Source organism: Anguilla rostrata, chromosome 12 (genome assembly GCF_018555375.3).
Source record: "Anguilla rostrata isolate EN2019 chromosome 12, ASM1855537v3, whole genome shotgun sequence".
Lineage (NCBI taxonomy): Eukaryota > Metazoa > Chordata > Actinopteri > Anguilliformes > Anguillidae > Anguilla > Anguilla rostrata.
Window position 1 is genome coordinate 19,693,215 of NC_057944.1, and position 72,089 is coordinate 19,765,303.

Consider the following 72,089-nt stretch of genomic DNA (forward strand, 5'->3'; position numbering starts at 1 on the left):
CACTTGAATTGAAAGAGTGAAATCTGACAGAATATGAAGTGTCAGCCTCTCTCATTTGCAGCTGAAATTGTTTCACTCCAGCTTGGAGTATGGCCTTTCAGTGCACCTTGTCTTATAACTGCCCACTTATTGGTGGCAGTTAAGAAAACAGTTGTATAGTGTTTTTATTTTATTTTGTTTTATTTAACATTTATTCATCAATCTGAATTATAATTACAGATAAAAGGGCTGAGCCTAATAGTCAGAAAATCTGACTATCCGGGACAGAGATTGGGCTTCATTCATGAAACATGCATATGATCAAATTTGATTGTTAACAGTGCTTACGAACATCTCCATGAACACTCATCTTTTTTTAAACATCTGAATAAAAGTCCGATATTTTCACATTGTGCTATTTTTTAAACAGTTACATAAAGAGGCTTAAAAAATTAAACTTTTTAACTATCCAATTAAAGACTGAGGTGAATTAACAGGCTCCTAATTGGTGAAAGTGTGGACACCTGGCCAATAAAACTAACCATCTGGTAGATAATGAAGACATCAAAGACAAAAGAAAATTATAATGAGCCAAACCTGTATTGTGTTAATAAGTTTAAGGGAAAAAATTATAAAAGAACTTAAACACATGTGTTCAGCAACCTAATTAGGATCCTGTTAATTCACCTCAATCTTTAATTAGTTCAGTTAAGAAAGCGGTAACAATTACACATTAACACATAATGTGGCTTAAGAGGGTAAATAATTCTTCAAACATAAAAAGCAAATAATTAAGAAGATTCTGGGATTGTAGTAGTAGTGGAATGAAATCCAGTTTACACAGTAGGCCCAGGACCATGTTGATAACCACTGAGTTAGACGCAACAAAGTTTGCTCTGAGCCCCCTCCATAAATACCATTCCTTGCATTTTGAGGTTGCCACTTGCCAGTTCTCACTGTTGCACGCACTAGAGCAGCACTAGTTATAGCACAAGGAAAGGATTTGTGAAACGGGTATGTGTGTGTGGTGCATGAGTGTGAATTTTGCCGTGCTTTTAAGAAAGATCAATTACGCAAAATAGAAGGCATTAACAGAAACAAATATAGTACTTTCAGGGCTTCACGTGAATGTTTTGGCTAACCAGCCACTGTGGCTATTTGGTTCTCCAAAGTCAGTAGCCACTCAGCATTTTCACCAGCCAAACCCTACCCCCGTTTCTAAAAAACTAAAATAAAAAAAGCGTTAAATATATTGGAGAATGTAACTTGTTTGGACATAACATGTTGTTTGAAGAGAAACTGCAGTAGCTATCCAACCTCAGTAAACTGTGCGTGTGTGTGTAGGCAACTGTTTTAATCTGTGCATTGCAGATCTTTGCCATGAATGTTCTCCACATGTCAATGCAGAGAACAAAGAGTACATTCATCCACAATTTGAAATAATGGTGATGAAATTTGCGCAATTTTGCAGTGCAAATGAAAATTATTTTATTACTTGCCTATAACTTAATTGAGGATAACTGGTTATATTGGATGGTATTCTGCATTAAACATTAATGTTTAAGCTCTGCATATGCACTTATGATTTTTTTTTTTTTTACTCTGACGTAAGTTTTAAATTGCAATTGTAAAATACCATTTGCTACGAAAAAATAACTATAGGCCTACCTGTATAGACTCATGCATCGTATGCCACAGGGTTAAGCCGTGCCTACTTTATTTTCTTTTTTTTTGAAGCGCTAAATAAATAGATATGACCCTGAAATCATGGACGTCCTTCTGTCAAAGTTTATGATCCTTTACGGGGCTATTTCTGTTTTCTGTGTTTGGTGTGGTAATCACTGTCAATTTTGTGTTCAGAATCTGAATTTGCGCTCTCCACTATCATGAAGTGTCACTAAATTAAATGTTTACACTTTAAAGCAGCAATAGTATACACCGTTTGTATGCGGTGCCATGTTTGACAGTGGTTCTAAGTTCTCCTTCTTATCAATTATACTCCCAGCTCGACTGAGGAGGCAAGACACGAAAGAGAAAACTAGTTGGGCCAATGGGGGAACAGTGTACAACCAGGGCTCATGGGAGTTGTAGTATCACATAGCATCACCTCACATTGTAAACTACAATGTTTTTTTTTCTTTGTTTGTTTTTTTGTTTGTTTTTTTCATAGAAAATGAGACCAAAAGTTCGCCCGCCAAAGTGGGAGGTAAAAGTGACGAAGTTACACGCCACTGCCAAATTCTACCTGCATCTGGCGGGTGGCAGGTGTTAATGTCAAGATTTAATTTAGTATTTATATTTACAATTCATCAAAATATCACATTCAGAGGTAATTATCATACCATAGTGGTCACAGAAAGGAATATAGCACATACATTGGTGTTGAATTACAATTATTCATAGTTTATTAGGTACATGTGCAACACAAGAAATAGACTGGACCCACTTGTACTACCCACTAGTACTTGTACTGCTATTACTACTACTATTATGACTACTACATATTATTAGTAGAAGAAGAAGAAGAAGAATTAAAGAGGAAGAAACATTGTTATCATCAATATGCAAATGAATTAATTCACTATCGTTAATTAATTTGAAGTCTACATTTAGCACTAAATTTTAATAAATACACTTATTTAAAACAATAGAGAGAAGCGGAAATGAATCTCAGCTCATACTCTTTGACATTTGTGCTTTCAGGCACTGCTTTCTTCTTCCACTAATTTATCTTTCAAATAGGGTGGTGATTGACATGTCACGATAGAATTCTGGATGATCCACTTCAGCAAATATTGCTTCCATTGAGAGTTGCTGGAAAGGGAGTAAAAAGTGCATTGGTCATGAACTTGCATTAAACTACCAACAGGGACACATGCCACTGAACTGGGCATAGATCAAAAGGGAAAGTGTGGTGGATTGCAGTTTGCATGGTGATTGGGAAAAATGGAGCTATTAAAGTAAAAATATGAATTACAGAGCTAAGTATAAGCATGTATAAGTATTGTAAATGCAGGCTTGGCTAATAGCACGACAAATGCAATGAAGGGACATACAGGCACACAATGCAATTAGGCATAGCAAATGGAGCAGCCTTATTTTGAGTCTACACTAAGTCCAAGGAAAAAACCTGGTTAATATCAATCTTTCAGGATACTTTTCAATTTTATACATATATTTATACAACTAAACATTTACTGAAATCCTTAAACATCTTTTTCATGATCACCACTGCTTTCAAGAACTCAAGCACACAACCTTCTATTTACAAGTCCATTCACATTCTGTTCCCAACAGCAGTCAAAACAGATAATTTCTGAAGTACAACATTGTGTTCACATGGTAACAAGAATGAATTGATAAAGCATCAGACGTTCCCAAAGCCCCTCATTCTCCTCCTCTCTATTGCTGCAGTATAATAACTAACGTCCTGCAGGAGGCGCTGTGGCTGGACTTCCAGTGCTGCACTCTGGGTTCAAGGCACAGGGGGCAGCTGTAAGTGAATAAAAAGCCTGTGTCTTGGCTAATGAGGCGAATCACAGTTCTGGTATGGCATAAGATGTGCTCCCAGTAGAGAAGGCCGCTACAGCACAGCAATTAACAACCGAGGTTGCGGTGCTGGAAGCAGGAAAAAAGCTTAATTTGTCCAAGCCGAATTTCCCCAGTTTCTCCTGGTCACTTGCTTATTCTGCATGTAGTACCAGAAATAAGGAGACTTCTGGTTCCAAGCCCATGCAACCTGCACCAACTCAAACCAGTGACTTTCTCAAACAACAGGGCACACAGCGAAGCCAAAGGTCCCATGTCTCTTTGCATGAAGGCAAAACAGGCTTATATCTTTCAAGAGAGACACCACTGTCTACAGCAGACATGTATACCAAATGAGCATAGTTCCACAAAGGTATGCATGTCCCAGTATGTGCAACCAACATGCTCTTCACAGTCCTTCGCTCAGATGTCAAAAAACAGGCAGCAACATTTAAAACCTCTGTCAAAAACTTAATCACATTTAAAACATTCTGTGTCCCATACTTTCTGGTTCAGAAAAATTTAACTGTCTGGCAAGTTCTTCCTTCCCCATTACTGTGGTTTATGCAGGTTATGATCCCCAGTGGGAAAATCTGAGCCTCGGGACAGTGTAAATGTGTAAAGGACTGTGCAAAAAGAAGAGAAAATCAGAGAGACAAGTGGCCATAATGCGTAATACCCATAGTGACGGAAAGCTTCACACCTCCCTCTTTGCACATTTCACAACCTACACACATTCACCTCCCCAAGTGCTTGCGGCAGGAGGAGTGTATAGACAGGTAGGGGGCTGGTGGGTGGTTGAACTGATGTTACTCATCTGGCTATGAAGGCTCCCCTGATCCCTAAGTGAGATGGTGACCCCATTCCTCCCCTCACTGCACCTCCAAGCCAGCAAATCACCCACAGAGAGATTTGGCTTTCATCTCCTAACTCCCACTGACTATATTTTCTAAGGAATTGCCTTTGTTTCTTAGCTGTGTCAGCTGTGATTTTCTTTCTTTTTACATGTTCATAAACCCAACACATTTTTGAAAAAAAAAAAACTTAATTTTAATCAAGCGCATTTACAGTAGATCATGCACTGAAAGCCCAATAGGATTGTCAGAGCGACTTGACGTAGATATTACATTATTTTCAACTTCAATTGCTTTTAAAATTACAGTTATTTCTTTTTCCATGCTTCATCTTTTTTAGAACTATGAAACAACAATTGTGGAAAAGAAGCATCATGGCACCATGGCATTTGCAGCATAAAAAAGACCATTGTACATGATATGTGGAACAAACAGCTCCATAGCATATGGAATAAGATGCACAAGAGCATGTGATTGAAGGATTCATCCATCTGTTCATCCATTATCTTCACTCGCTTATCCTGGGCAGGGTCGTGGGGGGTGCTGGAGCCTATCCCACCGTGGAAGATTCAAAAGCTAATACAATAGTATAATCTTCCAATGACAACCAGAAAATACTATAAGTGCCAGAGTGCCCCCCCACCGCCCCAATTTTCACCTTACCTCTTCTGCAGGCACCACACTCCCACTGATTCCTTCTGTTTTTCATTTCTCACTTTCCCAATCACACCGGTTAGCTAATTGACAGCACTCGAGGCAACTGGGGAATTAGTAAATTGGAAATGTCCCCTGTCCAAAAGGAATGGCGTTTGCAATAACAAACCTGATACTGAAGCTGATGCTGACTTAACAATGTCATGAGCAGTCATAAAGGGGTCGTTACTTAATAGCTAGAAACTGCAGCCTTTAAAGAATCAGTGTCTTGAGTTTGCGTGAATGAGTGCTCATTTGTGTAAGACTGCCTCTATATGTGTCTGTATCTGTAAGGAATGAGTATGAGAAATGTATATCTGCATGTCTGGTGTATGTATGAGTGTGAGTGAGAGTTTGGGGCAGTCAAAGACCGAGGAGAGCGCAGAACCCCAGTGTGTAGTCTCACTAGGCTGCAGATTGTTCAGCTGCTGTTTGCTCCCATGATGCTTTGCCCACAGGGAAATCAGAGGAACTCCAGACACGTCCAATGTGCCTCATCGAGCTCTGAGCTCTCCACATCCCACAGCTTTCCCTCTCCCTCGATCTCTTAACACCTCCCCCATCTCCACACCTCTCTCTCTTTACCTCTCTTATTGCATTTGTCTTATTCCCACATTTTTTCTTCAGCTGATAAAGAAGGCAATGGACAAGAATTAAAGGAACCTGAGAAATGAAAGTTTCTCCATCACAACACATCATGGGAATGAAGCTGTTTCCATATACGCACTATTGTATTTCAATCAGCCCATCTATGAATATATTAACTCAACATGACTGTCACATGGGCTGTTCTTCAGTTGCTCCGTCCTCAAGATAAAACCCAGGCTGTGTTCTTGTCAGTCAAAACTGCCTTAATATTCCCTTAGGACTCATTTCAGATCTCTCCACAGCCGCCGGTGGGAGAATCGAATCATGTTTAATGGATAACCAGTCTCTGCCGACTATGCTAGTTACGATTGACAGCTGACATGAAGCGTGATTCAAGCATGACCCACTCCCATCATGATCCCCCAGGTGTTTCAGATCGTTTCCCAGCCTTGGCTCCATCCCTGTGCAGGAGACTGTGTCTGACAGGCTCCCCTGGACCACAGCTCAGCATCGCTGCAGATGATCCTAAGTCCAGTGTTATTGTACGGTGTGCTGCTACCCCAAACTTGCCCACTGTTACCGTATGTCATTACATCAAGTGAATAGTTATATGTCATAAGCCAGAAGTACCAGAATGCAAGCCATATAAAAGTTTCCTTACAGAAGGAACATTGCCATTCCCCATACCTTTGTGCTTTAATGATGGTACTGTATATGCATATCCAGGAGAACCTCAGAGGTCAGAATCTTTTATAATTGGATTTTTTCAGATCTCAATAATAATAATAATAATAATGATTATTCGTTTTCTGAAAGCATAGATGCATAATATGATGCAGCTAAATAATATAACTGGTCTATGGCTGAGAACTTCTTGTAAAAATGCTACCTGTTAATGACTGTAGCCAATGTAGTAGAGTGTTTCTAGAAAGTAAGTGTGTCACTTACTGACAAACTGGAATATATTGACCATTAAATGCACTAGAACCATAGGCTATATGAGGGAAACCGTGAGCGTAGTATAAAATAGTGTAGTATATTAGGTACTTAACTGGGTTCTTAACCTAAAAGCCTCAGGTTCAGTTCCCAGGTAGGACAATGTCATTGTATCCTTAAGCATGGTACTCAACATGTGATGCTTCAGAATGCATCCAGCTGTATCGAAGGATACTATGTAAAATAAAAAAACACACACACACAAACTGTGTGAGTTGCCCTGGATAAAACATGTTGGAAAAGGATTCTACTCCTAACATGGCAGATTTACAAGTGAATTTTGGGATTTGGAGTCAGTTTCAAGTGGGTGGTCCAGGACTGTGAGTAACCAGGACAATCTGTGCTTGCTACAAAATTAGCACAGTGAAGGACGCCGGAAGAGAGGCTTATGGGATGTTAAATCCTCCCAAGGGCCTAAGGCCTCAGGCCGCCAGTGACCTGAGGCCCTAGACATCCATGGCCCTGGGGTAGGAGTTTGCAATAAAGATATGCTATATACTATGAATCCTTAGTTAACGTATAACATTTTTTTTCTTGGATCCTAAAAGTTCTGGGAATGTGAAGTGAAAAATATTTTGTTCAGTACATCAACTCTCGTTGAAACCTAGAAACATATCCAGCACAGTACAATTGTGCATTTGGAGTTGATGTGAACAGCAGTATGGGCTCAGCTAGGACAAGCAATTAGTCACTCGGCAAAAAGCAAAGGAAGTGATTCCTTCTGGTGCCTGTCTTCCACTCAGTGACAGTGGCAGGTGGAGGATAAAGCCATTGCAGTGATGGCATCCTTTGTAGAATGTATGAGTCATTTCTGGCTCAGCAAATTCAACACTCGCCGGAGGACTCACAGCATGTGGTGGTGAAGGTCAATGGTGCCAGGTGGAGGTTGGGTGTACCAACCACAAATGGCACTTCAAATCACAATTTGTTGGTTCATCGCAGAGATCAAGAGCAGCCTACCTCTGTCAGAGGCCAACAGTGCCTTTCACTGAAAGGAAGATTAAAATTTGACACGAAGTGCGGAAATATAAATGTGTACTGCACTAAATATTGAATAAAGGGGTGCTTACTGTATGTATATGTATTGGTTTACTGTCTACAAGTCCATAATTGTTTTATGAATAGATATCCTATTACAGGAACCCCTGAGTATTTAAATCTTCAAGCTGCTCATCTCCTTACTGTATGATTTGTACCTCCTTTACTTGTTGACAAACCTTCACCTCTCCACCATTTCACTTAACTCTGTCACAATCTGTAACTGTGCTAAATACAGTACAGTATATAGTGCAATGCCCTACATCCACTCGATATAGGGCATCACACCATATACAGAATTTAACACTGAAACAGACTGTCGCTATTGCAGTGAGCGCATACCATAAAAATATTACATTTAAATTTAATGGAATATCTATCCATGAAACCGCAATGGCATATAAAAAATATTAACCTTTTAAATGGCATTGAATGTCCTACGATTTGGAGTGTGACTGGAATGAGTCTCATTTGACTAAGCTTTCAGCACAATGTAGTCTCTGCAGAAGTAATGTTTTGGCCTTCGAGGAACACTGTAGTGCACCAGGGTCTGCTCCCGAAACAGCAGTGTCCTGACATAAGCCACTTCTGCTGAGTACTCACAGATTGAATTGGTAGGCCTCTGACTGGTGTTCACATATTTCCTGCAAAGGCTCGCCGATGCTCTTTTGGTTGCCTTGATCTTCACAAAACATATTCAATATATATAAAGAGACTTTTCAATGTACCACATTACCTGAATAAACCCACCTGTGAGAAGAAAGTGCACTTGAGGAGATGCTACACTTGAAAAGGGCCTTACGGCTAAATTCCACCCTTAAATAAATGGCACTTAAGAAATGTAAGTTGTAAAATGAATAGTTCTGGTTCTGCTTGCTGATAGAGTTTCAGCCATGTGTATTTTCATAGAATATCACAACTCAAATAGATTTTTCCATTCTCTGGGGAATATCACTACATGTCAAAACAATGGTGAATATAGTGGTATTGGATATCACTCTTAAATACTTTGATGTTTGGTGCACTATATGTAACCAGTGAGGTCCCAGCCTACTGCTGAAATGAAGGTATCTTAAAATAATTAGCTCATGCACTGCAATGTCAACAATGGAACGTGACAAAAAGATTTGTGTATTCCTTTTCACTGCGGCTCAGCTGTGCAGTCATTGTATCATGCACAGCTGACACAAACTGCAGGCGCCTGATCGAACAAAAGGGTTGCACTTACATGATGAGACTGGGCATACCCTTCTGACTGACACTAAGCCGACTTAGCAAAGATATGACCACACTGGCCATATGCCAAAAGTATGGTCAGTATTTAATCACGCTAATCCATTATGAAAGACTACTCCTGTTCACACAACCATCTCGGTGTGCTGTTTAGCGGGGGATTGGGAAGCGGATAGTAAATCAGCCCAAACAGCTAAACTGTAGCCACAGCATGCCAACACAGTTGTAATTCCACAGTGTACTTTGAGACAACTGCCTTTACAATTAATATTTAGCTTAGCTAAGTCACAGCTGGGTTCTTCAGCCTTTGCATTCTTGTTGGCCCATTGCCTTTGGCTGTTAATTGGAGGAGAGCCGCTTGAATCTGTCATAACCATTGGATAATCAGGCAAAATCTTTATTTACAAAATCTTATACTTTCTGAGAGGTTCCTGCGACTCATTTTTTAGAATACACCAGCTGTGTGATACATTTGTGAATGTTGTGGCATTTGGCGCCATTTAGGAACCCTGGGACCAATCGTTATTTTCCCTTTTTTCCTCCCTTTTAATGAGTAGTAGTAGTAATAATAATGATAATAATAATATAGATGTTACCATAGGACAAGCTGATTTTCTGTTCCTGCAGATGGGTTGGAATGGAGAGAGGGCAGGGGTTTGGGAGGTATTTTGGGGCGTGGGGTTTTAGTTGATGTAGACAAGTGGTGGGTGGGAGGTCTTGTGTGAAGGGTTGTGCGGAGGGATATCTGGGTCTGTTGCTGAAAATCACTTATGTACAAAATGTCAACTAAAATAAATACAGAGTAAGAAACATTCAGAACTACCTTGAAGAGAATTCTTCAGATAGTTAGCCGGCTAAGCTGTTAAAATTCCAGATATTGAAAAGAGCTTTGACAAGCATGGCTATAGACAGTTTGGGTCTAGCTGTGGACAGTCTTTTTATGCTTGGGGTTGTGGTGACCATTGACCAAAGGCTTATTGGGAAAAAACCTGGACACCCCCCTGGTAGAACTTTATTTCCCAATGAATAAGCAAGCAAAACATGTTCATTGCTTTTTTATATATTAGGATATTCTCTGAGATCGCAGACAACAGGTTAGGTAGTTTCCCATGAATCAGAAAATGCTCCTGCCTTGAGCAGTCGAACATTAAAGTATATCATGTTTTACTGAAGTTTGAGATTTCACAAGCATGAATTTGTGACACAAATTTGGGGAGGGGATTGCTCAGCCCAATCCATGCACATAGCAACTGAAACGACAAATTATCTTAACTGCATTGATAATAATAATAATAATAATAATAATAATAATAATATTCAGTTTCCTGAGTTTCTGCTGTTTTAACAACCCTTTTGGAAGGAATTTTGCTTGACGGTATATTTAGAAGTACCATCTGTATGCTGGCAGGCCCCTGGGATGTTAGATTGCTCAGTCCGGCCCCTGTCCAGTCAACATTTTTCAAGGTCTGCTTCTTTTTGAATCAGTGCTCTTGAATATGTGCTGCATTTGTACATCAGACAGATAAAAAAACAATACTGTCTAATTCAGTGGTAATGAATACTCTGTTCAATGTGTAATTTTATGTGAAATGGATTGGGTGAACAAGCATAAAAACCTTTCCAGAGGCTCCCTATCAAAGCCGATACGTTGGAAATAATGGTTCTGGCTATATTTATACACCAGTTATAATTACAGACTCACGCTTTTTGCATTGCCTATTTTTCACTACTTATGCAATTTTGCAGTGTAATGTATATATTGGAATTTGCAAGTAAGTTCAATTCATATAAGCCATTTCTGTGTACTGCAATGCTTTTCAGGGGAAATAAAACAGCGTTATGGACATTGTTGCACACCGGCGGCATGCTTGCAATTAAATACTAAACTGTCAAAACAATATTAAAAATGAAGAAGCTTTTTGGCTTTGGTTCGATTTTGAAAAATATTTGAAGCTCTCAAAAACAGATGAAAGGAATTCTTAAATAATAAGAATCTGTATCTTGACCCTCTATTATATAAAGACTGTCCTAATACCTGATATGTGCTAACTGATATTAGCATCACATCACTGTGCCTAATAGCTACCACAGACTTTCAAGTAAACAGCATGCAGAGAGCTAATTGATAAAAACAAAAACAGCAGAATCACAAAGTGCTCTTTTTCTACTGTATGGTGCTAAGAAGAAGGAGTGAGTTATAGTCTGTGAGCAAAGCGCTTAAACAAGGACTTTGATCACTGGGTGTGACCACTAATATTTTGGACGACCGGACGATTCACCATGAAACTGCAGCTTGCCCATGAAGCAAAGATAGTCTCTGCTTGTGCGGTCAAAACTGTGACCGCAAATGCTCCTAAAGGAGCTGCTTCAGTTCCCAGCAATGTGTCAGGCTTGACAACAACATCTGCTGACAAGCATACGATAAACCTAACATAATGCACCAGGCATGCAGGAAAGTAAAATGGGGTTGTAAGTTTTAAAGGAATGAAATTAACATCTCAATGACTGTCATTTTTTAAAGTTGTTTACAAAAGAAAGGACTGTTTTTGGTGTGCATTTAGCTTATTCCTGATTCATCGAGAAATTGGTCATTACTGACAGTCAACCTTAGTAAAAATTAATTACTTTTTCAATGAATTCTAATAGCATCCTAAAACGATAAAATAAGTTCAATTGAGGTGCTCCTGTTTATTTAAAGCACTAATATTAACTCAGTTGAGAAGATGCACCTCAAAGAAGACATTTAATTATTAGCTTTACAACAAATAAGTATCAAAGGATGTCAATCAGTATTAAACTGGTTATTAATTCAAACTAATCAGTTAAGAGCTGTCAAAAAATACACAAAACACATACATACAGCAGAGGTGGCCAGTACAGAGCTTTTGTTGCTGAAGGCTTTCTGATAAAGAAACACCGAGAACGACAATATGTCTGAAAGCAAGTTTTGTGCCGAGCAATAAATAAAGCCACCAAAAATAATTTTCTTTTTGATAAATACCGTGTGTGTGTGTGTGTGTGTGTGTGAGAGAGAGAGAGTGAGAGAATGTGTGAGAGAGAGAACACGAGTATGTGTGTGAGAGAGAGGGAAGCATTCAACACCATCCATCTAAAAGTGCCTGACGGCTTGCTAGATACAGCGTATATGGCAGAGAGTTATGTAGACATAACTGTAGTGATATTTTTTCTTCTCGTGACATCACAGCCTTGATCATTTGAGAAGTTCTCACCTCACAAAGCCAGCCAAAGACAAAGAGGCTGCCCCTGCAGCAGCGGTTATGTTTAACCTTGCATTACCCTCTCCTCAACTCCCACCATCTCTCAAGAGTCACATTAAACAAGTGCTTAGTGTGTACCCATGATGCAGAGTAAATACATGGTCACCTGACTCAGTAGAGAGAGAGGGGGACTGAGAAGACCCAGAGGCAGGAATCGGTGTGGGAAAGCTAGCACAATTTCTCTGGTCCGGTAGTCCTGTGTATATGTGTTGATTGCATACACCTCCACCATTCATATTTCAGAAGTCCAGCTTACAGATGGAATATGTTAACGTAGCAGAGTTCATTGCTAGTCCGCTTGCACAGTATCTCTTTTTTCCTCTGATGTATGTCAGTTTAAAAACTGAGATTTTTTCTGTGTTTTTTTTTTTTTTACATGTTCCATCTTTGAGAGACAAGTAGTGTTTGGGATCACCCTTTAATATGTTGAGGTAAGGATGGGCATGTCATTATGTAAATCATTGTACCAAGCTGACATTGTGACCATGTCTGTTATCCATAGGTGATACCCACTAGACATTCTTTCCCTCTACTTATAATTATCACCCGACCATTATTTCATCTTTTGCTGTGTTGCAAAGTTGCATTTTTCTTCTACGCCTACTTAAGTAGCCCCCTAATCAAAGACTGAGGTGAATAAATAGGCTCCTAATTATGTTGTTTAAGTTCTTTCATACTTTTTTCTTTAAATGTATTAACAATGAATGTTTTACCCATTATCATTTTCTTTGTTTTTGAATTTTTCATCATCAACCAGATGATTAATTTTTGTGGCCATGTGTCCACACTTTCACCAATTAGGAGACTGTTGGTACCTCTTTATGCAATGTTTGCAAATTAAGGCCAATGCAAACATGGGATTTTTATTCTTCATGGAAGTCATATTTCACAACCCCTCTAAACATAAAAACACCTAATTTAGATGATTGAAAATGAACTGTTTTTTTATTTTATTTTATTTTTTTAATTCTGGGATTGCAACTGTAGTTGGAAGGACTACCAGTATACATAAAGGGTCTACAGGTCTAAAGCTGGCAACCTCTGGTATAGAATATAAAACATAATGTTTTTACATGATCTTTTCAATCACATAATAATATTTTCATTATATCATAATTGAATGATTATCATGTTACAATGTAAAGGGTATGATACTCATTACATTTTAACGTTATCTTTTCATGCTAGTTTAATCTTGTATTAATGCAATTATCACATTATAATATAGAGGATATTATAAAATGATTGTGTTTTAACGTAATATTTTCACATAATAATTTAATTAGCTTGTAGTAACATAATGGTTATCAGGTTATAATCTAAATATATTTATATATAGCAGCAATATGCTTCTGCACGACAATTTCTAATAAAATAAGGCATTTAGATGTTTAAGACATGCTAATCAGTACATCATTACATGAAACAATTATATGAAAACATGATGAAATTATACCGTATACTTTATAATGTGATAATCATTGCATTAATATGAAACTATCGCATTATAATGATAATATAATCTTTTGCGTCATTATACAATGTTACACCAACATTACACCACAAACACTGACAGCTATTTTTATTTTTCTCCTGTTGTTGGGGCAGCCCCTGTCATTGTCACTTGTTGCTGTCACAAAAATATATTGGTGACAGTAGAAAAAGCATGAATAAACAGCAAGAAAGAGAGACTGAGCAGAGAGGAAAGGGCAAGGAAAGATGCCACTCGGCTGCATATTGTTCTGCCATGCCTGTCTGCTATTGCCTGAAAGACAATAGTCATCTGCAACATTTAGAAATGTATGTGACAGATGTAGTAATAATAATAATAATAAAACAACTGCTTTTTAGTTTTATTTAATAAAATGAACAGCGGAAACATGTATATGTATTTATGCCAATAAAGCATTGAAAACTGAAATTGGAAAAAGAGGTATGATAATAATGAATGATACACATATTTATATAATACATTTCATGCACCTCACAGACATTTACAATGAGGGGGTAACACCCAGTGAGAGCGATTAATTAACCAATTAAACTGGGTGATGATTCGATGGTCAAATTGAGAACGCCAGATTGGAAATTTAGCCAAGGCATGACATTTACTGGAAAACCTCCACTGTTTCCAGTAAGTGTGGTAGGACTTGTCATGGCCATAGTGAGTGAAGGCCTTGATTTGATATCTCAGTGAATTAACAGCTTCTCCTACGGCACAGTGTCCCACCTATCAGCGCTTTGGGGCATTAGTATTCTGCTTGATCCAATGAGATTCATGCCCCCTCTAGGCTCACCTATACCATTTCAAACAGCAACCTGTCTCCCCAGGAGAGAAAATGCATAATGTATTTCCTTGAAAATGTGTCATACTTTTCATGTCAACAATCAATTGCAAATCTGACTCACTATTCGTATTCATTTGAAAAATGTTTCTTTGCTTTCAATTCACTTAAGCATATTTGTTAAACTAATTCCATCCAGCTGCCTTATTTTCTCAATGCAAGACCAAACAACAAGACAGAAATATGTGTATACAAGGTTATGAGTATCCTCCTGTTCTTGAATTTTATGCTCATTGTGGCACCAAAATTGCTTGAATAGTTTCATAGGTGAAACGGCCAAATATTGTCGTGTGATAAAGTCACCTCCCTTTGGAGGCACTGAGATGCAGCATATGGTTTCAGGCTGTGAATTTAGTCAGTGGAACTGCATCCGTCTCCTCTAATCCTGCTTCAAGGGCCAACTGCTTCCTGAAAATGGAACAGCAGCCAAGGGCCCCGACATTAGAGGGAATTTTGCTCCCAATTCACCTCCAATCCCAACCCCCGACCAAGAATGCTTTGGCTTAGTATCCTATTTCTACCAGCTGGACCTCATCAGCCCTAAAGAGACCTGGAGAGCTGGAGGTCCTCTTACCCATCATTTTGCAACCGCATCCTCTCCACCAAGGGGAAGACGGAGAGGACCACCTGGACAAAATCGTCTCCTAGCTCTTTAAACGTAAGCTGGATGGGTAATTATACATTATTGCTGGCTTTGTAGCCACTTACATAAGCCCATCAATGAATTGTGGCACATTATCTAACATCTGATCGAGCAGAGACCAAGCCGAGTCGGTAAAACCACTGCTATTGTAGTCAGCACAACACAAGAAATATAATGAACTGTCATTAGATCAATCAAAACCACTTGACTGGTTTGGAGGGGGAAGGTGATCTGAGGGAAATTGGGTGTATTTGGCTATGCTCACAAGGTTTCTTCCCATATGTCATATCGGCACAGTTTCTCCTCACCACTTCTGATTGCTTTTGAGGGCATTTGGACTAGAGTGTGAAGCATATTGTGACATTTTCTTGTGCCATATTAATGCATTTTGGTTCAATTTTAACAGGCAAATTGATGATGCCCAAGTTGTCCTCTTAGTCTTGTGCAACCACCAATGAATGGGCCGCAAAGTACAAAAATGCAGAAGCGATTAATCAATGCCTGATTATTCCTGTAAACACTTTCATGTGATGTACTTCTCTCATTCCTTCCTACCATTCTTTAATTATTCTTTCTTTAGAGGTGCTCTTCCATGTACAGCAAATTGAAAGAGGCCAGCGCTACCCAAAAGGAGACAATTACTCCAAGGTCACTGGTGAAGTTAACATTAAGCACCAGGGACATTTAGAAAAATTAAGCCGTGAATCTAATTTATTTATTTGTTTATTTCCTGTCTCCTGACCTTGTCAATTTTGCCAAGGCACACTCCCTTCGAATTGTCTAAGAGCCCAAGTCCAGCATGGTGCCCTGCTGGATCACTGTCACTGTCTTTCATCTTCTATCCCTCCTTCTCTATCCCTTTCTCACTTATTTCCTCTCACCATCTCTGTTCCTCTGGCAAACTCCCTTTCTCCCTTAATGTATATGCATTTGCTTCTGTTTTAGGCACGCCATCCTCTTCTTCTCTTGGGTCCCTCGTCTCATACGTCGACATATTTTCAGGTTTCATCGAAACAGAACATTTTATTTATTTCCTGCTTTCAGCAGCACTGTGGTCAGCTGCTACTTGTTGTGAGGTGAAGTGGATTTTTTACTCTCGTCTCCTTGCGCAACTCCATGTAATCATGCATCAATCAGTGTGCAGGAGCAGCAGTGGACATTACAAAAAAGTGCAAACGTACTGCTACAAAGGACTCTCCTGTGCTGCGGCATTTGGGAAGGACTCTGGGCCCCACATGTTGTATCTGCAGACATAGAGCATGCTGTATTTTTCTGTGTGCACACACACACAGAATACAAATAAATAAATAACTGCAAATCCTGTTTTCTCTGATAAAACAAACAAAGAAAAATGAACAGCTCTCACGCCAGGATGATATACTGTTCTAATCTCAAGCACTTCTCTTGGACCATTATGCAACCCGTGGTAGGGCGATACAAACAGACAGACGTAATTCAATATGAGGCTTAAGTTGTGTATTATGATTTATTTCCATCGTAACAGATTGACACAATGAGAACAGAGACACAATCTGCTCATGGTCCCACAGTGCTGAATCACCCCCCCTCCCCATTCCCCCCCAAAACCCTCCACATGCTCCTCCCAAAGCCCTGCTTCCAAGCACAATCAGTGAGCATTAATTCACCGAGCAGCAGAGGATTGGCATCCCCTACCTAAGCATCTGCACATGTATGTGTGTGCATTAGTGCGTGTGTGTGTGTGTGTGTGTGCGTGCGTGTTTGGGGGGATGGGGGGAAGGGGGGCGTGGGGGGGGGGGGGTAGTGGTTGGGGGCAATGTTGTGGTTATGCAATGTCCCCTCCCATCCTTAAATTGAATGGGGACACCCAACAATACCCTGTTACCTGGCAACAATGGGTTCCAGGGGGCCCATCACCTGCTGTTGCTTCTAGAACAACCCTGTGGGAAGTGAGGTGCATGGGCTGTGTGTAACATACAGCGCAATATGGAGCTTTACCGCTGCCTGTTTAAAAAGTGGACTGAGCCCTACACCCTGAAACACAGGAATGCCAATTTCATACTCTGTGTGCCATTGGCGTTGGATAATTTACCAGGTACTTTACCATACCTTACCATAATCCATGGCAGGCTTGGGCAAGTGGAATAAATAAGCATAGGCCTATATAAGGCAGCACTGCTGAACCAAAGAAAGGTGGAACTATGCAAGCTGAGAGCAGCTGCTGAAGTACCTGAAGCCCAGAGCACTATTTCAGGGAGCCCCTGGCCATCCCACTCCTGTACCATAACAGTGATTTCACAAGATTTACAGAAGATTGCCAAAGTTCAGAAAAAGAGCAATGCATTCTTGTATGGTGTAATTCACATGGCATAATGCATCACTCTTAGCAGATGGCAGGTCATTCAAACAAGCCATGTCTAGATTGTGTGTGTGTGTGTGTGTGTGTGTGCTTGTACAAACCAGTTTGTGGTATGGGCATGCATATGTATGCATATGCAAGGAGCAACTGCATGTGTTTCTCACAGTCAAAGGTTTTGTTTTGCAGCACACATGTGTTTGTTTGTGTGTGTGTGTTTGTTTCAGTGTGCTCTCATTTATCATTATTCAATTCATTTTTCTGAGATTTGCTGACAGTGGAACCTTTACAGGGCCCTATATGAGTCAGAGACAGTGATATTTTATGTGCAGTGAAAGAAAAGAAAGAGGGGGAGGGAGTCATTTAGTGCTGAATGCATTAATTAGCAGAGATATATGAGGAATGAGGATTTCCACTCTGAGGGATAGTGATGCTAATCCTGACAGAATGATGCAACAAATTAAAGGGGGTGTGGTTCTAGTTCTGAATTTCTGCTGAAAAGAGCCTTTTTCTGTGCACTTATGCCCTGGCCAATCTGCCAATCACAAGACAGGAGAATTTGCTGGAAGAGTTCTGGAATGCAGCCAGGCACCTGTAATTAAACACCTACACTTCTCCAGAATACAATTAAAGTCTCCCTATCTTGCCTTTGAGAAGCTTATAAAGGGCACTTAATTCATACTGTTATTTAACAATTACCCTTTCAAATGAAACCAGATTATTATTCATGTGCTTTTACGTTACTTTAAGTGAATTGCAGTGCTGATTCTGAGAATTAGCATTTCTGTATTCTTAAACTGACCCAACATATATATTCTTTGTATAAACTCTGGACATTTAGGAACAATGTTTAAAATGCCTGATTTAGATGAATTACATCTAACAAATAATTAACTGACTTTAAATAGTAGAACAACGGCAGCAAGTGTTACTGCTACCCAGTTATTTGACATGTTGGCACATGGTGCAGTAAAATAATGAAGCACTCCTGAGCATCCTTGCTACCTTGCAGTATGTTTTATAATGTATCGAGGTATTAATTCTTATTTTCTATTGTTATAGAGTGGCTTCAGTTTATTGTGACTTTATTTTCATTACCAAGTACACTTGAATTCAATGGCAAAATGGACATTAATTCCATGCTTTATTGTGCATCGTACACAGTTAGGCACATACAAACTGCTATTTTAATAAAAATGACATTTTTTTAATGCAATTGGTTCATAGGCATAAACACCATTCATTAAGGGTTTTGCCTTGATTTACTCTTTCAAATTTGTTTTTCATAGAACGTAAAATGGGACTCAAAATGGCCTCTGAATGGCATTGTGGGAAGGCTGGTGCAGGTTCTGCAGTCTGTTAGGATGGCAGTGTGAATCACTGAGCATAAAATAGCATCAGGCTTATTTACAGGCTCTGAAGAAAGCAATGCAAGGAAAGCAGGGGAAGCACAAATCTGATTGGTTGGTAAAATGTTCAGAATACAGATGTTAGTACTTGTGCTATTACAAGCATGTGAGGGTTAAACGGGTGCAGCATCCTCACAGTCACATGGGGTCCTCATTCAGAAACCAAATGGCCTGGGCAGTGTGTGAGGGTGATATAATAATTCAAAACCCCATGCAGAATTCTTCAACCTTGATTTGGCCATGCCTGCATTAGGCCAATTTATAACCCCCCCCCCCCCCCCCCATCTTAATCAGGCTTTGAAACTGTTACCATGGGAACTTTTGCATTTATACGGCCTTTCCAAAAATTACGCCCCATGACAACTAATGGCTCAAGAGGTAGGCCTGAACAAACCCACATATGGAGGCCACTAACCCCGGAATTTGAACACAGACACAATGAGCTGCTTACCTTAGTCTGTACTGACCACAGTCACATTTTGCTGCTGACTCCAGGCTTTATTCAAGGCAGAAATGCGGGGTTACTCACCCTAAACTTTAATAAAGGCAGACATGCAAAGCTACTCACCCCAGAGTAGAAGGCTTGCCAGCAGCTTTACCACCCTTCTTCTGTCAAACTGCTAATGCTAAAGCTACACAGGGCTGAGCTTAGTAAGTGGGTGGGAGACTCCTAGGAAAACTAAATTGCTGGTGGAGGAGGCCATTTTTTCCCACTGGACAAAAAATCCAATGCCCAATGGCACAGCGATGGGGGCACTGTGCTGTAGGAGGGTTTATACTGCAGAAGAGCTGTGGAATGAAGTCCTAATTCACTGTCGTCATTATAGATCCCATGGCACTTTCAGAAAGAGTATAGGTGTTAACCTCAGAGTCCCTTTTAAATCCCCCAAAAAACTGGCTGTCCACATATGGACAAATTACAGTTGAGATAATGGTTAAATACTTGCTACCTGGTTATATAAAAGTAAATAAAAAGACTGTACTGAACAAAGACACAAGGCTACTCAGTCCATATATTATTGAATGAAAACAGGAAGGCTACTGTTCACAGATTCTTCACTGAACACTGCTGCTTCTGCTGCTGTTGCTAATAATAATAATAATAATAATAATAATAATAATAATAATAATACACATTTACCTACAAAAAATGAGTCACACTTCCCATCAACAAAAACATGTCTCTCTTAACTGTGTGTTGGAGGATTCATCTTAAAGTTTCACAGGGAGCGACATACTGAATTGAAAACAACACAACTATCTTATGTTCAATAAAACATGTGTTCTAATGCATTTCTGACAAATTGACAGCTGCAGTCATTCATTAAAAATGCCCAAAGCAGGCCTGTACGGCCACAGGCTGTTGCTCCCTTTTCAGTCTTTCTTTTTTTTCCCCAGCATGGTAGCAACCACTGATTCATCGTGGGGATGCTGAAACTCCCTGTCAGAAGGATTATGCAGTGGGCCTTACAAGATCTTCAGATATGCTCTAGTTACACCGTCAGGCAGGGACATTTACATCATGGGCCTTTCCCAGCTAATGCGCATCATTCCGATATTGCCGCTGGGAGGCTGAAATAGCGTAACGTTGTTACAACCTTATGGTTATCGTGACACACGGTATTGCTACAATTTAAAAGAGTACTGCCACCTGTTCACCCAAGTAAGTACATCTGAAAGGTTTTTTTTTTTTGGTTTTTTTTGCTTGTACAAAACATGCCTGCACGTTAGTATTTTGGGTTGTGTATTTCTTCTTTGATTTTAATCAAATGTCTCAAATGCTCATGCTATTGGTGAACTGCCCACATTATAAAGGATCAGAATCAGAGGATGCAAGGGCAAACACAGGTAAAGTATTGGAATCCATTATATGACAGCTAGGGAGCTCCTGGAAAAGCTGTGTTAGCTGCATTTCCCCATTAACCAACAGAGTAAGGGTATAAAGACTAACATGCAACTTCAAAACATTGAGATTTTAAACCACAGGGAATTATGCTGACACCCTGAAGCCCTGCTTTTATACCATTCGAGTTTCAGTCACTTGATTGCTTTTGACATTTTCTGACTTGGGAACGCTCCTTTTTAAAAAGGGCTCAACAGGATTCCATCACTCATTCATCAGTGCCACCCCACAAGACATCATAATAATTCCTTTTTTTTTCCTTTGTTCCCTGAAATGTTAAGAAAGCTTTCCACAGGCATTCACTTTGGTTATTACGGTGTCTGTCCATCTATTTATTCATGGTTCTATCTCCCATCTAATATCAGACAGGGGCATCAAAATGAGCAACTGACAGTCAGACAGGAGACAGAAATTGTTTCCTAGACCGTAACCTTTTGAAAACAGATACCTTTTCTTGCCTACAAAGAAATTCATAACTTATTGAGACAAAGGAAAACATGTGTATCAAATGAATCAATGAGCCACTTAGAAATATCCAAGCATATGCGCACCCTCAGTTAGCCTACAAACATCAGTATAATATATACATATATTAACAAACATATATGTGTGTGTGTATATATATATATATATATAGATATAGATAGATAGATAGATAGATAGAGCGAGAGAAAATTGTGTGTGTTAAACAATATACAGTGAGTTCCATAAGGTTTGGTTCAGAGATTGGCTTCGTACTCCACAATTTTAGATTCACATTCAATCAATACATGTGTGGCTAAAGTGCAAATTCTGAGCTTTTATTTAAGGGTATTTTATTTTGGTTTCGCCAAGTAGAAATTACAGGACTTTTTATAAATCTTCCATTTCAGTGAATCATAATGTTTGGTTATGGTGTTTCACAATGGTGTTTCTGCTTAATCAGGTGTGTTTGCTGCAGAAACAGGATGCTGAGGTTACAGTCTGCTGAAAAGCACCTAAAACAGCCTGAAGAGTCTGACAGAAGGAGGAGTAGTAGGAGTACTTTCAGAAGTCAGAATTCAAAATTTCAAAATTGTTTATAGATGTGCAAGATTGTCAACCGGCTAAGCTGACAGCCAAACTGTATTAATGCCGATTTAGCAGACTTGCACTGGATCTCGTCTTGGCACTTAGAGCTATAAAAAATTGCAGTTACTAAGCTACTATCTCTCTTTGTTTCAAATAAAAAATAAAAACCTAACCAGTCACTGGCTTTCTACCAATCACCAATTATTTTTCATATGGGCGCTATATTATTTAAGGTGTTTGTTCATGGCAGTTTGAGGCCACATCCAGTTATTGTATTAATGCTCATGTTAGCAAGGTAGACTAAACTAGAAAAAAAAAGTTATTCAAAAGTCAACTTTATACAAAGTCAGTTCTTGAATGATATGTATTTTAAACGATTATATGGAAAATAATTAATAAATATTAGATTTCAGAACATTTTAGAACCCATGGTTACCATATTTGTAGTTCCTTTGAAATAAATATCACATGGAAACATTTTAGAATGCATGGTTGCCACATTTGTATTGACTGATTCTAAGAGTAAAATTACTCCAAGCAGGGATGGATCTAGAAATGACTTATGCAGGGAAAAAAATATACGAAAGGGCCCCCTCCGTGTGTGCATGCATGCACACTTATACTCGCCACCTCTAGGGGCCCCCTCGATCCACTAGAGACCGGGAAAGCTTTCCCTGTTACACCCCCTTGACTCCACCCTTCTCTCCAAGTCCCACGGGTGACCAAGACTATAAAATTGTTTTTGAGACTGGTCTTGAGTACTGCAGCCCCGGTTAGGATACAATTTTTATCTTAAACTATAAAAATATGTGATGCACATCATGCATTTAAATGTCACTGCGGTGACAATAATATTTATTACATTTCATATCTTGAATTCAAAGTAAATAGAGATTAATTTGCTGGCAGGCAAATAGTTTTTTTTTTCCTAATTGTGGTATTTGTTATCTTGCCTGTCCACAGTCCAAAGTTATATGTTTTCTCCTTTTTTACCAATGCATCTCTTTGTAGAAGTATTAGGTATATTTCTATTACTGGTTAAATAGAGAATTTTAATCTATCTACCACATATGTTTTAGAGCTCACAATACTGTTTAAACACAAAGTTAAATAAAAAGTTCCAAAAAATAAATAAATAAATGTAAACCCAATTCCTCACACATTTTTAAAAACATACACATACCAAATTTTGCATTTTGCAACATTATTTACATTGTTATTAACCGCAAGAATAACCATTGTTATGGTTGTTAACCATAACCATAACCGTTGCCTATTGATACATTGTTTCACATTGTTTCTGAGGTACTAATCTTTATTACAAGTTTGATTTGTTCAATCCTACTCTCCCAAGCTGGAGTTCAGAAAAGAAACAAACAATTGCCTGTTTATTTCTTGCTTTACAACCACAGGAAGAAAATGTAAGACACTTGGGATGTAGCACACATAGTAATGTTAGGATGCTGCTTTAGCTACAGTCTAACTAAACAATTTATCAAGTCATCTAACAACGTAGCAGGAACTAGTGTGGCATTAATTAGCAATACTTAATGTTAATGCATAAACAGCTAGCTAATCAAGTTAACCAAATAAAAATTTTATTTAAATGTAGTTAATTACATGCACATCACATGGTTACCATACAGAAATCTGCACAACATGACTGCTGGCAATCATAATTTCCAACAGATCTGTTGGATCATAGCAACTAATCATTTTGTATGACTTACTGTCAAATTCACAGAATGATTGTAAGCCAACATGAGTTAATTACTTCAACTGCAAAACATTTTTTAAAATAAAATTAATATAAATGGATGAACACTCCTATGTTTGGTCAGAGTTAAGATGTTTATCTTGGGATTTCTTTCCACTTTCTTGCCATTGTTTTGATGTTTTTCTTACCACAGGGGAGTTTTTTTCCCCTTTACCTCTATTTCTATTTTTTTGTGAGTTCAAGTCCAGTCTCAATTTTCCTCTTTTCCTATAAAGTGTATTTGTGACAGTGTCTCTGTAAAATGTTCTATTCATATAAAATTAAATTGAATTCAGTTTGCTTTGATATCATCAACATTTTTGTAATGGCGCCAATGGGTGATTGAACAGATGGAACGTACTAGGATTGGAATTTTTGGGGCATGGATCTTGTTGAAGTTTATCTTTGCTGGCTGAGTTTATCATTCAGGTCCCTTATTTTCACTAACTGTTAATACAGGCGGGTACAGAGCTTGTTCCACTTACGACCGCAATGTTCCAAAACCAAACTTTCTCGTACAATTTAGCAGACACTCTTATCCAGAGCAAACTGAATCCTGTAACTACGTGGGGTGTGCAGAATTGAAAGTCCATGGGAAATTAAAGTGCTACAGCTGAATCTTTAGTCAGGCATGCTATAATGTCATCATCAGGTGTTCGCTCAGAAATAAAGGTAGACTTTGAAGATCATTTGGCTTCTTGTGTTTCAGAGCAGCTGCATTGGTATTGCACTGCCATTATAAACTAACAGAATATTAATGCATAAAGTTTAACTAAATGTAAACCTGCTATCTCATCAGGTTAAGATTTAAGTCTTCTGTTTATCTGTTTATTTGCAAGTTACCCAAGTAAGTTACTGAACAAATATTTAGACTACCTAGCATAATTTGGTCCTTACCTCAGCTTACTGTTTAAGCCAGTCTTATTAACTGCAAACCATGCGTAATGGTCCCAGGTATTGTGTACTTGAGCTTGCACATTTCTAGTTTAAGGTGGTACACTAAACGTGTGCTGCTAGAGTTCCTTTCTGAGAGTATACTGGGATGCACATTAGTGTCTGATATGGTGTCTCTAAAGCATTCTAGGAGTTGCAGTGCAATCTGTGTTGTGATGAACTGCTGAGTCTTTGCGCAGTGATATGTTGTATTTACTGGCGTCTTTGTCTTTGTGCTGTGATGCACTGTGCTCAGTTTGCACTATGACATGTTGCATTTAGTTATGTGCTTTCATATTTATGCTGCAATGCATTGCATTATGATGTGTCTCAATATGTGCTGTGCTGTTTTTTATTTCTGTCTTTGCACCGTGATGCACGTCATCTATAGTCTGCTGCAATCTCCAAAGGTTGTAATCACTTGGAAACTCCCACTAACACAAAATACCACTCTCAAACACATTCAGTACACCAATACAGTTGGTGTTTTGTGGTGAAGGGTACTTTTATATAATTTTGTTGCTTACAAGTATAATTTTAATTGAGTTAAAACCTGAACAAAAACAAAGAGAAAGAAAAAAAAAAGAAAACATTGTAGCTAATCAAATTTCTAATTCTACTAAACTGAACATCGCAGGATCAATGAAAGTGTATTGTTTGTGCTCTTCCTCTTACCTTTTTCCCCCAGTGGTCGATGTGCAGTTATGTTTGTTTTCTTTTTCCTACCTGTATTTTGTTCAACAATTTTCTAATAATGGAAAAGAGGTTATGATATATAAAGCAAATTTTTCACACATTAAAAAATAACAGATGTACTATGGGTGGCTCGGGTAACTACAGTACAGCTACCAACCTAAATGGCCCTCGTTCAGTCCCCTGAGCTCCTGAATTTGTTCCCTTTAGACGCTGTCTTTGGCAGAGTAAAATACGAGAACTAACTATCAAGCTACTTTCCAGCTGTTCAGCATGCATACTGTACATATGGCTGCGAGAATAGGAAATCATATCACAAGTTAGCCCCTGTGCACTCAAAATGAAATATTAATTTGTGAGCATATCTGAAATGCTAGAGGGAAGAGAAGCAGATGGGTGTTTGTCTTTCAAAATTACAGTGGATTTCTCATTGACACAGCCTGCATATCAGTGTAAGGTCATTTCTTTTCTATAGTCATGAAAATATAACCATATAAATGTAACAGAAATATATATATATATATATATATATATATATATATATATATATATATATATATATATATACTTTAAACACTGGTAATTCATTGCATTCCATTTTTGGTTCTGCTCTCGGGATAATTATTATTTTTTGTTTGTTTGTAAACCCGGTCCATAGGAATGTATTTGCTCATTCCAAAGACCTGTGGGCTAGAAGTGGAGAGGATCTTGCAAAATAGATGCAGAAAAGCAATTGGACTGGCAATTACTGAACCAGAAAGCTGAAATGGAGTACCCCCCAGAAAAGGGATTTGGGGCGACCAGACTTGCGGCATCATGACACTGGACCATCTGCCTATAATAGAGCATTTGTCCTCTGAACATTTACATATTCATTGACATCACATTCCATGCCGAGTCATATCTCACCTTTCCGAGAACACCCTTTTCTTACAAGGCATTTCAGCCTATACAAAGCACTGGAATGATGAAAAAGCCTATCGCTGTGTTACCTTGAATGGATGGATAAATTGAGTTTATCCTTCCTTTAGTTATTTAATGTGTTCTTTTCATGCTGAGAGGCTCAAGTCAAAGAGAGGTGCATTAATTGGATGGTCATTATGTCAGATTTTATGCTGTGTTTCTCGAACATTTCATCAAGAAAGAACTTATTGCCAGTTCTTCAACAGACTGAAGGAGAGGATCCTTACATGCAAAGAAAGTTAGCTACTAAATATAAATTCCAGTGCCTCTTGGATGTAGTACTAAAGCAAAGGAACATGTTTGGTTGAACACACGCACGCACATACATGCATAGGTGTGTGGGTGTGTGTGTGTGTATTAAACAGTGAAAAGAAACAACACTGAAATATAGATAAGCAGCAGTTTTTCATGCACATAAGGAGCAGGGTGCCAGTCAGCCTGCGAGGCTGAAGCGCTGTTTGATTGCGCTGCATCGGCTGCCAGTTTGAGAGAACCACTCGGCATACTCTTTCACCGGTGCTCCTTGAATCAATTAAGGCAAGATAAATCTAACCCGCTAAAGTGTGCAGGGAGGAAGGATGGCAATATTTTGTGTCTGGAGGACAAGGCGGCCAGCTTCTTGTATCGATTATTAAGAGCTTTGAGGTGTTTTACGCAAACTGCCAGCACTGATTGAACAGGCACATACATTTATTTATTTATTTATTTATTTATTTATTTACTTTAATTTTGTTTGGGTGTGGGGGGGAATATATTTATGTATACCATATAGCCTATACTGTCAAAAAGACCAATACTGGACTCGGGATAACAGTCATAAAAGGGGGGAGACAGGAAGAAAGGGGGAATAAGGGGGGAAAAAAAGGACAGAGGGTTGAACCAGGGGGAGCATTGGCAAGTTTTGTATTTTATTTATTATTATTTCTTTGCCGGGTCGATAATTATCGTCTCTTCATCAGTTCCAGCCCTCTTGTTCTGTATGGGAACAATCATAGTTAACATTGTGCATTTTTTTAAAAATCTTGTACAAGAGGTTACATGGTCAATAGTATTTTCAGCAGCACTGTTCCCTATCAGCCTAATCTATAAATCAAATCAAATCAATTTTGTTTTTAGAGCGATATTTACAAAAGATTGTCGCAAAGACGCTTTACACAGTAGCAGAAACTACAGCTAGCTAACACTTCGTAGTGTTACTTTTGTCAGAAGTTAGCTAAACTAACAAACTAAACACTTAGCTATGTTAGTTCAGCCGGGTATTTTCCTCCAAAGAAGCATCTAGTTAGAAAAATCATTTGGGCCATTTTAACTCTAAAGTGACTTGCAGAACTTTTTTGACTCAGCAATTATTTGATCAACAAATGAGGCAATAACAATGTGCAGAACTGTGTATTTTCCCCATAATTTTCCCATTATGAGACACACCCCCTCCCCAAAAAATAAATAAATAAATAAATAAATAAATAAATAAATAATAATAGTAATAAATGTATATTTTTTATTTTTATTAATAAATAACATATTCATTGGGTCTACATGATTCCCATGGGCAACCCATTTCTGTATCAAAACGACAGATTTTGCCCAAAGGTTTCAAGGTATGTTATGTCCTGTCTTCCTGGTAATTACATTTTTCCTCCCTTAATTTACATGGTTGCTTGGGAACCGGATTGCTGAATTTGTGGCCAGTGGTTAAAGGGGAAGAGGCCATGCTACCTAAATGCACATCCCGGAGCAGCTCTGTGGGGTTGCCTGCTTATTGATTCTGACAGAGACTGAGAATCTTCTTTCTCATGGCAAAAACAATATGATATTCTGTGTTTTCTTTTAAGAACAAACACTATGCTAATATATTTGTTGTCATCACGTTTTAACTCAAAATGTTTAAAAAGCCAATCGCCTGAGGTTCCATCCATTGTCCTCCACACAAATTCTGTTTACCTCTGCCCCCTTCCTCAAGTCCATGTCAGGTTTATGATTGAGTGAATTCCACATTCCAACTGAAAATGTTCAATTGTTAATTGAAATTCCCATTGGTTGAGTATTGAGGAATTGTCAGAACACTTTGGCCGTGCGGAAGAGGAGGAATGTACTGTTCCAAAAATATCACTTTTTGAATAAAATTAAAAGGATGAAATATTGGATGAATAAGCACGTCAAAAATGAGAAACAATGGCATATGAAGCAGAGAAGGAAAATGAACAATGTGAAAGCAAGTCACTTGGCTGCTTCAGGCCTGCCCTTTGCACCCTCCCAGTTTGCAGCCATTGTTCAAGCCAAAAATAACGTGAGAAGGCAAATATTTGTATGATAATCTTTTGCACTGCTCAGTATGCCAGGCCTACTTATATCAATCTCACAGTGCTGCAGAACTGAGCAGAGCAGTAGTGACACTTAGCCCACTTGTTTATTTGAAAGCAATTTTGCAATATTTAAGGAAACAAAGTGGAGTCTGCGTCTGAAAATTTTGGGCAGAGAAAAAAGCCTGACTGTTTCCGGCACGGTTTCTGTGTTGTTATTTTCAATGTTCTCACTTCTGAAAAGTGAGAAATTCTGACATTTCGGATTGACCCTTGGAACTTCACACAGTAAGATGCTTCAGATTTGTATGCAATGGAACTTTTTGCCACTGCAGGGTATAGGAGCTGCTAATGCGGTGCCCTTCCAGCTTTTGATTTTTCTCTACTCTATTTGAAGCTGGTCTTCCATCAAGCAAGCATACTCATACAGTCTAAAGCAAATACAGGAGATATGCGATAATGTAGCAGGAAAATAAGGCATGAAGGTATATGAGGTTACTGAGTGTCGTGGATACTTCACAGCTACATTGTTTTGTTAGGTCAAAGTGAATCTGGGAATCAGTGTGATAGCTTCAGCTGGTAGTTTTAAACTGAACTAAACTTAAATGAAACTAAAATTATATTTTTAAAGTTGTTGTGCTCAAACAGTGAGTATCATTATGCAACAAGATGAAGACGTGTTGCCTATTTTTCTTAGTTGAAGGTTTCCTCCAATCATGGAATACCAGTCAGCAAATTAAAATGTACAATTTGTATATATATATATATATATATATATTTTTTTTTTTTTTTTTTTTTTCTTTATTATTTTTTTTTTAACCTCAGTGTTCTAGTAAGCTCAGTGTACCAACTAAACAATTCAAAGTAAAGGTGCTGGTGACTGATTATATAAATTACCATATACTGTTAAGCCTTATGTTTTCAGTGTAGGCCTACATGTGAGTACCCAGCTGGTCTGCTACAGGTCTAGCACGCTTTGTCCTGTGTGAACTGCCAGGTACCAGTCCATGGTCTATTTTTGCATTCTCACCAAAACTACTGTTTTCTCATTCCCACACCTGTATCACAAGAGCTGGTGTGGAGGGTTAAGCGAGCCGTGGGTCCATTTCCTATACAAGGCTGGTGCCTGGCTTCTTCCAGGGCATATGAGCCTGTTCTGAGAAACACACGAGGAGCAGAGACAAAGAAGCAGAGTGAAGCAAGAGAAAGCTTAATGTACTGGAACCTTCATCTACCATACCAACTGTTGTTGATTTGCTTAGTGTGAAAAGGGAATTCTGTGCAAAAGTCCCTCCAACATCCCCCAATATGTTCACCAATATCAAAAAAATCTCTATAGATGCTGAATCTGTAGTTGTATCCCTGAAAAGGGAGGGTGCACAAAGCACTGAAATTTTTTTTGTTGCATAAAATAGCTAATGTATTTTATGCTAATACTTTTGGAGGGCACTGTTTTTATATACTGCATTTACAACAATATACAATAGCAAACATACATTTGTATCAACAAATATAGCAATATTTAAATATATATACATGGTGTTTACATTTTGGGGGGTGGGTCTGGTTTTCAAACTGTAAAATCTATATCCTCACACTCTATGTATCCCTCTGGCAGGGAGAGACCATGACCTCCTCAGACCCGTGGGCAGTGGCATCTGTAATACTGTCAAACGCTGATTTTTTCTACTTTAGCCCACTAATTTAATGCTTAGATTACGACATCAGCTAAGCTCAGGCTTGTTTGTATCAAATCCTAGCCTGAAGTGGATAATGGATTGAGGTATGCCTATTTGGCAAATATTTGAGAAAAACTTGTATTCACGGGTAGGCTGAAAAAATATTGAGTGCAATAAAGGCTTCAGTGCATCCATGTAACTTTCATTCTCTTCTACTTAAGCCCATTAACTTTGTAATAAATGTCAACTCACAACTGGGGTGACCATATATTGAATTTTAAAAGAAGACGGGGGCATGTTGGTGTTATGAACATAATACTAGACTATTTGTTTGTAGAAATATGGTATATGGCATGAGCAAAACTAACCTAACATTTTGGGAATTTAGAAATCTCATCTATTTTCTTTTTGCAGTCTAAAAAAGAAGACATTTCCGGGGAAAAGTCTGTGATCAGCCTAGTCAAAATGCAAAAATGTTATAAGCCTAACTTGATCAGCTCTACATTGTAAAGTGTATAAAAATGTCACTATTTAAACTCATTTTACATGCTAACTGCAGGTTATTGTATGCTATTGAAAAATGCTGCTGCGCCCATTAGCAGGCTACCTAGGGCTTGGATAAGGCTCTTTCCTATCGGTTATTTTACCTCCTTGCATCCTTTCTTTGCTTCCTTAGCTCCACTCAACAGAGGATGCAGAAAAATCACTCGAGGAAAGGACACAAGGACAGAGGAATTGAGGACGTGTGTATTAGGCAAATGAAATGTCCGTTCAGTGAAGCGTTAGTTTGAAGCCATGTCAATGCACCCGTGTTTCCTTGCTCAAGCATCCTTCGGGAACCTCCTAACTCCTCGCTCCTACCTCCCTCATTTAACAGGTTGGAATGTCCTTAAAGATGGCGGACCTCAATCTATTTCTGAGTAAGTCAAATGCTGAGGAGCTAAAGATGATTCACTGATCGGCCGCTTCATATCTCTCCTTGAACCAAAATTCTTTATATTAAATTCCAATTATTGTTTATTGCCATTAGCTTATATTAGATTTTTTGGTATGTTGTTGGGCCTCTTTTTGTCATATTGGGCCTGTGCGTTAATCCAGCCTTGCCCTTTAAATCGAGTGGTTTCCTTGCTGAGGTTCTAAAATGCTGATGTTCTGCAGTGATGGGGTTCCATTCGGGACCTGTGAAGTTCCTCTGGGTTGCTCCTGGAAAAAGGCGGAACATAAAAAATCCCTGTGCAATTTCACGCTGAGGGTGTTTTGATAATAGCCTCAGAGGGACAGGAGCAAAAATAATTCCTCTTCAATAGAAGCATTTAATTCCCTGGCATCCCTCTGATAGGTTGATTAATGACCCAGACCCACTCCTCCAACAGAGAGAATGGGACACCAGCGACACAGATGGCTCTCTCTTCTTTTAAACTTTTTTTTCAGAAAGCACACATCATTTTCTTCCCTTTTTTAACAAATAAGGACATGTTACAGCCCAGCAGAGTGAGCCTCACACATCTACCTGAAAATACACTGACACTTTGGCAATCAATCAAGAATAAAAGGAGCACTTTCTACATAACGCATCTTATAAACATCTATTTGCCTCACTTTAGACGGAACCAGGAAGGGAATGGATTGCTGTCCCCAGAGGGTTTGGCCGTCTGGCAGTTTGTGATTACAGAGGTGTTCCCCACTCCATCCTCCTTAGAAAGCTGTCGGTTATAACCTGCTCCCTGGGTCCCGGGTTTCCATAGGCTGGCCAGGGGCAGCCACCTGAAGCCTTCTACCCAATCACCCCTCTCTAGAAATCCGGTTTCATGAACTCACTTTGCTCCATATAAGATGGGCACCTTGTGGTAGCAGTCATATAGCATATCTGCACCTGAACAATTACAATGTGGGTTTTAGAGAAAAGATGCATGTGCTGATCTTGGGAATCTGGGCCACCAAGCAATTTGAATGCTTTGACTAAGATGAAGCTCACGCTGTCTTGTTAGTATCAAATCCTAGCCCCAGGTGTAAATACAGTGCAAGATAAATATAGCTTTCAAAATGTTATTTTTTAACATGAACATAATTTGAGGGCGTAGGGGGGGTGGGGGGTTGGGTGGTTCTAAATGACTACATTTACAGTGCCAAAGAGAGGGTAAATTTTACGGTTCAGATTAGAAAATAATATGATCCCAAAGCCTCAGTCCATAAAATCAAGACCTAAGGTAAGTATAGAGTATCCTTTTCTGATAATGGAAATGAAAGTGGTGATAATGGATTGTAGTATGCTATGATGGGCTATATTAGAGTCATCATTTGGCTCAGGCTGCCAGTGATGTGGTATGCCTAGTCTGCAATCTGTGCTTGCTCTCTCCTGTAGCACTGTATGGTGTAAAATTATCACTGACCCACAGGCAAGCATATCAGCAGTTAATTTAATGCGCTTTAGTTACTCTGCTCCTGATATGCAGTCGTTGGTGGCATGGCAGAAACTTTAGAGGGACTAACTGGCAATTCCAAGTAGGCTGAGAAAATACTTATTTAAACACTCCTGTTGTGCTATTTGACCAAAAACAATACCATTGCTGCTAATTAACGCTCTAATTAATTCTGCAGAACTCTGTTGGCCCCATACAGCCGCAGTCACAGGGCGCCTGGTATAGGAATGGTAGACCCTCCAACATGATAACACGTTAGACATTCAGATTATTAACTTACAGGCATGAAAATAAATAAATAAATAAATAAAATGTTCCATTTAGATGGTGCCCCATGAACATGTACTCAGAACCCAGTTTTCCAGGCTGTAAATGCACCAGTCAAGGGAGGTGTGCTTGTTTGCCAGGATTCTTTTGGATGCATGAAGATAAATTTGGACAAACGGACCTTATGAGCCAGTTGTGGTACTTTCTTTCATTATTGACTGTGTTTTTACATTCACAGGTAACCCTATTTTCTCTCTCTGACACACACACATGCAATAGGAGAATCCCATTTCCTTACAGGAATGCAGAGACGGGCCCGGGACACTTGATATGTTTTGCTTTCTTGTACTAGGTCAGACACACACATATAGGTGCTGTGTCTTCTTTCTAACAAGAGTAAATACAACATGACCTTACAGGTCACATCTAATCTGATTTATTTTCCTGGAAATAAAATTAGAATGGATCTATTTTATGAGGTCCTTTTTTTTTTTTTTAAGATGACATTACTGTTTGGAGGCAGTGGAAATGTTTGCTTCGTCAAATCGATATGAAGCCATTTAGATTCCACCATTACAGGAGTGGGGAGGACCTGACTGGCTTTCAATATCAAGCACGCAGGGCAAAGTTTTGCAGAAGATGGCAGATGAGCTCATCTTTCCGTCCCAGGAGCTAGTAGCCTGAAGCAACTTTCAGCGTTTATTTCCACTGACGGCCTCTGCTAAGAGCCAGTCTTATCAAACTCTGAAATGGAATCAACGCAATTACCGAAGTGTCTATCCTCTCCGGGAAATGGGAAGCAGTGCACCGCAAACTCTGGCTCAAAACGGCTCTGCTTTCCAATACTGCTATGAATATTGCAAAAAATATATATAAATAAACATATGCATCAACATGTTTAAGCTGATTACAGATTTGGTCTTCATCTGCAAAGGTTGGCAAAAAAAAAACAAAATCGAAAAGCAAAACTTTTCCTGTTCAGAAATATGTTAAGACTATGAATGATGACAAAATCATAAAATGAAAAATGAGGAGTTGGGGGGGGGGAGTTCAGAGTTAAGGTGACAAAAAACACATTTGTTTATATACAGTATTAATTGCTAACAACAGTGGGGATGCTTTGTTGACACATACACTGCTTAGGAAAGGTAGTAATATTTATTAAGGCATATACAGTAATACAAATTAAGAGAAAACTGTTTATTACCAGACACCCTACTTATGAAGGGGAGATTATTAATACATAAAGATGATGAGTAAAGCTGCATCTTACCCTGGTAATACATTTAATCTACTTGAAAATAAACTAAAGGCCCAAACTCCTTCATTAGTTTTTGTCCCCCCCCCCCCCCCCCGCCCCCACATTGCAATGAATATATTCTTCTTTGTAATGTCCTGTGCTGTCCTCAGCTTGCCTGAACTCATTTCTCAAAGTCAGCTCCGATGCCGGGAATGCTGCTTGAAGATATGTCCCCCAAAAGACATTTTTCTATCTTCCCGTACCTTTTATGTTCTGCTTTATCTACATTATCATTCATGTGGGTGAAGTTTCCGAGATGACCTTCGAACTTGGGACATATTCAATTTCCCAGTAATCAAATTAAACAAAGCGCGGCGGTCTCCTTTGAGTGGGGCCCGCTACTTCTTCAAAAGTGCAGGGTAGCACGCCTCGAGGTTCCCAGGTCTTCTCAAAGGAATCTTTTTATGCCGTGAGATGAGGTCAGGCACGTCTGTCTCAGACCAGCACACATTACTGTGAGTCATAACACTGAAGATAACACTGAGCTGATCAGGGGAAGAGGCTCTTACCATTAACTATGAATAAATATGAAGCCCAGTACTTTCACTGCCCATGGAAGGAGGCAAGGGGAGCGGGATATGTCTGCCTTCCTCTGTTTCCTCTGAGTTCCAGTGAGCAACACTCAGCAGTGGATGAAATAAAGTGATAGATCACTTGTTGCTGATATTAAACAGAGGAGTGAGAGAAGATGGAGAAATAAAAAGAGCAAGGGTCACAGAGAGAAAAGGGGTTTGAGAAACAAGGCGAGACTGCTGTCTTTTTGCACTGCATTTGCTTTCTATTATATGCTTGCGTAGTTAATGTACCTGGTCCATAATACTGAACTTATCCGCACAGCATTTGGGACTTTTTTTTTTACGTGTGCTCTCAGATGTAAAGTCAGTCTGTATTGGTGTGAGCCAGAAAGGACTGATCAATGCCTGATCAAAATTGCTTTACTCCCTTTTCAACAAAAAAAAAAGCTTCCTTTGGGAAGCCTCACCTTCACAGTGGACATTGACACCAGGCCGATATTCAATCAACACTCTTAGCCACCTGCCTCATGGGCAAATCACAGAGCTGCTACTGACAGCTGCATTTTTCACTTGTCAAGGAGAGCCCCAGGTCCAAACCCCAGAGACAAGCAGTCATCAATACTGTAATTTGCCGTTAGCAGGTGGGTCAAAGCTGTGATTCCATCCACTCCCCTGTCATCATTTTTAGTGCTCTATCATCTCACGCAACTGCACAGTGGTCATCAGGTTTTCCAAATGCTCCAGCTCTGCAGGCAATAAGCCAATCCATTGGACAAGAACTAATAATCCCATCCACTTCAATCTGAGGATTCGGTCTAGTCATTGATTACAAAACAACAGTGCCCATTCTTCTGTCAACCAAGCAGACTTCAGGAACAAAAAAGAAATGACAACTAAACAAAAAATATGGGTACAGCAACAGGTATTTCATATTTCAAAGGATAGGAAAGTCCTCCAATGGAATTCACACATGGTATTGATCCTTTGCGCCCTGAACAGTATTGGACACAGGCTATTGGACAGTGCTAACCAGTCATGGCTCAGAGTTAAAACACATTCATTGCTTTCTGGCACACACACACACACAGACAAACATGCATGCAAGCAAACCACACGTGCTATCTGTTCTACCTTCTCTCTCCATCCATCAGAAAAAACTGTTATCTGAATCAATGCAGAATCACCACAACCCAGCCCACCTCTTACTTTGAAAAACTGCATGCACCGGGTACCTAGTTTAAATCTCACATCAAAGGCTTTGCAATGTAGCTTGATCAAAGTCAGCTTTCTTCCGAGATCCACTAATCTATAAGCAGTAAATATGCCCCAAAAAATCTCTATCCTCCCTCTCAGACCAAGGCAAACTGAAAAAGTGGTGAGACTTTCTATTCTTGTACTATCAACATATCCACCTTGGCCTATTTTGCCTCAGCAAATGCACCAAATACCTCAGCTCATTTATGTATTGCATAACCTACCAGTAAGTGAGAACAGTGCTGAGAAGAATGAAAAGAGAAATAAAGTGATCTAAAGCCATATAAATCTAAAGCTATCTTCAACAAGAATGCTCTCTCCCTCCCTTTGTCTCTCGTTCTCATACACAGGAAGCCAGACAGAGAAAGAGAGAGAGAGAATCAACATAATTTTAGAAACTGTAAAATATTAGTAAAACATGAGTTTTAAAAAGTTCTGTATATGTAAGCTGTCCAATCAGTTAAAAGGTTCTGTTACAAGTTGTAGTTTTTATTTCAAATCCACACAGGCTTTGAAAATTGAGTGTATTTTCTGCCAAGCCCCCTGTACCTTATTTAAATGATATATCACTATGATAGGTGAATACTGCAAGATGACATAGGATGGTCCCCAACCCCTTGTTGCCACAGCATCTCGGCCGGTGCCTGTCAATCACCCCACGCCTGTTCCCCACATTGAATTCACGGGAGGAGGAACAAATTACCTGCCTGGCCTGAGAATTCTCACTGCAGGAGAGCAGCTTCCTTGAAACCCTATGCACCAGGACAGATTAGGCTGGGTCCATTGTCCCTTTGCTTTAAAAAAAAAACATTTTGGAAAGATGGGGAAAATATTTGTAAAATGTTGCCGTCTTCACCCGTTCCTTTGACCACAAGTGAAAATCAATTTTTTTTGCCCCAAAATCAAGTGAGAAATGCAGTCATTGATCACTTGTACATCTCCAACTCAGTGACAACACTAAGCCACAGTGAAAGGCAGGACAGCAGAAGAGAAAACAAATCTTAAAATCCATATCTTGACTTGAGTGTAATTACCACTATAATTAGAAGCAGTGCTGTGGTTTTGCCGGTCGAAGCTGCAGAGACCACAGTATGATGCTGAGGTATTTTCGATGAAAAAAGAAACAGGTCTGGGTCACAAAAAAATAATTAAAAATTTGCAGTTGCATGAAAATATCCTGAGAGATGAGGCCCCCCTGCCTGTTGGTGAACAATTCTGCTGATGACAAAAATCTAGCCGTAACCATAAATATAAAAATGAGTTTCCAAGGACAGCAAGCTGCACTGCAATGGGCTGAAGGACCTTGCTTCCCATAGTCTAGACTGATATCTGATCATCCTGCTATTCTTAAGGGTAGCACTCCCTGACCTGAGTTCAATCAACTTACCTGTTCAGTTGCCCTGACAAGTGGGATAAGGTCACGCAGCCCCAAATTCAACCAAAACCCATCAGAAGTCATCTTGAGGGATAGTGCCACATTACAAAAGAGACTTTCTCTTGAGCTGCTATGTCAGGTCTGATTGAAGTCACTTTATCTTATACATACAGTGTATATGTCTACAGATAATGAGATAATGTAATACCTTTGACTGAATCCAGGTGATAGTATGTGTATGTATGATAAGACAATGTCACAATATTTTAGATAAATAATACAGGTAGTGTTGTGCTACAAGATTCAGTCAATATGACATTGCTTGTATATAGAATTATAGTTTCTACTCTAAGCTGCTGCTGGGCAGACATGCTGTTCGGATATCCGTTCTGATCGGGAGGGTCCTCCAGAGGGTGGGGTCAATGCTTCACAGCTGTGTACAGCCAATATTGCTGTGTGAAACAGAATATCCATAAACCGGATCCATATGGCTAGAATGCAATGGTGTAAACATTGGAAATCTTTCTAAATTGTGTAAAATACCCCCACACCACTCCACCATCAATTACCCAAACCGATAATTATGAAGCCCTTCATATTTTTCTGAAAATGATGTATTATCTCTGACTGTTTGCGTAACATTCTAAAAAGTGTCCTTCGCTGGACGTGCCAGTGCAGCCCTCAAGAAAATTTTACAAGCCATCAATTGATTCAGCTTGCGCTGCCATAAATTTCAAATTGAATCTACAGAGTACGTTGTCAAGGTAAAAATGTTTATGAAATGGCAGATTCTGTGAAGCAGCCCCAGTGTTATTGACGTTCGAGGGGATGTGATGCCTCTCAGCTCTGGAAGCACCAGGAGCAGTTTTACACTGCCGTACCTCCGAAAAGGTCACTGAAGAGCCAGTTCTGAGTGATTAGTTTACAAATGAATGACTGTGGCATTTAAAGACTGCTTCTGTCCTTTTAATAAAAACCAAAAGACCCACAAACCAGGTGATGGTGATTACATGGAACACATCATTTTATGTGGAAAACAGTGATGTCACATCACACAGAGAACACACAAAAATGTCACTGCATCCTTTCCACAAGACATAAGACACAAGACACATTCAGTTTTTACAACCGTGTGTGTATATGTTTGTATATATGTGCATATTTATATATATATATATATATATATATATATGTAATTACACCATTTTATTATTTAATACAGCCGGTTTTACATTATAATACCACATATCCACATATAATACTCCACTGTAATGCTCTATACACTCTTTATAAAAAGGTAATACCATTTTAAAGATGGCACTAATATTAAGGCATACAAGGGTAAATCATATAAATATAAATCATAAATAAATGCAATCTGTGCAAAGAGCCCATCAATCAAAGCTATAGACTATAGACCACATCCTGCCATTTTTACTGGATATCACACACCTGAAACCTGAAAACCTTAATAAAAGAGGCATCACAAACAAAGCAGTGAAAACCTAAGTTAAAGGACAAACTGACGCTAATTTCTATAAACCGGTCTGACTGCTATATATCTGTGTCAGTGCATCACTTTTATAAATCACCCAGGCACTGTGCATAGGACTTCAGATCTAAGTCAATCACCTATTCCATATATCAAGAGAAAGTGGTATGATAGATGTCAAAAAGGTCATTTGTTTTACATTCCTTTGAGCCCTCGACAACTGACGGCTCATCTGTATTACTCCCTTTTTAGTGATCAACTTTCTATTGTTTCTGACAGTGTAAGGACAATGCATACATAACAGTAATCACATTTCTCTGTCTCAGCCCCCTCCCTCCATCAGCAATCTCAGGCCCAGTGAAGTCAGATACATTTTCAGCACAAGACAAAATCAACAAGCTTCCCACATTGCTTATGGAAGTGCTCTCTCTAATCTAGCTTCTCTCTAGAGGTCTTGACCTGGAATGCTTTTGCGTTGTTGACACCAGAAGCAGTTATTTATGGCACAATGTGATATATAAATACAGTCAGGTCCAGAATTATTGGCACCCTTGATGAAAATGAGGAAAAAGGCTTTCTAAAATGGCACAGCTAATGGTCTATTTTATTTAACGAGGTGTTCTATTTCACGAAGTACAGTGAAGATTTTAGTGGATCTTTGGGTCTCCACATCTCAAAATGAACAATAAAATGCTACCTCCATGTCAGCAGTCTCTTTGGAAGGGTTGCATGCAAAAACCAACAAATTCAATCACCTGGCCAAACATCATTGGAAAAAAGACTAATGATTCTATGACACTGCAATGGATAGTTCATGTACAAATTAGGCATATTGTGTAGAGATCAAAGATTACCCAGAAACGCACCCATGCTGCATTCATACTGTTGCATGTCCATCAACTGAAAGTTGTGAAAACATGCATCGCATTGTAAATATATTTTATTGTGTGTTCAACCAGTGCACTTTGGTTCATTAAATTTATCCTTTGTTATGACTGCACTACAAATGCAATGACAGCAGCCTGAGTGATTCAATCAGTACAATGGGTCATGTGGGTATAGGTAAACATGCCCCAATGGTTTGAGCCATCTCATAAAGCCCCTGCAAATGTAGCTTGAACTCAGCTAGTTCACTGAATCTGAATATCTCTATTAGTCCTTGATTCGAGTATACAAGGTACATTTCACTTGGAATGTTTAATATCGCAGTGACATTGTACTTATGTAGTCTGCTATAAGTACATTTTATGTAAAACCATGCATGCCTTCAAAAGGTTTTAAAAGGAATTGTTCATATATAAACACCATGTAGGCACAGAAGTAATTCCATTTGGTGCTAAGGGTTTCTATGCAGTAATACTGTGCAATAAGGTCTTAATCATTAAACGTAAATACAATGAAACACAGATGATTTGGAACTGTATGAGGTCACATTAATGACATGTCTAAATACTCACATATATTACAGTCCACGTGGTTTGACTGCCTCAAGATGGTAACTATAAAATAGACAGCTCTTTGTGCCACTGTTTTCCACTGGCATAATGAAGCCCCATCTGCCCATGTTCTAAAGGAGTGATTGACCTATAAAGTTTCTAGTATTGATGAAATCACATTTCAGTAAACATGACATATTGACATTTCCTGTTTTATATTTGCATCTTCCTTCTGGCAAATATTATAATAATGTCCACAGAAACATAAAATTGCTTATCTCATGACCTTGACATTGCAAAAGCAAAAGTTTTTTGTGCTTTCTCATGTTCTCGCGATAAACCCATAGAGGCAATGCAAATTATTATTATTTTGGTCTCTTTGTATTCTCTTGCAGCTGAATATATTTAATATGTGTGCAAAAAATAAAGCTCAATCATATTTTTAATCAACATTTAAATTTAAAAGTAGCTGGGGGGGTGGGGTTATTTTTATTCCACACCCCAAGCCAAAGACAAACTTGAAAAAGTGTCTGTTGCGGATAAAACTTGGACACGTGCAGTCAATACCGCAGACAGAGACAGATGGATACATTTGCACGAAGGTAAGCGGTAATCTGCCTATTAATAACATTAGATAACATGTCTAGTCTATTAACTGGAGTTAGTCGAGTGATTAAATCAAAGTTTATTTGTCAAATGCACCTTTATCAATATAGCAGATATGCAGTTGTTAGCTGGCAATGAAACGCTTAACATTAGCATGTGAAGGGAAATCATAGCTAGTAGCGAAACAATAAAATAAATAATAAACTAAAATAAGAAAAGTGGCTGAATTTTCAAGTCATCACATTGGTGGCAAGTGTGTGCATGAGTGCGGCACGTTCACGTTTTTTTTTTGGCAAACATTAGGCTTTTTTGGGGCAAGAAATATGGCTCTTTTTTTTCGCGGGTTCACCATTTTCAAATCTGGCAATTTTTCCACTCATCTAAGGCAAGCAACCAGTATCCACTTGGTTAATTTAGCCCAATAGCTACTCCTCTAATTGCTGTAATTCAGAAAAATATTTGTGTGCCTTCCTGACATAAACACCCATAAGATTTTATGTTGTTTTGATAAAACCACTAATTATAGTTTAGTAGCCATGCAATGCTAGCTCTTGTGCTACCGAATGCTAACTTGTTTAGCTAGCTCTTTATAGCTACCTGCATGCATATTACTGATTTCTCAGTGAAAGTAATGGTCGTAATTAATGTTCCACATTGCAGTTGAATCAATTTGTATATGCTGTATCATTTACATAGTCATTTGGAGCAGCTATTTATATGTGGTGAATCTGTCAGATATCCTACTGTAATAAATAGGCACAATGGTCAGCAGCCAGTACCTAGCAGCATCTTCTATTGATAACACCTTAAAAAGAATAACTAGCATTGAAAACAATCACTGAAATAGCTATTTTTTGCATTCGCAAGTAACAGTAACATACGGTTTTCACATCAACTATCCATATCAAGGAAAAGCAGCATTAAATGTAGTTCAGTTTACATACATAGATTGCTTCATAGACATATTTCAGTGCAGAACCAGAATGCCAGCTAAGGTTAGGTATCTGGTTAGTACTAAAATGAATAAAGCCAGAATACATGTACCTAACTATGTGTATTGTTGGGCAGAGATACTCAGATAAATTACTGAAAGTACTTTTTGACAGCCTGTCAAAAGTTGGCTCTTTCACATTTATTCCATTGATCTGCTTGGACAGCAATCAACTCGGGTAACCTTCCCTCACCAGCTTTCCAACTTGCCAACTTACCATGCTCTCTTTAGTGTTTGGCTGCCTACATCTTATTTTTGGTAATGTTAGTGACGATGCAATCCAACTTCATTCTGGAGACAAACATTCTTTTGTTTCTGATTTTAGACCACTTAGTCATAAGCCAAATATTGAAGAGCATAGTGCAAAGTTTAACCTACCTAAATTACATCTCCTTAATCATTTCCCAAATGTCTGTGACATTTCCGGATAAATTTAAATATAACTTTGGTTATATGAAAATTAAAATGAACTGCCTTTATTTAACTCTTGATTGTAAGCGGGCTACTTTCAGTTTCGGTGTCTGTAATACAAAAGTGCCCATTTCATAGTACCCATTTTAGAATCCATAGATCAGAACTCCCTAGAAATTTGTCATTTTGATCACTGATCAAATATTGACTTTACAGTCATAAAAAATATGAACAAAAAAATCTGGCAAAAAATTATAATAAAACAGACAACATATAACTACATATTTAAGTGAGAGTTCACAATCCTGGAATAAATTGGGGGAAATCACACTTGACCTATGAAAATATGCTTTCTAACATGCACGGTTTTTCAGAACTGTACTATATGGTATGTGACTTCATTTCAGAGAAAATGTGTTGAACACATGCAAGTCAGTGGGGTACAATCTGCATTCGTAACCAGTTTATATGAGGAATATAAAATAAGGGATACATAATGTACGCTATCATCAACATTTACTTAAGTATGTAATCCCCATATTTTTTTGTTGGAAAATTGAATTATACTGTTTAATGAAGTGATACACTTAAAACTTGCACAAACAGACACGCAGTTAAAGTATGCCACATTGGTTCTTTTTGAGGCTATAGTCATTAAATTGATTTTTCCAATCCAGCATGTAAGAGAGCCAGCGATGGAACTGGGTCTTCCACTGCAGCTCTGCTTTGTCAATGCTCACTGAGGAGAGAGGAAGAGGGGGGGAGAGAGAGAAAGTGAAAGGAAGAGGCAGAGGGAAAAGGAAAGAGAAGAAAAAACATAAAGTCACTAAACCTGCAGCTCCAACTCTTCCTCTCCTCCTATCGTTGTTCTGCAAAGGCCTCATCTCTCACACCTCTCACACATCTATCACTAGCTCCTCTAACTTCGGTACAGCTGGCTTCTCATTTTTGTGAAGCACACTATTACGCATGTATTACGTATTTGCTCAGCAGACGTCCTCATCCAGGGATGACCTACAGTTTGAAGTCAAAGCTATCATGCCGCCTCATTTGTGCTGCTGGGTTTGAACTGTAATGAATGAAGCACCTTGCCTGAGGGCAAAGCAGCACTGTCCCTCCTGGGTATCAAACCTGCAAACCTCACAAATGCAGCATCCTTTCCTCTATTCCATATCACTGCTGCACATGCCTCTTCTCTGTTACTAAGGTAACCTTATAATAAATATGTGTGACTGTTCTTGTGCAAGTCCTTGAGCCATGTCTGCATGGTTGCCTGACCCCAAAATATGCAATTCACATGTGCTGTAGGTTGCATGTGTGAATTTTAAAGCAGGTCAAAAGCAAATAAAATGCATTGCACAGTAATGTATGGACTTCCAGAAGAATGTCTAGCATTTTAAAGGCCTGAACAGAGGCCCACAAAAAGGTCAGAACCCACTGCCATGGAAGAGGGGTTGCACCTTGACATTTTTGTCAGGGGCCAAATGAACACACACACACACACACACACACATATATATATATATATATGAACACGTGTGTGTGTGTGTGTGTAATATAATTTTATAACAACTTTTGGTTAAAACTCTGAAATGTAACTTACCTGTTATAAAATTTCTTTCTATACAGAATGCTCTGTTCTTTTTTGTTGACAGTATGTGATGTTGATGGGCTGATGAGGAGACCTGCGTGAGGTCGCTCCTCTTTTCTAGAACACTTAAAGTAGGCTTCTTTTTGGGCCATTAGCTTCCCTGATCACACCTTAAGTCGACTGTCTCAGGTGCCCTACATTTGAAATATGAAAGTTGAGTACACCTCATCCCAACAGAGAAAGCCCAAAAATTAATGTAGAGCCATGAGTTAAAAAAAGGATCTGTGATAAATGAGGAAAAAATAGAAAAAGGAACTCTGGCAAAAAAAAAAAAAACTGTGACATTCAAGCCTGGCTGTGCCTTATGTTAAAATGTCCTTAACATAAAAGCAGGACATTTTCCATCACTCCACTTCCAGAGGTCTCCAAAGGCAGAGCAACGGATCTGTGCAGATTTCACACAGGGAAAGCCGAGTGTAAAAACTGCACCTTGAAGTTCATTTTCTGAACTCTCCCTAGTGAACAACTTCCTCTGAGCAAAGCTTCAGCAGTGCTCCTTTGTTTGTTTGGAAACAGAAGCCTGGGTTTGCAGGTGGTCGTGAGCACTAGTGAGCCAGGAGTCTTAGGGAGACAAACCTCCCTCAGGAAGACAGATACTGCAGCCCTGGGAAGGGCAGCAGGTTGGTAGTGGGTCTGTCTAATCACTGTCCTTTTATGCATACGCTTGCTGGGCTTTTTAATGGGCTGTATTCAATGTCTCATGTCATGACTGAAAAGGAAGTTAAATCAATTTTGTACCCACTAAACCCGAAAACCTCTCTGAATTTTCAGTCACAAAAAATGTATCAAAAATTGTATATTTAACAGAATAAAAATTAAAGCACACTGAAGCATGAATTTGAAAAATAAAACCTCTATTAGATCTTGGTTTTTAGATGTCTTTTATGGATTAGCATTCTGTTTTATCATCCACAGTCTATAAAACCCTTATGAAATGTCTCATTCCATTGACAATTGACAGTGATTGGGGGAAAAAGTTTGTCAAGCTACTCAGTGTAACAAACTGAAAACAAAGTATGTGGCACTGCACTAGAAATAAATAGGACCGATTAATTCCACCTTCTTCACTCTGTCAAATCCCTTTCCCAAGACTTCAAAGCTTGAAATTCCAATTCAGTTCTCGCATCTACACTTGATCACATCTGAATTGGAACTGACCACATAATTTCAGTTCAATACAGAACTGACCCCTGTTGACAGATCTACAAATAGAAAACATTACCAATACCACTCATCTAAGAAGGAACAGAAAACAAGTCGCACTCATGTGTGTCGGTGTGTGTGTGTCTGACGGTATAGAGGGAGAGAGAGAGTGAGAGCAAACTCATGTTATCAGTTGCGGTGTATTGTGGTGGACTGTCTCACTAAAACTTTGTAAAAGGGGAATACAATTTTCTCTCAATGCTGAGCACACTACACCATACATGGAATTTATTTTGAAAGAAAGAAAGATAAACTAAAACTAACATCTGTTTTCAGCTGTGCCTTGGGAGTGACTAAATTTGACTAAGTTCTACATTTAGAAAATTAAGCAGTTTTTGGAAGTGGCCTTTAAAGGAAAAAAAAAAACAGAATATATAAACAGCAATAAAATTTCAGTAAGTTCGAGCGATTTGTTTATTAACAACGAGCTTGCCATGAAAAATGATAATATGTCTGTGGTGAATGTTTCACACATGTTCACACCACAACTAAAATGTGAATGTGACAGTTCTTAATCCAGAACAGTAAGGGCAAGGATTGTGTTGTCATAATGAACTCTCAGAATAATTTGAACAGTATTCATGCTCTAATATTACATCTTTCTGAAGCGAAACCCTCACACCCACTCAAACTCCAACATTCATCCCCCTGACAGCACACAGCATAAGTACAATGAGTTTTGTACAAAATTGTTGTCTTTAAACCCCCTGTGCTAAAGACAAGCAGTGTGACGGAGATTATGGAAGGAAAGTCTAGCAGCAGGAGGGGCACTGTGGAGGTGCTTCTTACCTGTCATGTCCTGGAGTTTGGGGAGAAAACTGTCCCAGAATTTGCACTGCATGGCTCTCAGTTTTTTGAGCGTTCTTGGGGAGTCTGAATTCAGTGAGATGTACTCCTGAGTCCCGGCACTGAACACAGGCCAAGTCGCTGGCCCCGGCACATTTGGGTTCCTGTCAAAAACGAACCCCCCACTGTATGAGCTGACAGTGATGTCTCCTGATAAATGGTCTGAATCATACAGTGTGATGAGGTGCATGACAGAAAGAGAGGTACTGTCATCAGCAAAACCTCTCTCTTAACACAGTGGAACCTGAACTTGAACTACTAAATGTTTGTGCCCTCCATCACCATCGCCTACTGCGACGAATGAGATCATCTCCTTTTGGATCCCTCTTTGTTTTGGCACAAAACATTGCCCCCAATTGGAGTCAAGAGTGATCCCTTTTGTCTCTGTCAAGTGAATGATCATTTTTTGTTCATATGCATTACTGTACACATACTCAACTACTACAATCCGTTTTATCATTCCAAAGATGTCTGGTGTACCTGCATTTCACTTTAGTACACAGTGCTGGAGAGAGACTCACCCGGTCCTGGCAAAGTTGGCCCAGTACTTCATGATCTTCCTGCTCATGGCCTCCTCTTCCACAGTGTATCCCAGGCTCCGATTGAGTGGGAGGCCAAAGACAAACTCGATCTCATAGCCGTGCATCACGCCCATCCACGGTGGCCAGGTGTTCCTGGAGGAACGGTGGTCAAAGAAGTAGAGGTATGCATCATTTCCAAAGGTGGCAAACCTCTGTGTGACCTCCAGCAAGGGGCAAGTGATGTAGTAATCCCCGATGATGCTGTTGAGGGCGTCGCGGTTCTTCTTTCCATTGAATTCGTCGGTCCAGTCTGTGTAATAAAAGGCCACTGCATCCCGGGCGATGTCACTGAGCCCTGGGAAGAATAGTCCAACCACCTGCAGGAGGTTATCTACGGTGATGAGGCTCTCATGCTCAATGCTGAACCCCGGAGCCCCATACACCAAGAAGTACGTCCCCTCGTCTTTGTTCACACCCAGTAAGAATTCGGTTTTTTTAAACTGGCCGGACTGGATCAGAACGCTGGGCAGGTCGGGGAGGAAGTCGCCGTCCACAGTGGGTATGAAAGCCGATCCCACAGGCAGGTGCTGCTTTAGGACGTTGTGCTGCTGGCTCACTATCTCCTCTGGCCCCAGCCTGCGGAGGCAGTCCTCCATGCCGGTGGCGCTCCCGCTCTCGCAGTCTAGCAGCCTGGCCAGGGCGATGGATCTGTTCCAGGCCTCGCCCTCTGGGACGGCTGCCCAGGGAGCGTTGACGCTGCCGCTCTGAAGAATGGCCCGGGTGAACAGGGCGTGACTCCCCGGGGACAGCACGTGGAAGTTGACAGAGGCGGCGCCGGCGCTCTCCCCGAACAGCGTGACCGCTTGCGGGTCACCCCCGAAGGCAGCAATGTTGTCGCTAATCCACTGCAGAACCATCCTCTGATCGAACAGCCCCGCATTGCCAGACACCCCCTGGCTGCCGGGCAAGGCCAGGAAACCCAATGCCCCTACCCTGTAGTTGAAGGACACCACCAGAACTCCTTCGGTGTTGCTCAGGAACCGTCCGTCATATACCTCGAGGGAGGCAGTACCCGTGGAGAAGCCGCCCCCGTAGATCCACGCCATCACAGGCGCGGCATGAGGTGTGGGGGAGGGCACCCACACATTCAAGTACAGGCAGTCCTCGCTCATTCTGGTGTTGGGGTTCCACATTTCTGCCCCGGGGAACCCCGGAAACATCTCATCTCGGTGCTGGTGGCAGGTGCTGGGGAACTCATTTGCTTCCCACACCCCTGACCACGCCTTACAAGGCACGGGTCTTCTGAAGCGGAGGTCCCCCACTGGAGGTTCAGCGTATGGGATCCCAAGAAAGGCTACAACGGATCCACCCGGCACTGGGACCCGCGTCCCCCTGACTTTGCCTTTGTCTGTGAGGACAGTGAGGTCATCCTGACTGCTTGAGAGGCGGAGATATTGAACAGCGAGGAGGACCAGGACATACATAAGATATGTAACTGCCATAGTCAGCCCAAGCCTAGTGAGAGGATAAACAGATAAAAGAAGAAAACATATTTATGTTTGCCAAATGAATACACAAAAAATAACATTTATATCAGCTTTTCTACATTCGCACTGGATTAGAAATTATATGATTATGGGAATCTTTTTTCTCTCTCATGAAATCAAGAAATTGGCTGCCTTTCTCTACACAGAGCTTAAATATATTACACAACAACAAAAAAAAAGTAGGCCAGGGGAAGGCTATTAATGACACTTCAAATACAACTGATTCTGAGTGAAAAAAAGAAAATCTGACTCCTCTGTAACTCATTCAGTACCAGACATATCCTCTGCTTCTCTTACATCAGATAACTCAGCTTGTGGCAAAAAATAAATAAATAAATAGAATTCTAAAGTTAGAAGTCCTGATTGCTTGCTGAGATAGTGGGTAAATCCTGCTTGATTAATATGGCCAGCTTCAGCGAGACAGATTCTCCCTGAGGCCTTGGTCTCGACACAGCTGAGCCTGCAGGAAACAAGACATACCTGGAAACTAGGGGAGGAGCCTGCTTTGGTAACAAGGTTTTTCAGCAGAGATATTGTTCCAGGAAAGGATGACTCACAAGGCTCCGGAACGTGCATTCATACATCTGGACATTCTCCAGAGAAACACAGGGTGAAGCAAGGGTCTCTGTCCAATAGCAAGGCCCCAACTGGGATTTCAGCCCAGAATTATGTTTATCACAAACCCTGTCCACCAAAGTACTAATCCATGCAGGCACGCCATTTTCAGATTTTAGAATACAGACTTGCACAATATAGTTTGCTATTCAAATGAGGGAACACACAACAGTGGAAATCAGAATTGAACTCCAGTGAACTGGTCACATCAGCTGATGGCACCATTACCAAAATTATAGACTAATGTTGTAATGTACTGTGTTTCCCTCAATCTTTTTTATGCGTGCCTAATTTGAAGCACTTTGCAATTGCTCTGCTATTATTTTAAAATGCATTTATTTTCTGTAAAATGTAACTTTTATGGACAACATACCTTAATGGATACAACATGGTGACACTGAAATGCAACATTTTCAATTGTACAGCATATACTATGAAGTCTAACTAGCTTGCTAATGTGAGCCTGTGAACCTGGAAGCTTTTTAAAGTGACACGTAACACCATCCAAACTACAGATACCAATGCCTGGTTATTCTCCCATGGAGAAAGCAGAGGAAATGTAATACAACCCATGATTATTAACCATCTGAAGAAACATTAATCTACTGAACATCATGCATTACAAATTCTACTGAGGAATATCACTTATTTGTACACAGAATAGGTAAAACACAACAGTTTTCCATGAAGCAATCATTTAGGCTATTTATACTCAAAAACCCAAATGCCAAAGAATTCACCTAGAAACTAGACAATTGTTTTTGTACTGTACAATCTGACATTCTGTTGTATAGTATAAGACCCTGTTATACTCCATAGCGGGTGGGTTCTCTCCAAATACACAATGACACAATATCTCTACATACATTAAGTCACCCATTGAAAACATTTTAGCTTTATGAAAGACATTTGTAGCTCAGCCATGTATTTCAGTGGACTGGTGCAGATTTCCAATTATAAATGCCAATTATTGTGCATGCTCTGAGGTTAAGCAACTCATGTACTGTACTGCTGGGGCCATTTTGGGCACATTTAAAATCTTTCATGTGTGTAAAATCAGGTTTACTATTTTAAATCATTAAACAAAAATCTGCTTACAATACATACAATACTAAATTGCTGAGAGAATATCACAAACTGAATGCATGAGATCTTATGAAATTGATTCTACAAGATAAATGACTTAATTAGGTCAAACATAGTATTTCCCTTTATTAGTATAATTTGATTAGAGTAATTTTTTCTTATGTTTCACACAGTATCTGTTTGCTTATACAACATCATCTGATCCACTTTAATGAACGGGTTATGGAATAACTAGGCATCTGAAAGTAGAGATTATGCAAATGTTTTCATTTTAAGGATAATTAAAAGATTTTATACTGCATTATTTTTGCATGGATTCTGTTTACTACCCTCATTTACAGTTGGTGGCTGTTGCTAGGAAGAACATATGAACAAGCTAAATTTACATCTTACTCGCATAAGAGCTCTGGTTGTTTTTTATGGAGTATCTGTTTCAGTTATTTGAGAGCTCAATATGCATAGCTGGCCGTACTTTGGCCACGGGAATTAGCCGTATCTGTGTATGATCTGTGTTAATGGTGCAGAATCTCACTACCATTCTTTTATCTTGCCTACATTACTACCGCGACTTGCATGGTGGAACAGCAGGGTGAGTTTCCTCTCATGCATTCTAAATGAGCCCTTTACCCCCACGGGGAATGCCAAAACACAACGCAAGGTCAACCAGGAACGGACTCATTTCACTGGACTAATGCCCCACTGTGCTATAACCAAAATCACCATAAACAGACACCATTATAATTGCATATTTAAAAATGAGGTAGCCAGTGTGTATGTGGAGTAAACTCTCTCTCCTTTGCTCTTACACGCAGAAACACAGCACTTCCTTTATAGGCAATTCAAAGAGAGCAATGATCCAGCTCCAACAGTGAGAGGGGCCCAGTAAAGACAGCACTTAGAGAGCCAATGCCCCAAAGCCAATGACATGCCACGCTCACTGATATCGTCTGAAGATGAGTTTTACTGTCAACAGGAGGGCTGCATTTCAAAAGAAAGGTCTTGTAACGAACAAATGAACAAAAAAAGGTTGAATCAAACTATAAGCTGCTATCTTGCCACCCCCTTTGTAATCTGGGCAGGAAAGATAAGCAAATAAGCTGATGACACTTTTCCCCCCACAATTTATCCCTGTAGCGTTAGATATTAATCAACTCTTGCATTGGACACAATGACTTGAGATGAGAAAGGATTGGTGCTGCAGACACTTCTAATTCAAATGGCCTTCACTTACTGCCTGCTATCTCCTCATCTGGACAGTTAATGACCTTTTAAGACACAGTCCGTGGGAGAGTGGCAGCACACTACTATTTTAAGACATGTCCGCAGACAAATACCACCACGACTGACGCCTTCACTTCACATCCAAGCAGACATGAACGCTACATAATTATCACGCAGTCAAATCAGATCCATTCAAAGGGAATGTTAAGCATTGCCAGCATCCCGGGGCCTCCTTCTGCATTGTGCCACAGCATAAAAATGGAAAATGCATGCCTCAATTCAGGGTGAAGAGCAGTGAAAGAGCACAAAAAAAAAGTACAGACGCGATGTTTTCCCAAGATGCCCATTTCTTCTACATCATTACGCTTATACTGACTGCTGACAGTTTGATAAGTACAACCACACTCCACAAAAAGAAAATAAAATAAATAAATAAACGTGCAAATATGAAATACAAAAACACACACTCAGCTACTGCATTATACGCAGACAAAAAAAAAACTGTCAAAGAATTAGAATAACGTCTTCAAATGAGTCAGCCACTTTGCAAAATAGGGTTTTACTGTCTCAGGAGGGCAGCTTTATTCTTTCTGCTTAGACACCTCTCCTCTCCTCTCCTTCCTGCCAGATGAGGCCCCTGAGTGGTGTGCATATAAACAGGGATCTTTCACAGAATGCAAGGTGGAGTACCTTGGGATTGTGGCTGAAAATCTCAGGAGTGCCCTTGCGCTACCCTTAAATCAGAAATGACAACACAAATTAGGGAATACATTATTATTATTATTATTATTATTATTAATCACACTAATGATATAAATATTACGCAAGTTACGACAAAAATATTGCATCAAGTGCTACTGTAAATACTAAATGGCAGGTAGGCCAGAGTATGATTGTTTCATGCTGAAAAGGGGAGAGCGTGGTGCTTATATCAGAGCTTTGTGCTTATATCAGAGCTTGTGCCTATGACAGGTGCTACAACTCAACAGTCGCGTCGCTGAAGAACTCAGCAGGAAATCTCTTTAACACAAATAGATACATTTGTGCAGTCTTAGCCCATTAAATGCAGTTGAATGAATCATTTGCATTGCCAAATGCAGAATACAGTGCTCCTCCTTCCATCATCATTATTTTTAAATGTACCGTTATCATGGAGGCCCATTGGTTCTGACTGGCTCATGGGCTCACTGAATGTGAAGCTTTACTACACTTTACCAGACACTGCCTTTCTAAATTATCATTTGAACCCAATCAGCTGTCAGCACAATGTGAAAATAATTTATTTTAAATAGCATTTTAGCTGTTCAGTCATTACCTTGAGTTTTTTTACCACTATCAACAATTTGTTTCCCTTGTGACAATTCTCACTAGCTGTTTCTGACTGTTGAAGCAAATTCATCTTTTCAGAGCTAAAAATAACTGCGTCTCATTCTTCCACATCCACCAAGACAGGTGTTTCCACACAAACTGCTTTGTCAGTGAAATGTAAAACCAAATGGTTTGAATGAGCCACACATCGTGAGTGTAACAATGATACAAATTAATCATTTCTACAAAAGAATTATGTTTTTTTCTTTCTTCGCAATTTAAGCAAGATGAGAGGTAAGCGTCTCTTTTACAAAATGCAACTGTTTCCATTACCCTTACTGCTAGTTTAGGAGAATTTTCCCAATTTTTACAAACTGTCATCTTAATACAGTAAATGTCTAATGAAGGTCAACAATTTGTATACCTGTTTCCATTAATAGTCACTACTAAATCTGTTTACTCAACATTTTCTGCTAAATTAATTTTAAAAACAAAAAACTGAATTTCTAAATGAGCTTACCTTGGAATTCATGGATCTGGGTAATTTCATGAATTTACAGTTTAGTAATTTTGTAGACACTTTTAGCCAAATTGGCTTACAAAAGTACATTTCACATGAGGTTGTCTCAATGTGTTCAGAGAAGCTCAGCTGGTCATCTAGGGTTACATTAATATCCTTAGCTGATTGGGAGAGAGACACTACACAGCTATTAATAGTGACTGAAGAATCAATCCGTGGGAACCCCTTGCTGGGAGTTACAGATAAATGTCTTCCCCCGTTTAAGCTGCAGGCAGTGGGTGGACATTGAGGCTGCAAGTTGGGTGTCGGAAGGAAAAAATCTGAAAAGTTTCATGAGCATAGGAATGATGTGATATGCCAGAAAAGTTTAAAGAGAGAAGAAGAGAAGAGCCCTGTGGGACACTATTCAAGATGGGGTGGAGGAAGGAGACGGATCCCCTCTAGGTCACCTGGTAGGACCGAGTCAAACTGTGCAATGGCTAGGATTCCCACCTCAGCAAGGGATGAGAGAATGATCCACAACTGACAGCACTGCATGCAGAAGAAAAGTCTAAGAGGATGAGGATGGAGTTGAGGGACTTAGCTCTCACTGACTGAAGAGCCACTGCAAGAGAACAGTCTCAGTGGTGTGGCCAGACTTGAAACCTGACTAGTTTGGGTCAAGGGGTTATTCTGCTTGAGATGGAGACAACTGGTTGAAAGCTACATGTTCAAATGTTTTAGAATAAAAAATCCTGTCTGTTTGGTATCTGTTGCCACATCCAGGACATTATTAACGGGGTACCAAACCAAGTTGGTATCAGAAAAAAATAAGATCTCAAGGTTTGATTCCCAGATAGAAAGCAGCATCTGGAACGTGTATTTCTCACATGTATTACCCAAACAAGCAGCATGTTTATTATAAACTCCCTCTGCAGTTGAATTAAATTATTCTGTATTAGTTCATGGTGGACAGAACAAGAAAAAAGAATCTTTGTTATATCGAAAAATAACACAATTATTCTGCAGTTATTTAAAAATAATATCAGGGGTAATGTTTATAGAAGGAATTCTGGCAGGAAAATCATTTGTCATATAATGGTTTTACAAGGGAATTAGTCATTAGCATGGCTGGCTAGAAAACTGTGGTAATTACAGGCTGTTTTGTTTTTCTTTTTTTTCAAGATAAAATGTCAGAAACACATGAATACAATATCAGCATTAGAAATGATATCATGGATACAGCTATTACAAAAGCATCCTGATTGTCTGTATTTGTTTCGGTATGGCCTGGATTTAATGAAGATTTGTCATTAGCATTAAATTAAATATGAAAGAAAATCCTACAATAATTTCAATGCAAACACATTTTGCCAATAATTCTGTTTATGAAGAAAGCTTCCACTTTCATTTCATCTATGTATATATAATTTGTGCCCAAAGCAGGGCTGAGCATCTCCAATTCCCACCCCAATTTGCTAATGGTCAGTTATCTGCAAGGGCAGCCGTGTTCATGCTGTGAATGCTGCTTCTGATTCAGGAGAGTGTAGACATCCATAATTTTCCTCAGAAAAATACTTGATGATGCCAGCTTTTCAAAGTACAGAGCTGAGTTGGAGGAATACCTTTCATGACAGGTGCTAGATCGACCAGTGGGGGTCGTTAGAGAGCAATGAACACTGATCCCTAACCGAATGAACCGTGCCATGCCCACTGGCACCGTCCGAAGCCCATCCAAGGCCATGGGGCTCATCCATGCACCACAACATTGTGCCTTAACTGAATGAGCCATCCAACAATCAGTTTTTCATTTTAAGACAATGTTATGGACAAACCTTAGTGGAATTCATGACATAGAGAAACAAATACACACATAATCATAATGATTTTTTCAGCTAATTCCCTTAATTTACTGAATTGGAAGGGAAATGCACCTGACCCCAACTCTGGTAGCTATGGCTGTTATCATTATTTGTAGTTTTGTATGATTTCTATGAATGTTATCATTTGTTATCTAAATTATCTCATTAATTTTTAGTGCTAAAAATAAGTTGCCACATCTTTAGAGATAGAAAGGCCTTGGTGTATGCGCTGCAGACATTTTTAATCATTATTTACAACCCTACAGCTCAAAGACCAATATGTGCAATGGCACTAATGGGGAGGACAAGGGCACTGTGATCACGGGCCCTCCCGGGGCCCAACCCACAGGCTCTGCCTTCAGTGAGGTACGGCACACTGCGGACACACAGCCATTCCACACTGCCCCCAGGAGAGTTCCTCTCAGAGCCCGGGTGTGCTTTTCACATGTTTAATGGGCCCTGAAATACAAACACAGAAAAGCGGCTGCCAAATCAACATGCAATAACGCACTGAAGATGTGTTTTCCTATTGTCTTTTTCCATTTTATTACAATATATATTATATGCATCATCTTAGAGATGCTCGCTGTGGCTACGGTATCAGGTTCTGTACAATCAGTGCTCGGCATGCTGGCAGAAAGCCCAGCACTGGCGCTCTCAACACGCCAACTCAGTGTCTGCTGTGCCAAAGGTTTAAAAACATGTCACATAACCAGCAACACAAGTATATAAATACATCGGAGATACTAAAGTACTATTACAGTAGTGATTCACACCAAGTATAAATTAATGTTGCTATTTATATTAGCTTTAAAAAAGCTATTATATATAGCTTTCCTATTTATTTACTTCTATCAGGCAATGGTGAAAAACAGAAAAAGACAACTGTCCCTTGTGTATTCCAAAACTGCCAGTTTTGTGGAGAAAAAATAGGGATAGACAACATCGCCCTGTAGGAGAGAAGAAGGTAGCGTTCCAGAGAGTCAGAGTAAGTGTGAGTGAGAAGGGACAGAGAGAGAGAGAAAAGGAGGACTGCTATCGCACAACCTGAGAGTGCAGCTGTCTGCTCTTGGTGAAGGAGAAAGCCTAGCCCACAGTTTAGAGAACAGTGACCTTGTAGAGTGCCATACTGCCAGAAAGAACAGCCAGGCCACTGGCACTAGACCTACAGCACAGCCTGCCCATTCAGCACACCACCAGGGAAATCTGAGAAATCCCTGTAAATCCAGATTATGAACAGGGATCTTGGGAATCCGTTTACAGTGGAAAACAAGAGAAAATATGTGGCATTTCCTGTATGAGGCGAGAAAATAGAGGATTTCCCGTTGGACACACTATAGCATGTACCTTCCCATTTCAGAGATTATTATTTTCAAAGTTCAATGCTGAAAACACAGACACCTCTGGTCAAAAACTTTGGAGTCATACTGCAACAGAACTATTACTGTTCCTCTGAAGTGAAACATAAAAATGGAGAGGAAGAGGCAGAAGAAACCAAGTTCTTTTTTTCTATTGTCAAGGGAATGAATCGGGACAATAGAGGTGTTGACTCACCATGGTCTGGAGGGGCCCATGAGTACATTATTGATTAAAATAATAATGTTACCATTTTCAATTATGAATGTAAATATTTCTATAATTATACATTGTTTTATAAAGATTTTGTTTGTTTTGGCACTTGTGAGGGCTTTACTCAATACAGCTATTTGTAAGATCTATCAAGAGTCCATTATCGATATTTCTGCTTGATATTTCTTATATTTTTTCACAATTTATTGTAAGTTTTATGCTTAAAAATTTGAAGGGCAGAGACCAGTTAAAGCAAAAAGGAAAACACTGAAATAATAAAGCTTAAGCAGTGTTTGTTTCCCTTAAATTCTATGTCTCACATTTGTATTCATTTTTAAATATTGTTTGTGTTGGTGCTCATTACTGCAACCTAGACAAGCACACGTACTCCTCTGAAACATAATGTTAACCCACAGCCTCTTCACACTCTGCGGTGCAACAGTTAAGCTTACACAGCCATTTCAACATTGCAAAAAAGGGTGGTGCTAGTTTTAGAACAAAAACAAGGGCATGGCAGGTCATCTTAATTTTCTCAAATCCAAATGACTTTAGTTGGGCCTGTTTTCTCAAAATACCTGCCTATTTATGTCACGATTCAATGTTTCGACACAAAAGGAAGGAAAGAGAAACAATACAATTAATCTAAACCATCTGGTTAACAATACTGCAACAGCTCCCAGATACGGGGCACTGTCGTGCTCAAAGGTTTTTGAGAGGATGCTGATGACATTTAAGGAGACCAGAACCGAGCCACCGCAGTCACTGCAGTCACAATGCCACTGCTTCCCTTCAGTCTTGGAGGGGGGTCTGGACGGCAGTATCTCAGAGACCAGAGAGAGAGAGAGAGACTGCAGAGACAGCATGGGAGAAGCCAGTTGACATAATCAGTCAGCACAGCCAGATGGTCTGCACTGCCCAGCCCCGCCCTTCCCACATTACACAGAAATACAAAACATATTGATGCTCTTATTACAGTTATTATTGCAGTGGCAGTTAGCAAATATTGACCTTAAATACTTACCATTGTTATGAAAATTTCAAATATTGTCTTTCATTCTTGCACAGATGATCAAAATCAGCTTATACAAAAATGATCGCTGTATGTTATGTTACATGCTAAAATATTACCAACGGCATGCTACTAGTACTGAACAGTAATTTATGACCAGTCAGAGGTAAAGAAATCACAAGTATATGAACACATTCATAACACTGTCCCATTAAGAATGTACTACAATCTTTAATTTCCAGGCATTTTGTCCCCCACAGAGTGAGGGTTGTTACATTGAAGATGGAATTAATCCAGTCACTTGCCTTGAAGTCATTATGAGTGAAATGAGGTGTTACTAGTGTTTCTAGTAAGGTCATTTTGTTTCACTTTGGTTAATATGTTCCAGGTCACAGACTGAAGAAGGAAAACAGGGGCCCATACTAGGCTAAAAGTCATATTTTTAAAAGTGTGAGTATGTTATTAAAGATACTTGTCCTTCCTAAAAGTTAGCATGTTCTTGAAGCACAAAATGTAAAGAAATAAACTTCACGTCCACGGTATGCAAATTGGAAAACTGGTTTGATATAGGCCTACTGTAAGTGTAAATTTTGAAAATTGTGTGAATTAAAGAGTAATCTTCTATTTACGATTTTGGACCAGCAGCACATAGTTGACTTATAAGATAGCTTGTTAAACAAGGTTTCAGTCTGATGTTATACAGTAACTGTTGCACATGAGCAAACTAGCTAAGCAAACTAGCTATGCTTTGGATAAAAAGTGCTATATAAATGCAGCCCAAGCAAAGTAGATGGACAAAATCACCAAAACTCCACATGAAAAGGACTTTAACTTTCAGGTAACTGAATCACAAATGCAAAGGTAGCTACACAGTTGTGTTATATTAAGCTGAATGCCAATTTGCATGTGTCAGCTATAAAGGTCTGACTATCAACACTTCTGATATGCATGTTTCCAAAGAAACATATGGCAACTAACAGAGTTCCAAAGAGGCCAAATAGTCAATACCAAAATAACAAGGGCATAGGTCACAAAAACTGTACAAATATTTAACATAATATTTAAGAGGAACAATGTAGATAACAACATGTGTCAAACATGAACAAACTGCATCAGTGAAGAGGAACTGTAGTTACAAGTCACAGTTCATCGACAGGGGCATACAGACACTTACCAGCACAGATGTTCAGCACCCTAAAACTACACCCTCAAAAATGAGGTCTGTCAGCACATTCCATTCCATTTTTACTTTATGTTCCCTTCTCTGTTCACATACATTGAGAACAAAAAGTGAGAACAGGAGCTTCAAATGCAGTTGATTAGCTTGTTCCACAATTTACCAACAGTCACATCTGGGATTAGTAGCAAATTAAGACCTCTGCGCCCAAATGTCTGAGAGCTAGTAGGTGGTGTGCAAACTCTCCATGTTTCACAGGTGCAGGGAAGGGGGGGTGCAGGCAGTGCAAGGGTATAGTACTGTGCTATCAGAGCCTATTAACTTTACTGTACTGCTGACTCAGCAATACATGCATTACAGAAGATAAAGAGAGACAAAAAGTTTACTGTTTCAGGTCTAGATAGAAAATTAGAAATACACACACATATTTATAGTCACTAATATGACTATGATACACCAATAATATATATTTTTCAAATCTTAATTCTTTTATATAATACTTTAGAATGTTACCAGTGCTTCAAATTTGGGTTTAAAGGGAGCTATAGTAAGCAGGCTAACCAGCTATCAATCAATCATTCAAGTTCATTTTGAAAGAATTTGCAGGGTCCTGTCTAGCTACCTCTTTGCCTCTGTGGATCGGTACCTAATTGTTTTGCACAAACTACTAGTTGTTTGCAACTGTCTGATTATGCAGGCAAACAGACAGTTATCTCTAACTTCTCACAACTGCTATCTCCAGACAGCCAGAATTTACAAAATCCTGAAAGTTCCATACACTTTCAGAACGTGGTAGCCTACTGATGACAATCTGCAGACTTGTAAAGTCTCCTGAGTGAACAGGTATTCACATGCTGTACATAGTAGAATAATAGAAAATTACTTGTGAAACAATGATTAAAGGTCAGAAAAATAGTTAACAGTGAAAAGCAATGATATTACCAAAACTGAGGCTCAAATGAATATCAAGACATTAACCAGCATTTTATCTTTTGTTGCATTCGCTGAGAGATTTTTTATTTTATTATCTCAATATATGAGTTAAAATGGGGTTCTACTGGACCAACTTAACCACATCGTTATCTCCAGAAATGGAGCACCGTCACCTGTTCGCAAAAAAAGTAACTGACTTTCGGTGTAGTTATATACTTATCATATGATATTGCAAATGAACCGGAGTCACTGACTGCATGGCCTCGATTATTCACCATTGTCACGTTCCAAGCAAACGATATACAATGCCAACAGTTCGAATGACAGAGTTCCGTATTTCCATTTAATGATACATAAACCAATTTGCATGCACCGAAGCGCATAAAATAAAATCAGTTTCTCTAAACTACCATGAATGTACTAAACACGAAATAAGCGAATGGATACGATTTGGCACAATCAGATGTATCCCACATAGAAAATGACTGTTGGCTGATAAAACTTTGGTCAACTTTCCCTCTTATGCGCATGTTTTCTTTAACCATGATTATACTGTAACATTTATGACATCGAGATTATGAAAGAACACGTACAATCTATAAATAGAGCACACTCAATTCCAACTCATTTTCGTACATCTGGAGGCACAGCACGCTGCCAACAATCACTTTGCTTTCTAAATAAGGAGAAAAAAGGGATTCCGTAAGTAGCAAGCCAGCTTAATGCCTAACACTGCACAGATAGAAAACAATAGAGATATAACGACGCTCACCTGTTCTTCTACAATTGGTTCTTTGTCTCTTTGTGTATTTCATGCATGGGAGAGCTGTAATAGGCTATTTGCGGATTTATTAATGGAACAGAGCACAATTTTTTTTCTCGGTTACCAGGCAGTACTAATACATTTCACTAGCTGTAAAGCACAAGAAACCTCGCGAGCGTTGGACACGGTGTTATGATTGCTTTGTCGAATGCAAATAACTGTGGCTGAATGCTGCTTGATATTTTATGAAGTCATGCGAGACGTACGCCTGTTTAACAAGCCAGTTGATTTTTTGTTTGTATATTAGATTTATATTTTCCAACAACTGGAAGAAAAATGGATCATGCAGTTACTGTGAACTATCTACCGTAGATATGTTAACAGGCCTTCCCACAACGGGAGTTTAAAATATTCAAATTGGATAAATCATAATGATGCTCCATATCGTACAAAAGAATACCAGTTTCCATAGACATTTCATGCACAAGAAAAAATATGATTACACTGCCAAAGTGGATATCAGGAAAAGATATCCCGACTGGATATGTCAAATATCAGAAACTATATCAAACTGCATATATTATTTAACAAAACATTACATGTCAGGAAAAATACATTCTGAATTAATGTAAAAATGTGTGTAAAATATTGCAATACTGAATAATCACCCCACCCCCTTTGTAAATTGTCATGCGAGATTAAGAGTTGTGTCATGTATGTCTGATAGTCCTTCCTTGGATGTTTTTTTTTTTTTTTGTACTCACCTTCCCTTTCTGTGGGAATAGTATTGTTAACTGACAAAGAAGTATGCACAGCACATGCAAAAACACACACACCGCTCATACAGCCTTGGAAAGGTGTGTACTGAATATAGCTAGTGTGCACTTTATTTATAGAGCATCTTTTATACAAGGAGGCAAGTAGCTCAAAGTGCTTCACAATGGAATGAAAAGATAACACAGCAGAACTGCAGAGATACAAACCCTTTGGGAATAGGAGTTGTTCTGAACTATGAAATGTTTGTAACTTTGAAAGTAAATTCAAAATACACCCATTTCAATTTGAATCGTGTATTGGAATGGTATGCTTGGAATAACAGAGTGTATTTTTTCAACAGGCTCCTATTTTGTTGCTATAAATCTTTTCCTTAAATTAATAACCAAAAATCAGACAAGCCTTCAGTGGGATCATTAAAACATTGTTTTTCTTCGTCTTTTGGAAAGACACAGCATAATAAATATGCATCATAATAATAACCTGTCAGTAGCTGACAACTGTTAATAAAAGCTTGGCACAATACATCTTCCACATCTTTATGATTGACTTGGCTATGCCCAAATGGATATTCAGTGACTATAGTCTTCTTCTGATCTGTGTCTTTCTACAATTTCATTCCATCTCCTGGACACAGGAATTAAATTGAGTCTTCAGCAGAGAGATCCGAAATATGCATTCCTATTTAAAAGTGTCATGACTGCAAGCTAAGACAAAAAAAGAGTGAACACTTTTGAAGGGCTCTGCTCCAGAGCTATGCAGAGCTTTACACAGCTACAGCAGCCCTCTGGACCTCTAGTAAATGTATGTAATAGTATCTTGGGAAACCCTGGCCCACTTAAACCATATTTACCGCTGGTAAAATGATTCTGTGTCGGATTGCTGCCGAATCCTGGTTATAGTCAGTAGTAGTCAACACTCAGATGTGATATCTAGGCTTTTATCGACTTGAAATGGCAGAACAGTTATACAAAGATGTATGTGGAGGACAGGATGCACAAGGACATCAATAAAATGTACTCCAGTTTGGAGAAAAGAATCATTCTGTCACTGGAAGTCAAACCACAGGAACTGGCAGCGAGATTAAGCCCCTCTCTTTTGAGGCTTCCACAATCCAGAATTCGCTTTTACATATAATGGGTTAACACTGGTCATAGATCATCAGCAGTATCAACCTAGTTACTCTAAGGAACTACACAAGAGGCTCCCTGCACTCATGAATAATCTAATCTCCACAGCAGGCATACAGGAGGTAAGTAATTGTAGCCTGCAACAATGGCAAAGGAGCTTGGAAAACCTGTTAAACTCAAGATCACCTGGCACTCTAGCCCCACAGATGGGCCCTGGATTAAATGGAAGGTCACCTAGTTGAGGATGTTGATGGAAAAGCACAGCAGGCTATTCCCAATGTTCAGGAAGTAGGCCAATGTGATTACCAAGTCCTTCCAGCAACCCTGCAGAGGCAGTCCGGCAATGCCACTGAGATGATGAGAGAGAAGCTCTATGTTCTCTCAAGCAGGCACCAACCCCTGCAATTCAGATTGAGAGAAGCTTAGAGGAAGCAAGTTTCACTCTTGGAAGACATTTGCCTGCAAGAAATGAGGTGAGGTTTGACAGCTTACAATTCCTAATCCTGAAGCTCTGCTTCAATCAAACTGCCAAATGTTATGGTGAATTGCAATGGGCAGCTTCTCATGCTCCATTAAGGTACAGAAATTATGTAGTCTGTTGGACCAGATTTCCTCTGTTGTGCACCCGGATGCTGCCAGATACTGGGGATCCACCAAACTAAACAGTTTGAACTGAGCTGGCTGCAGCTAAAGGGCAACAGATGTTGGTTTGGAACACAAGAATCTTGTCTGGCAGGTTAAAATCCTATCTGAAAGTATTTTAGGGATAGAGGCTGAATGGGGTCAGCCTCGACCGTCATCACCAGAAGCTGACAATCAGGATACGTTGAGTTCATCTTTGCTGCAGCAGTAAATATGATCCCACAAAAGGTTAGCTAGCCATTGTGAAGGGGAGCCATCTTCCGTACTACACTGCTAGCCTTACCAGCAGAGGACCACAGAGGAACTCCCACTTCCCCAGAGTTAAATTTGGGCTGCCTATTAGCACTAATGACAGCCTCAGGGAGACAAAGCAAGATCATTCTCTTCTCTCATAATTAAATTTTGGGAAAATGTCTGCATCCTCTAAGCCCAGTGGGAGTCACCAGTCAAACCACAGGCTGTCCCTTGAAAATCAACAACAGGGACTGCACATTAACTCCCCCAAAACAGATAACACCGCAGTCAGAGCAGTGGAGACTCAAGCTAGGTCTGTGAAGATCAAGCAGGTGGTGCAGAGGAGCAGCAATGAACTGAATCAGGTTCAGCGAGGTTTGCAACCCAGCCAGAACATTGCACAGCATGACATCAGCAGGGGAATACCTCTCCCACCCCTATTCCCTTTAATCAGATATCCTCTGTGCTGCCTACGATCAGGAATAAAACAGCTGCAGGAGTCACTGGACCATCCAACAGAACTCAACTATCCAAGTGAAAAAAAAGTGAGGCAGCTGGAGGTTCTGTGTCAACAAGAGAAAATAGCCTAAATTTGTCCTCTATGCCCTCTAGCCTGGCCTAAATCACTGGGTTTGAATGGCTCAGCTCCCTGGAACTCAAAATGGGGACTAGTCACTGGAACCTGGCCCTGATGCATAGCCAGAAACATCTGCTTAAAAAGTATAATAATAATAATAATAATTAATATTATTATTAATAATAATAATAATAATAATAATAATAATAATAATAATATGATAGTGCATTTCCGCCACAGGGAAAACATATTTTCGTCACAAGAAACTTTTCTTGTTGAATAATATTTTCATTATAACAAGATGCGATGATGTCATTATCAAAAATGATACACAGAATTTGTTCAGTGAAGGCCAGTAGCCTTTGTAATCGAAGGGTCAGACTGATTTCTTCTTCTGTACAGCCCCATTCATTTCTGAATTTTCTTAGTGTATGCATACTTAACAATACCAATACAAATATCATCTAAAGTGCTCAAGGACAGCAGAATCTCATTATGTCTCAAGCCAATACTAAAGTAAAACTTGCACATAAGCCATTGGTGCAAGCGATCTAATTCCGCGTCTCATTTTCAAAGGGCTGTTTTTTTCATTATAACAAGATGAGAAGCTTCTCGTTATGACATACTGAGCGGGAAAAAAATGTTTTCCACTGTGGCAGCAATGCACCTCCTTATCAAATAATAATAGTAATAATAATAATAATAATGACGTATTCATTGAACTTATTTCCCGGGCTCAAGGAACTTCATAGTCAAATGGACAAAAGCTACGACAGCCTATTGCCATGTGGTTCTGCCTTGATGATGCCTGTGCCACCTTAAGCTTATAACTGTGAATGTAAAGTCCATGGTCATGTGATGGGCCCACAAGGGATGGCCTCCATCTAGATTTAGGTTACTGCTGTGATCAGCAGACCGACTCCTGGGTCAGTCATTCAAATTCACCACTTGTTTTGGCCTTCCACCTCAGCTCCTCCTCTGCACTGCCTCATAGAAAGGATGGCATATCATTCAGATGAATGAGTACTGTGATGCTTCCCTGTGAAAACTCATGGAGGCCCATACTCAGCCTCTTGTCTTTTTCTACCTGGATTTCAAGAGAGCTTTTAATGCAGACACAGGTGGTAACAACACAGGAAGGCAGTATTTTCCTGGTTGGGGGACGGGCAGCTGCAACGTTAGCAGCTGGTATCATACCGCAGCTGGATCCTCAGCTGCGAGTGCCGTAACAGTATTTTTTTTTTTTTTTCGTGGGAACTCCTGGCTGTGGTGGCCACTGTCCACAATTTACATCCATATGTATGGGACAAAATTCCTGCTGTGGGCAGTCTGCACTTCCATTACTTCGCCCTTCCTCTACAAGGAGCCAGAGGGACAGATGGCAGGCTGGCTGGAGATCCTCCAGTTCTACATGGCTTCCAGATGGAACAGCAAGCACACCAACAACAGGTTTACAAAAAATGAAAATAAAAAATACAGAGCCAATATATTAAATATAAAAAAGTAATTATTGTTTAAAATACCAAAATGAATCATTACAATACCAACTGAATGTCTTTGTCATTTAAATTATAACTTATTTTTACTGATAACTGATGAGATAGACTTGAACTGACTTGGTGGCTGTCCACACGTTTCCGCTGAAAATATCAAATTCTAATGAGAAATTGTCATGTACCTGTATTTCATTACGGATTTGTCATGGATCTCATGTTACCATTTAGCCACATCTATTGCTTGATCTGTCTGATTCATTGACTTGAGTAACAATGATTAAATAGCAAAGACAGGCAGGATCTGAAAGAAAATAATCATCATTCTGTTCAAGAGGTGCCATGCAATGTCTTGAAAGTACCAGTGGGATAAAATAGTCTCAGCTGCAATCTTGTAAATGTCAAGCCCATCCTGTGGGTACAGGGGCAAAGTCAAAAGCAGATGATCACATATTTCTCTTTGCAGTGGATCCCACCTGGCTCCATCTAATAGGCTTCTCAGTTCTGCCTGTGCACTACATGATTCACCTTTCTGTATTCACAATCCTCCCAGCCAGCTCATTCAGTTGTATACCTCATAAACCACTTTCTCAAATGAAAGCATTTTCATGGCAAGCAGAAGAATGCATTAATTCCTTTCTCCACCCCCCACCCCCCTCTCCCCCCATGCTTTTTTAAATAGCCTTTCTGACAGACTGATCACTTCTTAACAGTGGCAAAGTGCCTAATGCCTGATCTGCTTATTTTCTGCATGGGAAATTACGCATGATTTGAATATGATGATTTGAATATGTTTTTCTAGTTTCACATTTTTATTTTCTTTAATTAAGTTACAAGTTAAAAAATAAAATTAAAAAAAAAACTTTTAAAGCAGTTTTGGAATTGTATTGAGTAGTTTTTTGTAGTTATGGATCTGCCAGCAAAAATAAATAAATAGGAGTATGCTGATTTGTTTATGAGGTTTTGCTTGTCATCAAAGCAATGATCATTATTTTTTAAGCTCATCCAATATGATGGTGGCCATTGTGCTAGTCCATAGATGAAATTTGTGATTTTTGCAAAAGGAAGTAATTGTATTACAAATAAATGGGTCTCAAAGTTGAGTGTCAAACTGGATTCTAGACCCTTAAACAGCATGTAAGACTCGGTTTGTGGCTCAACAGGGGGTAAACAGTGTTTGGAAGGGAACCGTCCTCAGCCTCTCCATGCATCATGGGATCAGCATTGAAAATGAGGACTGACGATTGTTTGACTACAAAGCTGGCAATATTATTCACATTTTAATAACTTTTAAAATGTGGCTGACAGGGACTTACATTTAACAGCTGCCTGTATACACACAAATATATATATATACATATCCAAATATATATCTGTTTCGTTTTTGTTTTTTTATTATTTTTTTACTATGCACACGTGTTAGTCTATCCACATGAGTTCATGTGTGTGTGTTCTTGCGTGTGGTGTGTAGAGTTTTATAAATGGGGTGGCAGATTTGTTGTGATTACATTTTTTTTTTTTTTTTTTTAATGAATGTAAGATGTCAGGACTTGATTGGAAAAATTCCAGAAATTTCTACAGAAACATTGGAAATTATAATTTGATAAAGACACATATCTGCATACCAATGCATGCTTATGAGTCTGTATTATCTGTTTTCTCAACCAGGTATGCATACTGCAAACTCCTGAGAAGTCATGTTAACTTTCTAAATGACCATCATGCTAGTTATTTAATATGATTTTTTTCTTTTACTTTCACATCACTCTGTCTTTAGTTGCTACACCAAAGACAAGTTCTCACAGCAACATGATTTTCTTTAAGGGGGTTGTTACCTTTGATTTTTTGGCTGCCTTCTTACAATGTATCCAATTATTTAGATATTAAACAGCCCATACATTTAACATATCAAACAGTAGTTGTACTTACAGTTCAGTTGCAACTGGAAAAAGTGAAAGTTTCAATGTTTGTACAAACAGCTCACTAATATTAGCTAACAATAAATAAATAAATGATGGAAACATAAGTGCCTATGAAATTATATTAGCTTACCAAGTACTACATACAAGATTATTAAGATTATTTTCAATCACTTGTTTTTTTTTTTTTTTTTAAAGAGCTTTTCTGACTAAGCAGCCACCTGATACTAGGCATAGGAACTTAAAAAAAGACAACCATGTAATTTCAGCCTTTAGCATACTGGCAGATTGTTTAAACTTGAAATTACTGTCTAAATGACACACTGTATTTACTGTTAAAAACTGATGTTGATTTTCATTTAAGCCAACTTGACATTTAAAAGTTTCTATTTCAAAGTTTAAGCTGCAGAAAAAAGCCACAACATTAATGTGTGCCAGTTTCCATCATGCCACCCATATCAGTGGTGTGTGTGTGTGTGTGCGTGCGTGCGTGCGTGCGTGTGTGTGTGCACAATATATAATATGCAGGCATATGCAAAGTCTTGGTGATGACGCTGCACATTCCTGTGTCCCTGAAGTGTATTTCACAGAAAATAAGGTAGCAGCCCAAACCCACACAGAATTGTTCCCACCACACAAATTGGCACAAGAAAAAGTGGGTCACAGTTCTGAGCACTATGCTACAGTGCATCTGAGAACATACACTGCTCAGCTGACTCACAGCTGATGTTCTTGCATCTTTAAAAACGTCGCCAGAGCATTCCACATATCACTTTGAAAACGTTTTATGGATGCTGAGTTGTTACAGTCTCAGATCCAAGAGGTCTCAGCTCCCTTAGTAGGAATTAGAGGAGAAATCTAACATTTTTTTTGTATGTATTTGTATATATGCACGCGTGAGGTGTGCGACAAAGTCACTATGTGTCCGTGTATCTATTCAGCCACAAAAATTATCTGTGTTTATCTGCATAGACAATTGGGGTTTTTCCAACATAATTTCACTCAGATTGCACTTTTTGGCCTTTTAAAGCTTCAAACTGGCTTTTACAAACAAACAGAACAATAAACTTTAGATAAGTAGTTTTAGGAAGTACAATCGCTGTCGGCTACATTAATGATGAACGGAACCCGACCACCACCCCCCTAACTTGAAGGACAATGAACAATGAGGTTTTGAAAGGAAAATGAGTGGGGCAAGTGAGAAGAAAGGAATATGTTGTTTTTATTGTAGGTTCATGCAGTGTGTCATAGAATTACAGCAGTCATAAATAAGGCTCACAGAACAGTCACAGAACAGTTATGGCTAGGGTTCCCAGACATCCGGTTTTCAACCAAAATGTCCGGTTTTCAAATTATTTGTGCATGTCCGGTTTGTGTAATTTAAGGAAGAAATGTATTGGCAGCACTGAATTCCTGCCACCCCCCTGCACCCGACGGTGTAACAAAATCACAGTGTTTTAAAAAGCTTTCATTTATTAAACTAACCTATATATCTCATGTGCAGCAGTGGGAAATTATTTAAATAACATGCACAACTAAGTGCTTAAAGATAGGCCTTTAATTGAAAGAAAGAGCATCCTGTTTTTCCTTCATAAAATTTAGTTAGAAACAGATTCAATGAGAAATCGAATTTGTTCAAGTAAGTCTTAAAATATGGAGCGGCACAGTGGTGCAGTGGGTAGCACTGTTGCTTCACATTAAGAATGTCCTCGAATCCCAGCTGGAGCCTTTCTGTGTGGAGTTTACATGTTATCCCTGAGTCTACATTGGTTTCCTCCAGGTACTCCAGTTTCCTCCCACAGTCCAAAAACATGCAGGTCAGGTTGATTTGAAAGGTCTAAATTGCTCTTAGGTATGAGTATGTGCATGAATGTTGTGCGTGTCCTGCAATGGACTGGCGACCTATCCTGGGTGGATTCCTGCCTCTCGCCCACTGCACGCTGGGAATGGTTTCAGAACCCCCGTGGCCCTAACCAGCATAAGTGAGTTACATAATAGATGGATGGATCTTGAATCATGATAGTAGCCCACGTGAAAAAATACAATTACAAATATAAGCCTCGATGTTTGGATAAAATCATTAAGGTTCATCATTAGCATTAATTATTTGGGCAGTTCTGAATAAGGTATCTGTCTTCGAGCACAACACTAATGCATGTCAATGTGTGTTTATATTCATATTTAGGATGGATGTTAGGACTGGGGTCAATGTTCAGTACTAAACCTTCAAATTAAGTCACATCAAATAGGCTACACAAGGAGATGTATATCTTGGTCATGTAGCCTAATGTAATGTATAACTAAATTTCACTGTTTCATATAGTATCTCAAAAACGCACCATGTACTTCTCCTTTCACTTTCACCAGTTTCCAGACTTACTAGTCCTCTCAGAATACATGCAGTCATAGCTAAACCTGCAATCACACTTAAAGTGACCTTCTGAAGAATGGAGAACTGAATGTGGAAGAAGAAAAGAAAAATCTTTTGTACTCTTGGTAAAGGCATAAATGGCAGTTGGTTTTCTTTAGCTTTGGACTCCACCAAAGGTTTTAGATTAGACATAGTAGTAGCCTACATATTTTATGTAGGTCAATGGCTATTTTTGGAGCCTTGATACAGTTGGAAATACAAATAAAACAATGTTTTAAAGCCTTACGTCCATTGAGGGTTATAAACTGTCGGGGCAGATCACTGAGACTTAAGTCCAAAAAGCAGCAGTTTGCAGGATGAGACTCCTGTTACACAATGTGGTTGTTCCTTGCTTACATAATGCTCCACTTTATCTTTTTTGATGCTGGCCTAATGCTTTCTGCCAATTTTCATGTATTTCGTGTGAACATCCATTTTACATTCACCAATTTCTTTCATCCATCCATCATTATGCCATCCATCTGTATATCCATCTGACAAGCTGTACCTCCTTACATCATTATCCAAGGAAAAGCATTTCACAAAGGGGACACAATTTTTTTTTTCCTAATTTACACATAAACAGCTGAGAAAACACTCCCCTCATACTAGCCTTTAACATGGAAACCATATGCTTCAGTTAGCATATGTTTTGACATTTTTCCATTAACAACATGGAATCTGCATAATATAGCTCATATTTTAGTAAATATGCCCAGAAAACCTGAAATTCCCCCACAAAGAAAGAAAAAAAACATTTATGCTTCTGCAAAATTTCAGGAAACAAAAACTTACCCCATACATTGTCAATAGCTCACCAAATGCAAGTGAAGTACAGAATCAATTTCAATATGAGACCCATTATAATAATAGGCATAACAGCCTCATAGCTATTTTCTTTATTTTGGACAAACTTTCAAAAAATATTTAAATCCCCCTCCTTACTTTGGTCTTTTCCCTTCCTCCTACCTTTGCAGAAACATGAAGCATTCTATACAATATTATTAAAATGTTTCATCTGCATTTGCCAGTTTCTACACAGATATACACACAGATATTTCAAAACTACTACCTAAGGCAGGTATTGCAGTAAGTAAGACAATAGAAGGTGGCCTTTTCCTTTTGTCCCTCCTGAAATTTCTAGTCATTCATATCAGTATAAAACAGATAATGTACTAATGTTACAGAAAAAAGGAGAACAAAGAAAGTCCATTAGTGGGGAGTATTCTCACCTGGTTATTGAAAGCCATCTGCTCGGCATCTGCATAGCTAAGTAGTGTTTAAACCTGCTGTTTTGGAGTAGGTAAGTGAGAGCAGTTGGCTCGCTTGGAGGACAGAGATTTGTCCCTATGGTGCAGTACCAGGTGCTGCGTTTCGCTTGTGTTGTGCATGTATTCATGGGGGGCAGACACCAGTGGGATGGAGAAGTTGTTGAACTGAATTAGACTGAAGCAGACAACTCACCTGTGAAGCAGTGACATCTTCGGGGGGTAGGCAGTTAGTCAAACATCTAGGTGAGTTGAGAATCTAGATTGTTCTAGGGAATTGCTTCCCTGAGGAAATGCTTATTATATTTAATTGTGCTTTGGTTTGTGTGACCGTGACAATCCGGTGAGGAGGTCTGAGCCAACAGCTAAGTTCTGACACCCTGAGGAGAGGGGAAGTGTGAAATGACAGACTGAAAGTTTTTTTTTAAAAATATATTTATTGTTTTGGCTCAATACAGTGTTTGACACAAACCAGGCAATTGGGGGACAAAAGTGTCTCCCCTCTTTGTAAGTGTGTTTATGTGGTTTTGTAACTTTTTCAATTGTGTGTAATTACACATACTGTATGTATGCAATTATAATTTTATATATCACTGGTAACAAATAAACATTCATGCTGCACTTTGACATCTTGTAGCATACTCTGAAACAGGGGCCGCACTGACGCAATATATGAAGCATGCAAACATGGTGAAGAGCTTTAGTTGTTCAACCAAACATTACAAAGCGCTATGTAAGTGCGATCTAAGTGACTTTCACCATGGTATGATTACTGGTGCCAGACATGGTTTTTCCAGCATTGCAGAAACAGCTGCCTTCCTGGGATTTTCACCCACTACAGTCTCTATAGTTAACAGAGAATGGTGCGATAGATTACATTTAGTGAGCAGAATTTCTGTAGGTAAAAACACCTTGTTTGATGAGAAAGATCAGAGAAGAATGGGCAGGCTTGTTCAAGCTTCTTCTTCTTTCTTTTTTTTCTTTTTTAGTTATTCTGATTTTTAAATTCTGCGAACTGTTCTGGAAAATATTCTTTTAAAGTTGTTTGATATCTCAATCAGAGCCCATGTTATGACGTTTTAAATTGAACAACCAAACACTTAAAACCGAAAACAGCATTTAAAGATTCCATTGCATATTGTTATAATTCCATTCATTAACCCTCTGGGGTCGAGAGCTCCGCCGGCGGAGCTCGACAAGATGAAATTAACTTTCGTTTCTATTTGGATGATTAACTTCACGTGCTGTTATCATACAGACGCAACAAAAACATTGACAGAAACCTTAGAATCGCGACTTTCCAATGCGCCCATTGGCAAATAATATAAATTGTTTTAAATGTTCCAAATTTGATTAATTAGATCATGTATGCTTCGCTAAACTTTACTCATTACTATGTGAATTTCGCTCAGCAGGAAGTCCGCCCAAATCGCATTCACATGTTAACAACATTTTAATTACTCTCCATAGAAGGAGACTAAAGGAGGGGCGATGCGCGATCCATGTGCGAAATGCCAAGCTAAAGCGGGATAGATTGTCACAGAGTGTCGCCTAATTCACTTCTTATGA

General features: G+C 39.2%; 1 protein-coding gene across 4 annotated transcripts; it reads right to left on the reverse strand.

Annotated features, from left to right (window-relative positions):
* Positions 1–2,435: 2,435 nt before the first annotated feature.
* Positions 2,436–60,258, reverse strand: LOC135235901 (cholinesterase-like). Of its 4 annotated transcripts, none has more exons than XM_064301907.1 (4): positions 60,083–60,258; positions 46,485–47,999; positions 45,907–46,067; positions 2,436–2,793 (listed from the first exon to the last, which is right to left on the reverse strand). In XM_064301907.1, the coding sequence occupies exons 2-4, from the start codon at positions 47,984–47,986 to the stop codon at positions 2,765–2,767; spliced, it is 1,692 nt and encodes a 563-aa protein (XP_064157977.1). In that variant the 5' UTR covers positions 47,987–47,999; positions 60,083–60,258; the 3' UTR covers positions 2,436–2,764. The 4 variants fall into 4 exon arrangements, with proteins under 4 accessions (XP_064157977.1, XP_064157978.1, XP_064157976.1 ...); XM_064301908.1 differs by lacking the exon at positions 2,436–2,793 and adding an exon at positions 27,083–27,192; XM_064301906.1 differs by lacking the exon at positions 2,436–2,793 and adding an exon at positions 29,539–29,673.
* Between the last annotated feature and the right edge of the window lie 11,831 nt (positions 60,259–72,089).

What these genes read in the sequence shown, in the direction of transcription:
- LOC135235901 (XM_064301905.1), bottom strand. Translation starts at nt 47,986, where the DNA reads ATGGCAGTTACATATCTTATGTATGTCCTGGTCCTCCTCGCTGTTCAA. An exon ending in GCCAACTTTGCCAGGACCGG is followed by an intron (nt 46,068 to 46,484) that starts GTGAGTCTCTCT and finishes CGTTTTTGACAG; the next exon opens with GAACCCAAATGTGCCGGGGC. An exon ending in CAAACTCCAGGACATGACAG is followed by an intron (nt 43,003 to 45,906) that starts GTAAGAAGCACC and finishes CTCTCTCCTCAG; the next exon opens with TGAGCATTGACAAAGCAGAG.